At 33.6% G+C, this 72,089-nt stretch overlaps 1 protein-coding gene and 2 pseudogenes across 5 annotated transcripts in view; 1 reads left to right on the forward strand and 2 right to left on the reverse strand.

Annotated features, from left to right (window-relative positions):
• LOC149193090 (E3 ubiquitin-protein ligase RGLG5-like) overlaps positions 1 to 1,838 on the reverse strand; it is a 3,476-nt gene extending 1,638 nt beyond the window's left edge. Inside the window, exons 1-3 of one of the 5 annotated variants that reach the window (XM_089406540.1) lie at positions 1,595 to 1,838; positions 941 to 1,037; positions 11 to 339 (exon numbers count right to left, since the gene is read on the reverse strand). In XM_089406540.1, coding sequence (XP_089262666.1) covers positions 11 to 217 — 207 coding nt within the window. In that variant the 5' untranslated portion in view covers positions 218 to 339; positions 941 to 1,037; positions 1,595 to 1,838. Of the gene's footprint in view, positions 1 to 10; positions 340 to 726; positions 1,038 to 1,399; positions 1,556 to 1,594 lie in introns of those variants that run through there. The other 4 variants (XM_089406539.1, XM_089406542.1, XM_089406541.1 and 1 more) reach the window with 4 other exon arrangements.
• A 2,157-nt stretch (positions 1,839 to 3,995) lies between these two features.
• On the reverse strand, positions 3,996 to 5,092 carry LOC149193091 (small ribosomal subunit protein mL104 (rPPR9)-like; annotated as a pseudogene).
• Positions 5,093 to 30,332: 25,240 nt separating this feature from the next.
• LOC149193092 (uncharacterized) lies at positions 30,333 to 30,807 on the forward strand (annotated as a pseudogene).
• The last annotated feature ends 41,282 nt before the right edge of the window (positions 30,808 to 72,089 follow it).

Here is a 72,089-nt window from a genome sequence, read left to right on the forward strand (position 1 = left end):
GTAAGAATACCTCATCAAGTGAATTGTAATTGTCAGCGATTCGGGAGTATCTCCTTTGCAACTTCTGTTTAGTCGCTGGTTGTGCTGGTTGTGCATAAGTTTCCGATGGAACTGCTGGTGAAGGACCATAGGATGAAGAATCCCATGCTGGTGAAGTGCCATACGAAGAAGAACTGTAACGCCTCGGGCGAATACTTTTTGAATGTCTGCCTCCCATTGCCTAGATTTTGAGTTTTTGCAAGGTTTCGCAGGTATGGCACATAATATTCTCCACAAACTCTAATGAATTGAAGATAAACTTGCCTCAGAAAACATAAACAGAATCCCAGGAAATTGGATCTGAAAAATGGCAACATTATAAAAGGATTACCAACATAATAAATTAGAATATTGACATTAAAATTGCAACATAAAGAAAACGGTTCCTGGAGAAACAGTTTTTAGACATGTTCATTAACCAAATTAAATACAACTTATTTGAAACTTTTTGATCTTGTGAAGAAAAAATATCTTTAAGACTTGCCAAGCTAAACATTGTAGCTTTTAAACATATATATATATAATAAGAAGTGGATCAAGCTTCGGAAGTAAAGGACAAAAGTTTGCTGCAAAACCCGGCCTTGCTACTAAAAACAAATTGATAACAGAAAATCCCACCATTTCTCGCCGATCTCATACCAATGAAAAAGAAACAAAATTAGGAAAACAAAATGCGGTGATATATACCAGGTTGTAAGTACAACTCAGCACATTTACAGATAACATGCAAATCCCATTAACACTCGATGCAAGAGGCCTCGTGCGTTCAGGATGATGTTTTGTAACAAATCCTCGGATTTCCGATATTTAAAAATACACAGAAGGCAAATCCGCTCAAAACAGAAGCACAGAACCCTGCTCAAGATTGAAAATTCCACCGAGGCAACTTCTGAGAGCCTACCTTCTAGAATATTACGCTCTGAAGGCAGCGGAAGAGAACTTTCTCCGTCCAAACCCTTCCACTGATATACAAAGTAAGCGGAGTTGCAGTGAAGCTCCTGTTATGATTCCCGGTTCAATGCCTTAGAAAGTCTCTTTCAAAATCGAGAATCCACGCTATAATGCAATTTACATCAGATATACACTTCACAAAGGGCTAAGACAGCAGGAGCTCGGAAACAACATAAAATAATCCCTCGCCGAAAACGTTTACCATCTTGAAAAATTCAGGAAACTTACAATGAACTTCAAATTTGACGGCATGGAGGGCATGGAAGACCCACAAACAACATTTTTTTTCGCAAACTTTACAATTTTATCATATGTATATAATTTCATTCAGACTTTAAAAACAGAAAACAAGAAAGTCCGATCAGCACTATTTTGAATAAGACCAGTTCGGAAAAGTTTAAAAGCTCACAAAAGAATGACTCCTCGCTCTAACACAGTAAATTTTTCGCAATTCCTTTAAATATCAACGGTTCCTTTCCTTGCGATGTAAACTGGAACTTTCCTCTACAACTAAAATAACAAGATAATATAGCGAGTTTTTTGCGTGTAAAACTAAGTTTCCTCAATCTGAAGCCGAAGAGTTGATTTATTCAACCAAATTTACCTAAAGCCGGCACATATGAAGCTTCCTAAAGCCAAGTGCGCTCACGGAACAGATCGAAACAACCCGGAAAGTGGCTGGGACCAAGATAGTCGCAGAAGCGGGAATTCTTCCAAGTTACAGTTAAATATTGCGGTCGTTTACTTAATTTCTCGGGCAGATCCTGGAAATGGAGATGAGGGAAAGTGGGAAGGAAGGAAACTCATTTCGAGCATGAAGTTTTGATTGAAGACGGTGGAAACTAGAGATAAGCAATGGAAATTGTGTCGATCAATTTGGCTTACAGAATCACCTTTCCTTCAGAAATTAGGAAGGTACCTTAATGTGGTAGCGAGCTACTTGAGAGGTGGCAGACGGTGGCAGACAGTGGTAGCCAGCTGCGTGAGAGGTGGCAGCTATATAATAAACTTTGCATGCACCTAAGTTTCATGTTTGTCACCATAATTTTCCAGACTTTGGATAAAATACAAATTGGAAATGGTATATAAAATGACATGGTATATAAAATGACAGAACTTTGGTTAAAATAGTATTGCCACAATTTTCTTGCATCGGGCCATGTGAAGCCTGCAATAAGAGGTACAATGCGCTTTCAGAGTTAAAACTTTGGATAAAATTTAAGTGAACAAAATTGCTACGATTAAACTTTGGTTAAAACACAAGAAAACATAAAAAAAAACGGTCAACGGATGGATTAATAGGCGGTCAAACGTTCGATCGAAAGCTATAGTCCGGGCAGGGACTAATAATTGTGAAAATTTTAAATTACTTAAATCAATAAGTTAATATTTTTATTTTAAACGCTTTACGTTATATTTAAAATACAACTCAATGAAATAAATTTTTAGACATTAAAATATTCAATAATTTATATTTCCTTAGGAATAGAATGCAACTCAATAAGTAAATTAATTCAAAATTCTGAAAAGCAAATAAAGGTTATGCAATTAGGTTAGTTGTGAATATCATAAACTTATTTCTACCTTAAAAAAACTTCCACCAACATCTTCCACTAGGACTCAATACAATAATTGGACCTAATACCCTTTGGCTATCATCAAAGTACCAAGTTGCACGCATGACATGATACCTTCATCAGTCCTCACACTCCAGTAATTATCGATGATATGTATGTGTACTGCAAAGTGCCATGGACCCAAGATATCAGCCATTTTTCTGAGGCAATTTAATTAAAATAAGTATACTTCAGCTAAATCTAATTAAATTAATATGTTGTCTTTTTCGGCGGTTGAAATAATAGAATTCTGAAGCAGTAATGCTGAAATGAGTCACGCTAAATCTAATTAAATTAATATGTTGTCTTTTTCGGCTGTTGAAATAAAATTGATGACACAATAAATTTGATTAATAATAAGTTGCCTTTATTAATGGTATAACATACTTGATTTAAAATTTAATTATATTATTATAAGTGATTATAATTAAATAGTTGTAAAAAATAATAAGAAATAAAAATAATACAGCACTATTTTGTTGTGTTTAACCACTCTGGAATAACATTGCCATTTGCATATAAGCTATTTCAGATTAGCCTTTTTATTGTAATGGATAAGTCAAATTTAATATATAGAAAATAGTATGTATTTGTATATTGATTTGGAAAATTTTGAATGAAGAAAGGTGAACATCCCCCTGAATAGTGAAAATTTCAGGCCTCAACACATAACCAACAAAATTTGTGAAAAGATTATCAGATACATCTTACTGTTCTTTGAAAACCTTCAGATACAAATCCAGCAAATGGAAACAAAGCCCTGCAGAAGCTATACTAACAACTTAATTTACATTTTGTCTGCAAAGCAGCAAACTCAAAGAGGGAACGTGCAGATTTTATATTTTGTCATATGAAACAAAACCAAATAGCACATGGATATATTGAAGATTGCTTTGTTGCAAAAGCAGTGATCATACATGGTAATTTTTTATACTCAATCATTGGATTTGTTCACAAAAAACTACTTAGTTTTTAATAAGACAATACTCAGTCACTCGATTTGTTCACACAAAACTACTAATTAAGGCATTGTGTGTTTGGAATACAACTGAGTATCATATTTTGAAACTTACATTCAGAGTGCACACTCCACCTATGAAACTGGAAAAACACAAAAATATTATCATGTTTCTTTAAGCCATGAACATAGGAAAATAAAACACAGTTTTGTTCCAAAAATACCATGAACAACAAACACTAAGTTAATAATACAGCACTATTTTGTTGTATTTAACCACTGTGGAATAACTTATCCATCCATGAAAAGCGGACCCGAAGATAAAATTTCCTTAGCTTCACTGGATTAATGTACAGCGCATGAAAACGTTCTACACTATATAACACATTCTACACTATCCTTATGATCGTTTTTGTTTCATTTAAGCTGCATCAATCAAAGCCCTTAGCTTTCATTTCCTTCATGAGATTGCCTGCTATTTTCCCTTGACCTGATTTGCGAGAAAGTCCAATTAAATGTATATAGTTCATCGAATCCAGTGTCCGATTCCTTCCACTGTGCTGAATCAGGAACGAATGTGCTCGGTCAAAACCTCTGATCTGGTAGAGTCCCTCAAGAATATACAGGTAAGTATGATGCAAAGGCGTAAGCCCTTCTTCTTCAATCTATCAAAGAGCTTAAGCGCACCTTCGATTTTCCCTAAATTGCAGGGAGCACGAATCATTATATCATATGTAATTGCATCTTGTTTGCAGCCCATATTAACCATTCTCGTAAGAAATTCGACTGCTTCTGCAAATTGTTTCCTATTACAAAGTGCACTCAAAACAATATGAAAGCAAATGGGATCAGGAGGACAGTCTTTCAACATAACAAAAATCTCTTGTACCTTATGCATCTGGTTGTTCTGACAGTACACCTCGATAAGTGGGCAATAAGTCTGCATTCTCGGAACACAACCTCTACTCCCCATCTTTTCCAATACCACTGAGGCTGCATTGACATGATTCTTTTGACAGAGAACCGCAATAAACATTTCATAAGCGTCTCTTCTGGGACGACGCTCCAGCTTCTCAAGCATTTCCATAACTTCATTCAGCATATCCGGATCATCATGCCCGGCAGTGGCGAAAGAAAATGTTTTGGCAGAATAAGTGCTGTACACAGCTGATATCTCTAACAAAACTCTCTTCAGGGCTTCAAAGTCTTTAGAGCGGCTGTGAATATTGGCAAGTCTGTCATAATTTGAAGGGGCGTGTTTGAACCCTGGTTGTAATTTCGCCCATTGGAAAAACCTGAGAGCCGACCTTGGGCAACTTATTTTATCGACAGAGCGGAGGAATCGCAGAGCGGGAGGCGCCGAGTCCAGGAGGAAGGTGAGTGAGCAGCCCGTGTAGTTCCTCATTTCGAATTTCCAATGGCAATAACTCTCCAGCTCGGACCCGATCTGTCAGGGGATGTCAGGATTGCCAGCCATGATTGGATCTTCTGTCAGGGAATGTCAGGATTGCCAGAGGAGGGTGGCGGAGAAGGAGGATGGCGGAGCTAGGGGAGGGTGGCGGAGGGCGGAGGGATTGTCGGTCGCCGGAGCTGGACGATTTTCCGACCGGTGACGGAAAACGGGCCATTCTACCGCCTAAATAGACTAGGCCTAAGAAATATAATTTTTATGAAAAATGTTTGATGATGACACCCCGGCCTCCGCCATCTAAAATTCCAACTATATCACCTGCCACTTTGAATTTAATTCCATGCCTCGAGCTTCCCTTTAGACGGCGACAATCACTATGTGAGACATAAGACCGTATTGCTTCCGGTTGCAAAAGTTTTCCGACAACAATTCCGATAACGGATGCCAACGTCTGTCTATATAAACAGAGAACAAGAGGTGGGACCAACCAGCCACGTAAGCAGATTGTGAGAATCTGCAATCGGGTTAAGGGTGGCCGTATCAACGGTCATCCAGCTAGTGGTGTTACGGAGGACCCAACCAAATGAAAGCGAGAAAATAAACTCTAATTGATGGAGTCCTAAAGTGAACCTTAACGACAACATGAACTCGTAGACCGACAATGACCATGTTCTTTTCCCATTTCTATTTTATATTATTTTTATTTTACACCTTCTTCCATATAGTAGGCACTAGCCCACACGTATTCAATCCGGATTCAACTAGTTCTTCTACACTGTAGGGGAAGAATCGCGACTCTGCTGGCTCTTCTTCTCGTTTCATCCGAGTTATCTTATTCCATCACAATCATTTCATCCGAATTAAATTATTCAATCATGAACGATCCAGAACTTAGAACCTACCAGCCCCGTGTTTCCCTTATGAAAGAAGCGAAGAAAAGTCTTCATCTCATCGTATGTGCATTGACCTGCCTCGACAAAACGCTTTGTTCCAAGTTCGACTGGAAGGCGCTGCTTTGCCATAGAATTGGAACAAAAGAGGCCCTGTAAGTCCTCCGCCTGCGGATGGCAGTTGGCGTACTGTCAAGGTGGCAACAGAGTTTTACTCTGAAAAGCTAACCTCCGAAAGGTGCAACACCAGAAGTTGTAGAGTCGATCTAGAATTACAAGAGCTAAGAGGTCTTATGGAGCTTGGCTTCCAGTTCAGAAAGGACCAGTTGACCCCGCGAATACTGAGTCTTCTTCCTGGATTGAAGAGAGTATCCGACCATGAAAGTTGCACCAAGAATTTAGGGTTTCAAGAATTGCCTTTGGAAAACTGGGAACTCCCAAACCCAAATGCAGCAGATGTGGATATGAAAGAACATCTCAAGCTCTGGGCTCGTTCTGTAGCTTCAACACTGAAGCGCTCTTACTAGCAGAAAGTCAACACTTCTGTCTAAAACACAACCATTGTAATTCACTTGATCTTCTGCGACTGGTACAGAAAGGGAACGGTTCGGCGAATTTCACAAGGTTTGTGACTCTCTCGGTGTGAAGAAAACTCAGATCCCGGTGGTATTTCTAACCAGGGATATTCGCAGCCATGATTTAATTATATTGGATGGTTGAAATGATGTGATTATATCGAGGACATTAACTTTGACATTTTAGGAAATTTTGGTGTCCATCACACTCTTGTTTGGTGATGCACAGTATCTGATAATAGGAGATCTTTCCCGCCTTGTAATGGGACATTCTTTTCGCTAATAACAGTCAACTTCTAACTGTTATGATGTTTAATATATATACATTTTGATTCTTAGCCTACAGGTTACTCCGAGAACATGGTCGGTGTGTCTGCAGTGTCAAAAGAAAATCCAACTTCTGATTTTTTTAAATCGTCAATATGCCTTATATATTTTCGTTATTACACCTTATAAAAACGTTACATATGTTTTCAAGTTGATTTATGATACTATACAATACAATACTGTAAATGTATTTTACTGTTCTTATCTAATAAATTAAACTCCAATTGTACTATTTTTTTTTTGCTAAAGTAAGAGATGGTCCTTATATTAACTTAGTTAAAAAATTATTTAAACAGGTTACAATAGACGCCCAGAGGCGCAAACTCCCACAAAGGGAGAGGGAGATTACCCAAAGTGCCCATAAAACCCTCCATTAGTCAAAAAGTAACCGTGCCTAGACTGCCCTGGAATCGAAAGTGGGCAAGTGGAACCAAAGTCCGCTCCCCAAAACCCACTGTTGATCTGTCTCCTTCCTATCCGGCGATCAAAAAATCATCACGCGCGAAGGTGAAGCCCGCTGAAAAATCCCTTAAACTACTCGATCAACGCTGACCGTTGGTCTTTCCCTTCTGATCCAATGGCCGGTGTCCATATCGCGCTGCTTAAAAGGCCACTAAATACCACACGATGAAGGCAGTTTGCTTTTCTCGTCCTCCGCCACGTGTTGCTTCTTGAGTGGAATTGTTGGCTTTTCATAAAAACCGTCTTTGGTTTGGATGGCGCCCGATGAAGGTGGTAAACCATTAGTAGTTTTATCCTTTCGGGCCCCCCAACTTGCACGCCAAAAGGTGGCCGTTGATCCTCCCCCTCCATATCTGACGGCCACAATCCCAATCGGACCACACATCCACTCGCGGATTACCCAGCGATGAAGGTGGTAATCACTTTTCATCCACCACCACGCGTCGCTTGCTAAATGGCATCGCTTGTCCTTCGAGAAAACCACTCCCGGGTCAGAGGGCACTCGATGCAGGTGGTAAATCTCGAGCAGTTTTTGACCCCGGTTTTCTTTTCCTTTGACCTCCAACGCTTTGCACGAGGAAGACATATCTAGAAGGGTGGCCTCCTGCATGGAATGCCTTAGGATTGGTGTTGGCGCTTTGTGGCGTTCGTCTTGGTAGCACATTCTCTCATCGCTTCTCCCTTTGAGTAGATATCTTCTGTCTCAATTTCTACCTTTGTTCCTGCTTCCAGAAGCACCCTTAGAGAACCGACCATGCATATCCTCTAATAAACTATCTGATGTGAACTTATTCTTCGTTGACATGAAGTAAAATTCTGTCTCTTGACTTGTTCTGATACTGCTGTCTATTGATGAGGGTCTGAGATGAGCATTCCTCCTTCATCCTGTCATCCGTTACCTCCTCCCACCAGCAGCACAAGTTGATATGCTTGTTTCGAACCCCCTCACTAGCCATCCAGTCCGCTACTTTTGTTGCCTTCCCTGCGGACATGCACCAACCTAAGAGTTCTTAGAACTCTTAGGTGGGATTGGATTCTTTGGTATACTTGCAGAATCCGTTAGTGTCCTGAGATTTTCTTTGGTGTTGCGCCAGCGTTTATCCTCTTCACTGAATTAATGACTAATTCTGATTCAGCCTCAATGATGACATTATGTATGTTGTGCTTGAGCAGTATTTTCAAGCATAATTCCATTTCCATGAGCTCAACCATATTGTTGGTTGCTTTTCCTAAATAACTATGGAAGATGATCTGTATGTTTCCTTCTTCATCCCTCATGATCCCTCCATAACCTGCTTCTCCTAGATTTCCTTTTGAGGCTCCGTCTATGTTAAATTTAAAAAAAAAACCTGTGAAGGGGGTTGCCAGAAAGCCTTTTTAGCTGAGGTATTCTTGTTGATCTGCATAGAACACCATGGGAGATGCACCTTAAGCTATAACTTCTCCAGGATTCTGGCCTCTCTTTGTCCTATGAGTTTTCTAGTATTGACACCTCCCAGGATGTGAACAGTCTCTTTGAGTTGCTTAAGGATTATCTTTATGATGCTGCTCACCGGGCTCGCCTTATCCTTGAAAATCTTGTTATTGCGCTCCATCCAAACATTCCAGATTAAGAACCCTAGGGTCAATGCCCAGGCAGAGTTTATTATCTCATTATCCGAAAAAAATTTCCGCCAGTTTTTCAGTGTAGCAATGATGTCATTTACATGTCCCATGTCAGAATCTTGCCCTATTGAACCAGCCACTTGAACAGTTTGACTTTCATCCAATGAGGATTATCCCAGAGTTCTTTCCACGTCTTATAAATGTTTAGAAAGTTAAGCCCTGTGTCTATCCTTTCGGCCTCCTTAAGGGTGAAGAGACCTGCCTTGTTCTTTCCCCATCTTATTTTATCATCCAAGGTTGAGGTTAAGATTTGCCTTTTTCCCAAAAGACCATTGAGGGCTATAGCTTGAGTCTTCATCATGCCCATTTCACTGTAATCTGGAAGTTTCCATATTAGCCATTTCCCATTGTTCCTTGATTGATCCCAATAGTCACTTACCCTCCTTAATCCCTTGTTGATGGTATCTGTTTGAATGTTTGCTAATTCTTCACTGAGGAGATTGTCCTCCTGCTGCCAACTATCCTCCCAGAACTAGGCCAGATTTTCATTTTTGATCTCCCAGAAACTATGTTTTTGGACTAGGGCCCTGTTCTCCCATGCCCTATTCCAAATTGGTGAACCTTTTACTTGTCTTGTCATTCTTATGAGGTTCTTCTCCTGTGAATCCCTTGCATACTTTTGCTTCCATAGTTTTGCCCATGGGGCTTGTATTTCCTTTAGCCATCTCCACCAGACTTTAGCTCCTAGAACTCTGTTAAGAATTCCTGGGTCATGAAGACCCAAGCCACCATGGGATTTTGGTTTGCATACCCTGTCCCATGCCACTAGGGCCCATTTCTTCTTTTCTTAACCTTTCCCCCAAAGAAAGTCTCTCTGAGTGTTTCTTATTTTAGTAATTACCCCAGTTGGTGTTGGAATGGCTGATAGCATATAGATAGGGATGGTTTGGAGGATATCCTTAGTTAGAATCAGCCTCCTTGCTAGATTTAGGGCTCTATTTGTCCATTTGCTAATCTTATCTTTTAGCTTGTTTAGAATAGGCTCCCAGATTTCCTTGTGTAACGGTTTGTCAGTGAGGGGAACTCCCAGGTACATCGAGGGCAATGACTCTCTTTGAAAGCCCAAAATTTGGAAAGATTTCTTTGAATCGAAATATCCATGTTGAAAAAGAAAATCTTTGATTTAGTAAGACTTACCTTTGTGCCTGTCGCCATAGCAAACTCACTCAGAATCTGCTTAAAAGCTTTGGCTTCCTTGACTATGGGTGTGCCTTGAAGCATAGTATCATCCACAAATTGTTGATGTGTCACCAAGTCCCCACCTTGAGTGAGTCTTAGACCCTGAATTCCCCCTTCCTCCTTAGCAGCTCTGATTGCTCTCCCTAACCCTTCCATCATTAGAATGAAAAGGAAAGGAGAAAGAGGATCACATTTGCTTGAGACCTCTGGTAGGCTTAAAGGTTTTGGAGGGAGAGCCATTGAGAAGAATTGAACAGCTGGAAGTGGAAACTAGTGCCATGACCCACTTAATCCAATTGCAATCAAAGCCATAGGCTTTGAGTATTGCTCTTATGTACGACTAGCTAAGTTTATCATAGGCCTTTGCTATGTCCAACTGAATTATCATCCCTGCCTGTTTATTGGTAATGAGTGAATGAACCACTTCATGTGATTGAATAATGTTATTAAGAATTTGTCTTCCTTCCACATAGCCCGTTTGCTCCTCTGACACTAGGGTAGAGAGGAGTGGTTTGAGATGGTTGGCAATTACTTTGGATATTATTTTGTACACCACATTGCATAATGCTATAGGTATAAATCTGTCTTGAGAGGTGGCATTTTCCTGTTTGGGGATTAAGGCTATGAAAGATTCATTGAGTGCCTTCAAGACAGTTTTAAATCTTCAAGAGTCTTCCACTACCTCCAGAATATCCTGTTTTACTATCCTCCAACATGTTTTGAAAAATTCCACATTGAAGCCATCCGGGCCTAGTGCTTTCCCATTGTGCATCTCTATAATGACTTCCTCAATCTCTTCCTCTGTTACTGGTTTGTTGAGATTGTAATTATCTTCTCTAGATACCAATTTATGAATGTACTGAGTAAATCTTTTTGTAAACTGATATCTATCTACCGTGGTTTCCTCAGCAATTCTCTGAAAATGTTGGACTAGGACCTCTTCCATCTCTTCATGAGTGTTTCTTTCTATCCCATGCTGATCTGTAAGTTTCACAATTCTGTTATTGTTTCTGTGAGTTATGGTTGATTTGTGAAAGAATTTGGTGTTTCTCTCCCCTTCTTTAATCCATTGTACTCTCGATTTCTATCTCCATAATATTTCCTCTTGTAGACATTTGTTTTCCCATTCATGCTGAAGTGACTCTTCCATCTCTTTCCTTTCATCTATATAGTCTTCTGTGATAAGAATTTGGTTTATTTCGTTTAGTTTCTTTCCACTTCTCCTTTAGCTTTGAAGATATTGTCAAATTCCTTTTTATTCCACTCTTTGAGTCTATCTTTAATGTGTTTGAGGCTGCAGTGTAGAAGGAACATCTTTGTACCTTGAAGGTGTAGCTCTTCCTTCCACCACTTTTCAATGTTTGTGAGGAAATCTGAATGTGTGAGCCAAGCGTTTTCAAACCTGAAGGGGCTGTTCCTCGGTTTACCAAATATAGAAGCTTCCAATTGAATGGGCTAGTGATCTGAACCTCCAAAAGGTAGTATGAGTGCAGTCATGCTACTTCCCATGAGAAGAAGTTCCTCTGAGATAATAAATCTGTCTAATTTTGAGGCTACTTGGGTAGAGCCCCCCCCTTTTGTTATTCCAAGTGAAGATTCCATTGCTAGTTTCCATATCTACCAATTTCATATTGGTGAGGAAGTTCTGGAAGGAAACTAAATCCCTACCAAGTGTTCTAGTTCCTCCTTTCTTCTCCGTGAGTGATTTTATCATGTTAAAATCGCCTCCTAGAATCCAGGGTTGAGCTGGGTATCTCTTCTTCATATCCTCCAGTGTTGTGAGGAGTCGAAGTTTGTCCTCCGTTGGCTGAGGACCATAGACATTGGTGATCATGTAACATTTCTTGTCATGCATCAGTTGGATAATCAAAGAAAGGTGGTGTCTGGACGCCTCCGCATCAATCACACCAAATTTCTATGGATCCCATAGAGTGAGAATTCCACCAGCAGATTTATTTGCCTTAACCTCAAGGTATTCATATCTATTTAACCATTTTCTATGCTTTTCTCTGATCTTCTCCACTAAGCATTTTGTTTCCTGAATGAACACTATGTCAGATTTTTCCTCTTTGATCCTATTACCTAGATTCCTCTGTTTTCTTCCACTCCCTAGTCCTCTAATATTCCAGGTTGTGATTTTCATTGAGGTGGGGTTTTGAAGGAGTAACTGGAAAGGTCTTTCATCCTTCCTGAGTGAATCATGAGTTTTACACATTCCAGTAGTAGTTCTTTCTGTCTTTTACTTCCCCTCTTCTTACCTGGGTTTTTTATTAATTTTCCTGTTACTAATCCTATTGAGGTAGTCCCTTTATTTTCCTGGTTATCATGTCCTCTTTTGACTCTTGCAGCTGTTTGATGTGCCTTGTTAAGGAATATCTATTGTACCTTGTCAACATCCTCCTGAGGTATGGAGTTTATTCCCAGGTTTCCTCCTTGTTCGAGAAACTTTTCCAGCTCTAGGTTCTCCCTTTCCAGGATCTCCATAAGTCTTGGTCCTCTGTGCCACTTTCACTTTGATTCATTTCATGGTATTTTTCTATTTCCATGGTACTCAAAAGGTCCATCATGTGTTCATTCTGTTCCTGTGTGAACTCCATGTTGGTCTCTTTTACTTTCCCCCTTGCTACATGATTTTCTGTACTCTTTTGATCACCTCCATCTACTTCTTTTTCTCCTAAGGTCTCAAAACCATTGTAACTTCTTGTTTTGTTATCATTCTCAGTAGGGTTCTTCTGTGTATTCCTTCCCCCTCCTTTTCCTTTTCCTCCTACTTTGGTGAAACCTCTCTGATCTTTCCCTTTGCTGGTGTTTAGGTATTCCTCCCTTTTATTAAGAGGACAATCTCTAGATATGTGCCCATGCTCATGATATTTGTGACATCTAAACGGGATATGCTCATAGTCAACTATTTAAACCCATTCATCGTCATAGATTTCTAGAATGACCTCATCTGGAAGGGCTCCTGATAGGTCCATCTCCACACATATACGGGCATAGGAGGTATATTTTCCTCGCAGAGTTGCCTTTGAAATCTGTAAGAAATGACGTAATTTATTGCCTATAGCTTTTAAAGACTCTGGCATCCAGTAATCTATAGGTAAGGAGTAGAGTCTAATCCATACCGGTACCGAAGTGAAGGTTTCTCGTTTTGGCACAAAGTTCATCATCCAAGGCCGCATATAGAGACCAACAACTGCAAAGAAGTATGGTGCTCCTTCAAAAATCTTGTCTCTGTCCTCCATGTTCGTGAACACTACTGTAAAAAAAACATTTGGATCGAAGATGTATATTCAACTCCCCCTTTGATTTCCAGTTGTATTTTATTTAAGTGTACAACGCTTTCTCTGATGGCCAGATTCCCATAAACTTGCATATAATGGAATAGTTTGCCATGTGATCCCTGTGCTCTTGCAGAGCTGGATCATTCAACATAACCCTCGGTTTGCTTATGGTCTTGGGTTTACAGGGCCCATCTTGGTTCTATTCTCTGTTCCCTAACCTCTGTCTTTCGCTCTCTCCTCCTGCCAGTCTTCCTCGTGGGTCCCTTTTTCTGCATGGGTTTTGCTACCTTCCGCCTTTTGAGTTTCAACGTTTTTTGTCTTGATCTCCAAGGATTGTGGAGGCTTGTTCTTATTCCCTGTTCTTCCTCTATTTGAAACCACATTACTGTAGGAGGGAGTGGAGATCCCTCCTCCCTGTGCCTCCATGGTTACCTGTTACGCTCTGTCGCTCTTTTTGTTGAAACCTAGAACCTCGGTCACGCCCCCGCATTCACTCTTTGTAGAGCTTTATCACTTTCAATCGCACTATTATTATTAGTATTTATAGATACATATAAATAATCATTCCCACTTCATAAACAACTCAAACCTGTACTTTGGGGAAGAAACTCAAACCTTTACATCATTAACAACTCAAACCTGTATTGGTCATTATGTGAATTGTTTGTTTTTCTTTTCCTTTGAACCAAAGAACCTAGTAGATTACTTGACAGGTAACTATCAGTGGGTCTATTTCCTCTTTTTCTTAGGTCGTCTTTTCCTCAGGCCGCTTTACAGGTAACTATCAGTAAGTCTATGTCGGTAACTATCAGTAAGTCTATTTCCTCTTTCCCTTAGGCTGGGTTCTTTCCATTAAGTCGGGTTATAGCAGATAGATTTTAACATTTCACATTTTTTAGATTAACCAATTGAACTATCACCAAACTATTATATAAATTATTTTAATTAAAAAAATTATTTTTTTCATATACATATTTAGGCTTTAATGAATTATATATCTATAATTTAGATATAAATAAAATTTAACTATCTTATCATATACGTAAATTAGTTATAAAAGACCAATAATTATATCTAATCATATTTTTTAGCATTTAAGAAATAATTAGTTTCTTAGTATCATAACTAAATTTTTTAGAAATACATTTTAATAAAAAAATTATGTTTATATTTTATATAATTATATTAGTCATATGACAATTATTAAATAATTAATTTCGTAGTATCATAATCATGTAAGTTTACATATATATATAAATTTTAAGATAATATTTTGTAAAATAACATTTCTAATATGGTTGGATTTTTCTAGCGATTTATTTATCTAAAATTATTTTAAATGTTATATAATATGTGATATGAAAGTTGAATTTAAAATATGGATTTTATATATATAGATATATAGATATACCATAAAAATCAAAATTTTCATGATACTAAATTATATTATTAAAAAATTAATATTAAGTATAAAAATATTTATAATTATTATATTTAATCATTTATTTTTAGATCATATTATTATTTAAATTATTGAAATATATTTTAGATAGATGATCTAACAAATTACTTTAATTTTATTAAAAAAAAATAGATTCTTTTGAAATTATTTAAAAAAGATTGATGTATAACTTTTAAATTTTGAGTAAATTATATTTTAAATTTAGGATTTTTTTTTTTTTTTTGGCTTACATGGACTTATTTTCAAACAAAATTTTGAAGACCTTTTATTAAATATTTCATTTCTAAAAATCAGATTTTTCATTTTTTATAATTAATATCTAAATTTAAATTTAAAACTATTTTTAATAAACATTATATTTAAAAATATTCATTAAAAAATAAGTTAATTTAAATGATATTTTTTTACCAAAATTATAAATATTTTTTTATAATATTTATAGTCTTATTATGATTCTCTATTAGATAATCTTAATAAATTGTTTACAACCCTTATTAATTGTTACTGGAAGATTCTAGGAAAAACAAATTTTTTTTCAACAACCATGTCAATGGTTTAATTCTTATAATTTATCTTAATGATGATCCCCCAAGTTGAGTAATATCATGGGTATTATTTTACCTATTTAGTTAAACTGAAAAGATTGCAAATGGAAATTCCAATCTTTATTATGCATTGGTATAAATAAATTCAAAAGTATAAATAGTATGTACTTAAATTTCTATTTTTCTTGTACATTTTTTCCATACATATTTATTTGAAAATGAGTGTGTTTTCTTATGTTAAGAGTTTATAGTCTAAAGAAATTTAGCAAAACCCTAGTACCTACAACATTCATTCCTAATTCCCATTTTGAAAACAATACAAGGATCTTTCCATGATAATTATGACTATTCTACTCATCTGAGATCCAAGTCTCATGCGTGTTAAACATGTTACTAATGGCTTACTCCCCTTGAATATACATCTCTATTTATAATTTTACATAAGTTTATTGACATTATGCCCATTTTCTAATTTTGCATGGGAACCTTCTCATTGTAGTTTACCATCCATTCTCGTAATAGGAAATTTTTTCTCTTATATGATCAACTTTTCTCTAATAACTACTTTTAATCATCACCTTCTAAGTGTTTTATAATATTTTTATGAATCTATGGAGAGATCTTTCATTCACTAATTCAACCATTTTATAATGGCTTCCATATTCCCTTTAATTTTGTTGCTTTCAAGGAAAGGGGTCTTCCTTCTCACTTTAAAATTGCACCAATTACATGGCTTGATGCATTTCACTCCCCAAAAAGGGTTTTTCTAAAGTGTGGCAAGAAAAAGAGTTGCATACATAGCCTTCTTAAGTTTTGGAAAGATTTTGGTTGCTTCTTTGGTCAAAGAAAATTATTCCTTCTTTAACAATGATTTAAGAGGTGATGTTATTTCACCATAATTCTTAACAAACTTATGGTAAATGTCCCATAATTCCTAAAAATCCTATAAGTTTGTTTTGGTTGCTTATTCGGTCAAAGACAATTATTCCTTATTTAACAAGGATTTTAGAGGTGATGTTATTTCACCATAATTCTTAACAAACTTGTGGTAAATGTCCCATCAATCCTAAACATCCTATAAGTTTCTTCAAGATTTTGAGGATTGACCATTGCATTATAAATTTTATTTTTATGAAATACCACTTTGATACCTTCATGAAGTGAAATATGACACAAGTATTCCAATCCAGCCCTAAAGGAACACATGAAAGAATTTTCATATAGTTATATGTTCCAATATTTTTAAAAGACTCTGTCAACATGTTGTAGATGCTCTTGATATTTTCTATAGATTAGTATGTCATTAGAAGACCCTAACACAAATTTTGTAGGTGAGGTTTTCGAAATGGAATTCATCAAGGTTTGAAATTTTCAAGGTGCATCAGTGAGTCCAAATGACATAACAAAAAACTCATAATTATCTTAACATGTTTTGAAGGTTGTTTTGGGAACGTCTTCTTGTCTCATTCTAATTTAATGATATTAATATAATTTCAAATGAGTATAGAGAAACAATCCATGTAATTCATATAATAATTGATCATTGATAGTTTCAATAGGAAACTTATCTTTTATGGTCATGTTGTTCAATTCTTTATAATCTAGAAATGTATGCCATGAGCCATCCTTTTTTACAACCATACACACTAATGAAGAGAAAGCATTTTGGCTTGGTTAAATGATGTCTGTCTCTAACATTTATTCAGTGAACATGCTAAATTTCACCTTTCTGTGCAGATGGATTCCTGTAAGGCCTAATGTTAGGTGGTACACTTCTAGGTTGCAAACAAATAGCATAGTCATGATCTTGAGTGGGTAGACGAGCCTTATACATCTCTTCAAATAGTTTGGAATTATTTTTTAAAGTTTTTAAATATCCATTAGATAAGAGTATATATATGTTTCAACATTTAGTGAGCATATTTGTACAATTAAACAATGTCCTTTTCTGAGTAGTTTTTATTAGATCTTACCACTATAGAGGGTTTCCCTTCAATACCTTCAATTTCAAATTTGTTTCTTTCCAAGGAAAAACTCATGATGGTATAATGAAAAAAAGCATCACTATTCATGATGATTGTAACAATTAGACGTTGAATACAAAATTAGTACCACTCATTTGGATTGTAGTCACGAGACTTGCTAATAAATACTCCCCTATATGAATCATAATATTATGCAACTTCTATAACTAATGTATGGTGCCACCATTTGCAATCATTACTTGAAATTATGACGCTAGGAAAATAAAGCATTCAAAAAGTTTTGTAATTCATAATTGATCAAGATATGGGTACTGCCTAAATCAATCAACATCATTACCATTTTATTGTTGATAATCCTCCTAACTGAAGAGCTTGTGGAGTAGTGATGCTAGGTAACGAAATAGAAGATATTGTTCTAGAGTAGTCTCTTCTAGCTTTACTTCTTATGACAGTTCCAATTCTTGTTCTTCTTCCTCTTCAAGTTTTATGTATAATAATTTAGTCTCACTATATTTAATCCCCTTAATATATTCCTTGACACATAGTCAAAACATAAGCACTTTCTTCTTTTTTTGTGCCTTTTCTAAAGTATTAACCTTGCCATTTAAGTGAGGATATGAAAAGGAATATTATGTTCTCTATAATTATCAACAATGACTCTTCTAGTATGCATTTGTTTACTTTCAACTTAACTTTCCATAATTAAAGCTTGCTCTGGGGATTTAGGTTCAAAAGTGATGCAGTTCAAGCTGGTGGATTTACTTTAAAGTTCCCATAAAAAGGTATAACAAATTATCCTTTAGAAAGTTCTTTACTACAAGACTCAACTTTCCAGATTGTTTAATGTGCTATATAACTGGATCTCTTCTTTGAAGATTTACCAATTGGATAAAGAGTGCATTTCTCTTCATTTTTATACTATGTTATCAATTCCTCTATAAAAATTAACAAATATACAATAGAATTATTTTTTCTTTTACAAAGCCATTGATACGATACAAATTGATCTTGTTCTAAATACAATGATGAAACTGTTACCTCTTGTAAATTTAACACTTGGTGTCGATCAATTCATTATTTCATCCAGAATATAGATGTTATAGGATCCATACCATCAAACATCCTCATATCACCGTTAGCAATGAAGTAGTTTCCTGCTGCCAAATTGAACCCTTGATGCCACAAATCTTGGATAGTTGATTGATCATAATTTTATAATTTAGCATTTGTGCTCTATATTGTTCTATATTGTGACAAAATACTCTCCTTATGTGATTGATTCCCAACTCAATTGCTCTCATTATTTTAATGATTTTCTTAGATCTCCATATTCCTTTTAACATGTAGTTTTTGAGAGAATATTTCCATGTAATTCACAAGATGTTGCTTTTATTCCTTGATGAATTTAGGTATTCCATCCTTCATGGATTTTACTTATTCCCTATTTTCATCCAAATCCTTATATATATTATTTTAAATTCCTCCATATTACTTCCCATTTCATTTTTAAGTACTTCCTAAAAACAAGTCATATCATCAACTTGGTTCTTTAATTCAGAGAATTTATATTTTGACACTTCACATTCTTTGGATGTCATGTTTGAGTTTTTATGAATTATGTTATTTTTTGTATAACCATTTTCAAATAATAATAGTACTCCTCTTTATCACAATGTTTAGTCACCCAAAAATGGATTTTCCAATCAAAATCTATGCCAATTCTGAGCTGTGTACATTTAAAACCTTAATTAGGAGATTGTTTTGATGGTTAGCCTTTGTCATTATATATCTCTAAAATTTGAACAGTTATGCTTCATTTATACCCTCTAATACTCTAATATGATTTCTTGAACTCTTAAAAATTTAATTGTATGAAACTTAGTTAAAAATGATGTTATTGAAAAAGTTCCAAAACGGCTTGATTAAGCTTTCAAGATTAGTCAAATACCCTAAATTCCACAAGATATATCTCACAATATATAACCCTAAATTACACAAGATATATCTCAAAAAATATGATGAGCTAAGATATGAAAACATATTGATATGTAACTTGCTATGTCTCTACAATATTATGAAAATTTCATAATCTAAATACTCATAAAAAAAAATATAGCTAGAAATTACAAGATGGCTCTTTTAGATTTTCTTTCATGGTTAATTATAAACCTATCTTAAGCCTTTCTTAAACCTATCTTACATAGATTGTACCTACGAAATCATAATGAACCAACATCTAAAATTTAACCACCTAAAATATGATATTTTTCCTCAGTTTCCACAAAATATTATTAGAGAATTTCTAGAAATAGGTTATAGAAAAAGTAAAATGATAATTCATTTTAAGATTATTTGAGGATTAGTCATAAGCCCTAACTTCCATAGGATATCTAACCAAAAGTATAATAAACGAAAACTTGAAATATTTATCATGGGTAGTTTGCTACTCCTTCGTCTACTCAAAATTTCATTATTAAAAACTTCCAAATATAAAGAAAAACCATAATATTTTAATTGGCCGAGGAAAAAACTAGGATCATAGGCTTATAAACCAAATATAACAATCTAAATTTCTTAAAAATTATAAAAATTTAATGAACATACTCCAATTCAAAAGAAAGAGAGGAAAAAACTAGGATCATAGGCTTATAAACCAAATATAACAATCTAAATTTCTTAAAAATTATAAAAATTTAATGAACATACTCCAATTCAAAAGAAAGAGGTAATACCGGATGATCATATATATATGAGACGAATTATACAATTAAAATAAAAAAACACAATTGAAAATTCTAACGAACTTACTAATACAACAATATAAATGTAATAAGTCAACATCTAAAATTTAATAAAAATTTTATGCTTTACCTATTAAAATGGAAATATTTTTTCTTTATTATTCTTAAAGTATCCCCTCAAATTAATGCATCTTAAATTATATTTATATTTAAGAATTATTTTCTTATTGATATTATGTATATCTTATATTTAAGAATTATTTTCTTATTGATATTATGTATATATCAACTTACTTTCACTATATTGATAATTTTAATAAGATTTCTATACAAATACTACTCAAAAATATAAAAATAAATGAGTGATGGAAAAATACTCACTTAAAATTATTTAATTCATTCATATTAAATGTATACATACAATACTAAATGTATAAAATCCCACAATGGATTCTGTGGTTACAATCCCTTAGAGATGAATAAGCCACAATCTTTTTATGTTTCTCATGGTCTCTTTTGTAATGTGGAGTTATGATGCTTAACATGTGTTTTTGGTTATAGGTTTGCATGAGGAAATTTGAATTGAATTTTAAATCATGCATTAACATCAACAAAATATTATATTTATTAATTAAATAATATTAAATTAGGTTTTTCATATTTATAACAAAATTTAAAATCACACATCCATTTGTATATATAAAATAAAATAAAGTAATAATTTTTAATAGGTTTAAATTTATAAAATATTTTAGAAATTTTAGAAATAAAAATATTGAAAAATTTAACATTAAAAAAATAATAAGATATTGTAATTAAAATATTGAAATTTAAATTTAAAAGATATTAAAACAAAATTTAATAGTTATTAGGTATATACTAATTATTATTTGTTGCTTAGCTTAAATATAACTTAATTAAACCAAGCTAAAATGTTGTGTTGTTGAATATCATTACCAAAAAACAAAAAAATATATTGTTGAATGTCATTATAAAAAATTAAGAGATATAATTAACTAATATGGTTTGTATATATATATGGAGGAAAAACTATAATTTATGAAAATGGAAATAATGGAAAATTAAAAAAGAATGAGAAAAGTTAAAAACAAAAATTTATTAACTAATAAAAATGAAAGTCAATAAATAGCTCACAATAAGACCATCCACCATCTTACAAATAAATAAATTTAAATAGTAATAAGAAATAACAAAAAATGAGTTCTCAATATTAAGCTATGGATAAGTGGCATAATTTTTTGGTTAAAAACAAACTAATAAACAATCAAAGCAAAGTTGAATGCATACTCAAAGTATAATTTTGTTGAACAAATATACAAATAAATAATTTTGAAATATATTTTAAAAACCAAAAAAAAAATTCCTCATTAAAATGGTTATACCAAAAGCTCCTTTGACTTGTGAATGAAAGTTCAACTTATATGTTTAATATGAAAAATGATTCCTAGAGTGTCAAAATCAAGTAGATATTTGGATAAGTTCATTTCTACCAATTAGAAAACGAGGAATGGGGAATGACAATATGGCATTTTAGGAAGTTTGTAATTAAATTAAGAATAGTAATAAGATATATTATTGTGTTAAGTGTGATTTTTTGAAAAAACAAATTGGTTTATTTTACGATCTAATTTGTCAAAAATCTGGTAGGGATTTATTGAAATCACAAGTTTGAGAGTTGAACTGCCCAAGTGCTACTAAGGCTGCTGATGGTGTTGAATCAATATAAGCAGTGAAGACATTTCGTCCCATTCTAACCAGAAATCCAGAGAAAACTCCAAAAAATACCCTTAAAGAGTACTCTTCCATTATTTCATTGCTCCAACAACTATGATGCATTAAATCATGCTCCAAATGAGGCTATATAGTGAACATGCACCTTCATTTTAACAACAAAAGTGATGATTCTTCTGTCTCTTTGTTATTAATATGTCCACATGTAAAACCTTCTTTCATATCCGAAGGTTGAAGGAGCGTTTTAATAATTCCAAATATAAAATTGTTTTCTAATAATTTCATGATTATAAAATTTGACAATATTTTAAAATGTAAGTTATATTTTAAATTCAATTTTTTGTTTAATTTTAAAATATATCATATTTTAAATTATATTATAGGGCATTTTGAAATAATAATTAAAAATATAATTGTAACTAAAAAATTATAATGAAAATAGTCTATAACTAGTCTATACATAAGTAAATCAAATTCCGCTTAAAAATTTCCAAAATATATAGATGAATCAAACATAAAACAGATTGTTAAAACACACTAAACGTATATAACTACGTGTTAGACGGGAGGTCACATAAATTCTATCTATTGCTAATAGTAAATATAATTAATCCCTATAACTACGTGTTAGACGCGAGGTCACATAAATTCTATGTATTGCTAATAGTAAATATAATTAATCCCTTTCAAGCAAAGTAGGGGTCACCTTATTTGCCAATTTCACCATATATCCCCACGATGAGAAAAGATAAATATAGCAATTAAGGATTTCATTAATGGCTGATAAACAGCCAATACATCAGAGCTCTTTCCTATAAACTAATGATTATTAATGTGTATTAGTCTCTTAGATACAGATGGGGCATACGTTATAAATGTTTTCCTCATTTAGTTTATGTTAATATATGTCAATTTTGTTAATTTTTAGTATAGGCATTCTTCACGTTCCTTTCGGGCCTGATTTATGAATAGGGAATGACAATATGGTGTTTTATGAAGCTTGTAGTTAAATTAAGAATAGTAATAAGATACGCTATTTTTTATGTGTAATTTTTTGAAAAGTTTTTGGTTTATTTTATAATTTAATTTGTCAAAAATATGGTAGGGATTTATTCAAATCACAAGTTTAAGAGGTGAACTGTAGAAGTGTTGCTAAGGCTTTTGATGGTGTTGAATCCATATATACAGTTAAAAAACCAGCTGAAACAACACAAATGAAAAACTTTCCATCCCATTTTGATCAAAAATCCATAAAAAACTCAAAAATACACATAAAAAGTACTCTCTCCATTATTTCATTGCTCCAACAACTATGATACATTATTAAATCAAACTCCAAATGAGGATGTACAGTGCACATGCATCTTCATTTTAACCACAAAAATAATGATTTTTTCGTGTCTTTGTTATTAATATGTCCACATGTAAAAGCTTCTTTCATGATACTTATTTTTATGCAAGAGTTGAAAGAGTGTTTTAATCATTCGAAATGAAATGTTGATTTTGTTTTCTAATACTTTCATCATTACAAATTTTAGGCATATTTTAAAATGTGAGTTATATTTTAAACTCAAATTTGTGTTTAATTTTAAAATTATATTATATTTTAAATTATGTTATAAGGCGTTTTGAAATAATGATTAAAAATATGATTATAACTAAAAAAATTATAATGAAAATGGTTTATGACTTATAAATAGATAAGTAAATCAAATTCCAATTAAAAAATTCTAAAATATAGATGAATCAAACATAAAAAAAGATTGGTAAAACACTCTAAACGTATATAACTACGTGTTAGACGTGAGGTCACATAAATTCTATGCATTGCTAATAGTAAATATAATTAATCCCCATCAATCAAAGTAGGGGTCCAACTTATTTGCCCATTTCACCGTATATCCGCACGAAAAAGAGGAGGAATATAGCAATTAAGGATTTCACTAAAGGCTGATAAACATCCAATACATCAGAGCTCTTTCCTGTAAACTAATGATTATTAACGTGTATTAGTATCTTAGATACAGATGGGTAGTTGATGCATACACCATTGGACATACGTTATAAAGGATTGTGAAAAAAATGTGTGTATCAATGGTGGTCCAGCTAGTGGTGTTACGGATGACCCAACCAAATGAAACAGGGAAAATAAACTCTTAATGATGAAGGCCACTTAACGACAACATGAACTCGTAGAACGACAATGACCATGCTCTTTTCCCATTTCGATTTTATATTATTTTTATTTTACACCTTCGTCCATGTAGTACGCACTAGCCCACACGTATTCAATCCGGATTTTCCCATTTCTATTTTATATTATTTTTATTTTACACCTTCGTCCATGTAGTACGCACTAGCCCACACGTATTCAATCCGGATTCAACTAGTGCTTCTACACTGTAGGGGAAGAATCGCGACTCTGGTGGCTCTTCTTCTCGTTTCATCCGAGTTATCTTATTCCATCACAATCATTTCATCCGAATTAAATTATTCAATCACGAGCGATCCAGAACTTTGAACCTACCAGCCCCGTGTTTCCCTTATGAAAAAAGCCAAGGAAAGTCTTCATCTCATCGTATGTGCATTGACCTGCGTCAACCAAACGCTTTGTCCCAAGTTCGACTGGAAGGCGCTGCTTTGCCATAGAATTGGAACAAAAGAGGCCCTGTAAGTCCTCCGCCTGCGGATGGCAGTTGGCGTATTGTCAAGGTGGCGACAGAGTTTTACTGTGAAAAGCTAACCTCCGAAAGGTGCAACACTAGACGATGTATGCCGGAATCTAATGGATAGAGTATTAAACTATCCGGGTTGCCTTTATACATGTTCGGACACCTGGGGTCGTCGCTATGGTTTGCAGACTAAGGGGTGAATCATCCCATAGTCAAAGGAGTTGCCTTTGGAAATATTGAAACACAACCACGGGGGCCCACCTACCCGGCGTGGGGTTTTCGAACCTGTCTCAGTTCTCAGGTTCTTGTCCCCAAGTACGGGAGCTTTTGAGAAGAATGCATAAGAACCAGGTTCTTTTATGAAAAAACTGGTTTTTTCTTTTAAAAAAAAAAAAATAGTTTCTTTTGTCTTCACGGATACATCTGGTTACTTGGAACCCCAAAATAGGGTTTTTTTGGGTTTATTTTCGTTTTATTTTCATTTTTTAATTAATTTAATGGGTTTTCTCTAATATTCCAGGTAGCTAGTTCTTCATCTTGAGAGAGGAATTGGAGTACTCTTTATCCACTTAGTGAAGAGAAACAAGTTGGGCTCAAATAACAAAAAGAGCTTAGTGTACATTCATAACACACTTCATCTCATATCTCGAAAAGACCCTCGGTACATGTACGGTTCTTTCAAGAGATGGGACCAATACATAGATGAGGTTATGTATGTGGACAAGGAGATACAACTAAATGGCCTTATTGAGCTACCTCCAGTTGTTATGGATGAGCAAGAGCCTCAAGATGAGAGTGATTCCTACCTTGAGAGCATGTTCACTGAAGATAGTGATGTTGATGACATGGATGCTGATTACATGGTTTGAGGAAGCCATTGTTCACTATTAGCTATTTTTATTTTAGTATTTTAAAATTTCCTAGTTCATATTTGTAGATGCCTTAAGGCAAACTTTGAATGTAGTATGACAATGGACATATATGATGATTCTTATTAATATGTGAACTCCAATTTGCACTTGGTATCCAACTAGAAATTTTAAAATTTCAATGTGAATGTTGAATGTTCAAGGATGTGCATGTTTAAATCTTTAAAGTTTTAATCATAAATATTTTAGTTTTCTTGCTTAAAATTGTAAAATATATAAATTCATATATATGAATTTATATATTTTACAATTTTAAGCAAGAAAACTAAAATATTTATGATTAAAACTTTAAAGATTTATATATATATATATATATCCCCGAAGAACCCACACACCTGGTTTCAAAAAATGGCGTACTTGTCACCTTCCCTGAACCCACGTTTCCTAACAACATAGGGGCCAACTAAGCACAATTAAGGGAACCTGGGCATGTTAAGAGCGCAATTAAGGTAACCTGGGCATGATAGGATAGATGGACCAAGCAGAGTGGGACAACTAGGTAGCATTGGCATGATTTGGGATGACTCGATGGAAAAATTGTTGAGAAGTCATCAAAATGAAGCAAGATGATGGATAACGTTTGGGTTCACGGTAGAGTGAAGGGAGTTGCAATTGCATATATTATAAGAGAAAATATGTCATTCCAAAAGTTTTGAAGTTGTGCTAAGCTCAAGGTAAAGGCACAATCAAATGAACTGCATTGGTTAAATGACAAAGGTAGAGAAACATGAGCTGCAAGATGGAAGCAAAGATGGAAGCTTGTCCTTGCTCGAAGGGTTGAATTGATAGTTTTTATAAGTGGCTTGCCTTATGTTTGCATTGCGTAACTATAGTATGGAGATGAGCCACATGAAAAATGTCCATGCTCCTATGTTGTAGTTATAATATATTTTTTAACTCCAACCCATCTACCTTGGGTGCCACCCATCCTTGTGTCTCTTTACATGTATATGTTTGTTGTGGTTGCTTTACTTGGTTGGATGTTATTATTCTTTGTGTTCATTAAATTATATTATTAGTTAAGTATTGCTAGAATTTTTTAAAATTATGGCTAAATTTATGCCTATTTTTGGACAGATTAAGATGTGTTGGACATGGCTATGCATATAATTATTGCATCTTAATATAAATATGTGAGTAGATTTTATGTTAAGTGGTGTAGTCTAATTGTAGTAGGCACAAATTGGTCAAGCCACTCGAGGCAAGGCAATGCCACACAATTGGAGATGATGAAAAGAAAAAATTTGGGGAAGAGGTTTATGTCTGCAAATTTTTTTATTAGAGCTCAAATTCTCTATGAAGTTGGTCTTAGATGTTTTTTGGATGATCTACACCGTGTTTTAGAAGAAAGTAGTAGGTTGGGTGGTGGTTTAACTTGTTGAAGAAATCCTTGCAATGGCTAATAAGTCACCAGAAAGGTTCAAGTGCTCGTTGAAACAACATCTAGCACATATGTTGGAGCAACCTCCTCAACAGTGGTTGTTTGGTACAGTGCCAACAAGAATTTGAGGGTGGGTTTGTCGTGGAAATCTTTTAAGACCATGTTGAATGTGAAGGAACGCCAAGCTATAGAAATTGTAGTGTTACTGTGTTATTTTGTACTCATGATAAGGACTAGATTTTGGGCTATTTTGTTTTATAATCCATTACAAATGTCTAAGTGCTTTTCTTATAAATTTAAAGGCTTCCTAATGTATCTTTCTTTTATTAGAAGCTTCCATAATTATTGCATTTTACTCAAATTTATTTAAATCTACGTTCAACACAGTGTTTTATATACAACTATGTTACAAAAAAATTGTACAAATAAGTATTTTTATAAATTTTAGACACAACATATACATGAACATGTAAAAACTAATTCTTAATCCAATGGACTAGAGGACGCCCACAAACGCTTAGTGGAGAGGAAACCATGTCACTCAATCTACATAGATTTATTAGTATGGTGTTCTCTTGCATAGAATTGTGTTGCTTAGCATTTTGTTATGTATACATGGCCCATGTTTGAACTATGCATGACTAGTGTGCACCCTAAAATATTATATTAGAAAATTGACATAAAATGCTTTGGAAAAATCACCAAACAATTTTCTTCCATTATTATATGATGTGATAGAAATTTAGAAAATAATTACAAACCATTCGAAGAATAGGTGATCCAAAATTTTCACTATGTTAAACTTAAAATGGTATATGGATTAGCTTTTAATTAGCCATTATACATAGAATTTGAATAAGGTCACATGGACAACATTGTAAAACATATCTATAAAACATTTGTCTTAAAACCTACTGTAATATATGGATAAACCTTTAGCCATTGAATATAGATTTTGAATTAAGACTTCTGAGTACCATTATAAAATATATAATCTATAAACATTAGTGTAATGAAATCATTATAGCATTTTGTAGGTTTGTTTGGGTAAACATCTTTGTCTAGTTTTCTTGATATCCAGTTAAAAAATTGGGAAACTTGTAGTTTTAACTTGTTGAGTTTAAGAAGATTTGAGTGTTTTGGTGATTTTTGTTGAATTCGACTCAAAATTGAAAAAATTGTAACTTTATGTCGTTGGGTCTTTACAATTTAAATGCTTTAAAGATTTTCCATAATATTTAATTCATTAATATATTAAAAATTACAATTTAAATAATACAAAATTACAATCTCAGTAAAATTAGTTTATTAAATTCTTAAATCTTAAATCGAACCTCTGACCAAAATGCTTGAAATGTTAAGCAAGGTTAGTAAGCAATGTGGGACAGTTGTATAACATACGTCGGGTTGTACAGATCTCCTTACATTGTAAAATCTCAAATTTTACCACCAATCTCGCTATCCGTGGAAATGAAATTGTCAACCATGAACTAGAAATAGCACGCTTTTTCCGGTAAACTTGTACTTAATAAAACATCGCGAAAGGCAACCAGTTACAGGGAATTCGACCCACGGATTACAGGGGCTCCCGTAAGTTTTGATACACATGAAGGCGATAAATTTATTAGCATGTCCACACGGAAACGTTGGGGAGTCTTTTATATGGTGGTGAAAGAAGATTCTACGTAATCACTTAAGACATTGTACCTCCTCTTCTATTAATTAATTGTCATCCTCGACCATATTGACGATAATAATTAAGGGAGTCCGCTAATGGAGAATCAAGAAACAAACGGTAAACATATTTCAATAAATTTCTGTGTAAGGTTGTAAGATAAGATTGCGAAGATTCCGCAGTTATCGGGATCCTCGGTCATATTGACCGTAACAATCAAGGGGTCCGCTAATGGAGGACCAAGAAACAATACAGTAAATCTATGCCTATAGACCGATGTGCAAGGTTCAAGGATAAGATTTGGATGATAGACCATTGTAGTTGCATGCAGATATTTTCCACCGTTATCCCATCGAACAGATGTCAATTTTGCTGATGTCTATACTTTTTGGATGGGATCATGTAGAAGCCCCCAAACTTCTTCCATTGACTTGAATATTCTCTCATCGATTTTGTGATGATTCGGATATCAGTGTAGAAATCTTGGCCATCTACATTGGCTTGAAGCCCGTTGACCTACGTGAAGATTTTGCAAAAAATTGCTCGCGCCTTCCCTTCAGAGTTTAATGGACTGAAACAGAACATTTCTTCCATTATTTTCATGAACATTAATTTGTTTTATATTTTTGGTTTTTATTGGTTTGGAATTTGATTAGGACTCAAAGAGAACATTTATGCGGACTAGGATGATTTATTTTCATTTTGTTAATTATTTTAACTAAAATTTAACTGTTTTGTGTTTGTGGTTTTTTTAGAATTTGAGATAGATACACATTTTTTATTAACATTTTAGTTTTAAGAAAAATATTTTTCATTAAGTTAAAATATATTTTTGAACATATAAAAAGACTACTAATAATTAAAAAGATTGAGCCTAGTAATTTAATCAATTTAAATTTAATAATTTAAATTGATTAATTTATACAAAAATATTAATAAAAAAAAAAAATTTTATTAATATTTTAGTTAAAATATATTTTTGAATGTATAAAAAGATCACTGATAATTTAATCAATATAAATTTAATAATTTAAATTTATCAATTTATACAAAAATATTAATAAAAGAAAAAAAAATAATTCATTAATATTTTAGTTAAAATATATTTTTGAATGTATAAAAAGATCACTGATAATTTAATGAATATACATTTAATAATTTAAATTTATCAACTTATACAAAAATATTAACAAATTTTTTTTACTGATATTTGTGGGTATTTTCTTTATTTTACTTACTAACTATTTTGAAATCTGTATATTTTTACTTAATTTTTAGAACCATAGATTTATTAAGTGACTTAATTTTTTTTTTTAATATAAGTAGAGAACTTATTAACTCATTTATCAAATTAATTGTTCGTTTTGTGTATATATATATAACTGCCAATTTGATGACTTAAAAAATTCTCTCTACCCATTAACATTTATTAGATTTTGTACTTCCCTAAATCTAACCATTAACATAACCATTAAATTTTGTACTTCCCTAAATCTAACCATTAACCTATAGCCATAACTCCACTTATGAATGTTAGACAAATAATACATTCAATTTAACCGTAAAACCGTACGTCACTCGGGCTCCAGCAAATGGTCTGTCAGGTGACCGACCAGACGAAAGATTAGAAGCTTTCACCTAAACTCCACGTTAACCACAAGATTAGCTCGTAGCACGACAACAGCCGTCCTCCTTTCACATTACTTCTGGTTGATATGGTAGGCATTGGTCCACATGTATCCACTCCTTATAAAAGTTTCATATACTACTCCTGTTTGGTCTGGGAATTAGAACCGCGACGCTCCTCTCGTTTCATCCGAGTTACCAAATCCTAACATGAGCGATTCAGCACTTCGGATTACAGGGCAGCTCCCTGCTTCGCTTCTTGAGAGAAGACAAGGAAAGTCCTCAGCTGAACACATGTGCCTCCAAATGCCTCAACCAAATTCTCTGCCAAAGTTAGAGACTGTTTCGAGTCGCAAGCGGCTGACGCAGAAGGAGAGCAAAGGAGGCCCCAAAAGTAGAGTCGATCTAGAATTACAAGAGCTAAAAGGTCTTATGGAGCTTGGCTTCGAGTTCAGAAAGGACCAGTTGACCCCGCGACTACTGAGTCTTCTTCCTGGATTGAAACGATTATCCGACCCTGAAAATTGCACCAAGAATTTATCAAGAATCGCCTTTGGAAAACTGGGAACTGCCAAACCTAAATGCAACAGATGTGGATATGAAAGAACATCTCAAGCTCTGGGCTCGTTCTGTAGCTTCAACACTGAAGCGCTCTTACGAGCAACAAGTCAACACTTCTGTCTAAAACATAACCACTCTAATTCACTTGATCTTCTGCGACTGGTACAGAAAGGGAACGGTTCGGCGAATTTCACAAGGCTTGTGACTCTCTGTGTGTGAAGAAAACTTCCAACCAGGGATATTCGCAGCCATGATTTAATTATATTTCATTGTTGAAATGATGTGATTATATCGAGGACATTAACTTGACATTTTAGGAAATTTTGGTGTCCATCACTCTCTTGTTTGGTGATGCACAGTATCTGATAATAGGACATCTTTCCCGCCTTGTAATGGGACATTTTTTCCGGTAATAACAGTCAACTTGTAACTGTTATGATGTTTAATATATATACATTTTGATTCTTAGCCTACAGGTTTATCCGAGTACAGTGTCGGTGTGTCTGCAGTGTCAAAAGAAAATAATATATATACATTTTGATTCTTAGCCTACAATTCCCATAAGTGCTTACCCAATCCCATAAGTGCTTACCTACTAATATATATATATTGGTAGGTAAGCACTTATGGGGATTTGAACAAATGACCTATGGCAAGGAGTGTCTTAACAATGCACCCATTCACTGTCAATCCGAAGCCCCATGGGCTTATATAAATATATATACTTATAATAAGTATAAAAATCAATTTTTTCACGATATTAAATTATGTTATTAAAAAAATAATATTAAGCATAAAAATATTTATAATTATTATATTCGACCGTTTATTTTTACATGATATTATTATTTAAATGATTAAAATATATTTTAGATAAATGATCTAACAAATTACTATAATTTCATTAAAAAAAAATTAGATTCTTTTAAAATTATTTAAAAATGATTGATCAACATCTTTTAAATTTTGAGTAAATTATATTTTAAATTTAAGATTTTCTTTTGTTTGCATGGACTTATTTTCAAACAAATTTTTGAAGACCTTTTATTAAATATTTCATTCCTAAGAATTAGATTTTTCAATTTCTATCATTAAATATCTAAATTTAAATTTAAAACTATATTTTAAAAACATTATATTTAAAAATATTCATTAAAAAAAAGTTAATTTAAATGATATTTTTTTTATCAAAATTATAAAGAATTTTTTTTTATAATATTTATAGTATTATTATGATTCTCTATTAGATAATCTTAATAAATTGTTTACAATCCTTATTGATTGTTACTAGAAGATTCTAGGAAAAACAATTTTTTTTTCAACAACCATGTGAATAGTTTAATTCTTATAATCTATCTTAATGATGATCCCTCATGTTCACTAATATCATGGGTATTATTTTATCTATTTAGTTAAACTGAAAATATTTCAATCTTTGTTATGCATTGGTATAAATAACTTCAAAAGTATAAATACTATGTACTTAAATTTCTAATTTTGTTGCAGTATTTTCTCGTATATATTTCTTTGAAAATGAGTGTGTCTTCTTATGTTAAGAATTTATAGTCTAAAGCATTTTAGCAAAATCGGAGTACCTACAACATTCATTCTTAATTCCCATTTTGAATACAATGGAAGGATATTTCCATCATAATTATGAGTGTTCTACAAGGATATTTCCATCATAATTATGAGTGTTCTACTCATTTGAGATCCAAGTCTCATGCATGTTAAACATGTTCCTAGTGGCTTACTCCCCTTGAATATACATCTCTATTGATAATTTTACTTAAGTTTATTGACATTATGCCCATTTTCTGATTTTGCATTGGAACCTTCTCATTGTAGTTTACTTTACATTCTCATCATAGGAAATTGTTTCTCTTATATCATCAACTTTTATCTAATAGCTACTTTTAATCATCACTTTCTAAGTGTTTTTACAATATTTTTCTGAATCTATGGAGGTATCTTTCATTCACTAATTCCACCATTTTCTAATGGCTTCCATCTTTAATTTTGTTGCTTTCAAGGAAAGGGGACTTCCTTCTCACTTTAAAATTGCACCAATTACATGGCTTGATGCATTTCACTCCCCAAAAAAGGTTTTTCTAAAGTGTACAAGGAAAAAGAGTTTCATACATAGCCTTCTTAAGTTTTTGAAAGGTTTTGGTTGCTTCTTCAGTCAGAGAAAATTACTCCTTCTTTAACAATGATTTAAGAGGTGATGTTATTTCACCATAATCTTAACAAACTTATGGTAAATGTCCCATGAATCCTAAAAATCCTATAAGTTTGTTTTTGTTTCTTCTTCGGTCAAAGAAAATTATTTCTTCTTTAACAATGATTTTAGAGGTGATGTTATTTAACCATAATTCTTAACAAATTTGTGCTAAATGTCCCAGCAATCCTAAAAATCCTATAAGTTTCTTCAAGATTTGAGGATTGACCATTGCATTATAAATTTTATTTTTATAAAATACCACTTTGATGCCTTCACGAAGTGTGATGTGACACAAGTATTCCAATCAAACCCTAAAGGAACATGTGAAATGATTTTCGTATAGTTATATCTTCCAATATTTTTAAAAGACTCTATCAACATGTTGTAGATGCTCTTGATATTTTCTATAGATTAGTATGTCATCAGAAGACCCGAACCCAAAATTTCTAGGGGAGGTTTTTGAAATGGAATTCATCAAGGTTTGAAATTTTCAAGACTCCACATCTTTACCTTTCATGGATTTAGGACTTTGTGCCGTAATACTTTTATTATAGATCCAAGACTCCACGTATTTATCTTTCATGGGTTTAGGACTCCGCACCCTAATTTCCACAGCTTATCATCTACTCTACTTTGAAACTCCATGCTTCAGCTTAAGGTACTGATTGTGAGCTCATACCCATCTGATGGTTCATTGGTAAGGCTTGTTTCGAAGACCTTCACACATCAAAATCTCATAAATCAAAGGAATCAAATGAGTTTCATAATTAACTTATTCACATTTTACCAAAGATTGTGCATGATTTCCACAGTTATTTTGGTTCTAGAGAAATGACTTCCACAACCATTTATAATTTGGACATCCTAGTTTTCAAATAACCACGTCCCCTGTCACATCATACTCAATACAAGATTAAGCATATAGAATCATAAAAATCATGTATCATGACTTCCAGAGTCATTTGATAATTAGAGAATCCTTGTTTGCAAATAACCAGGTTCCCTGCCACATCCTGCTTAGTACACGATTATGCATATATAATCATACAAATCATATATCATCCGTAAATCATAATTAATCATATGTTCCACATAACCATGATCATCCATGGATTTATGTGTCTCAATCCTAGATCACCATCCATGCCATACACCTATGTCCAAAATAGGATACCAAAAGAGAAAACATCGAAAATATTCTCTTAATCAAAATTAATTCTTATACAGAACCATAGATATTATCATAAGCACATAGAAACCAGGTGACCCAAACTAGGTCTATATCATATAATCATGTACATAAGTCTAGGATGGATAATCTTACATCATTACATCAAAAGCACCCTCTCTAAGTGTCACAAAACTAACCTTGCCAAGGTGCGACACTACATTGGTGACATTTGTGGCTTCCATAAGGGTAGGACTAACCAGATTCGAGTGAACAATGAGTTGTACATGAAACACACTGTGACACCACTTGAGGGCCACAATCAAGATCTTACTTTTTCTTATCTAATTTCGAGGAATTGTTTCGTTGATACCAACATCGGGTGTTATCAGGCACAACCATCACCCATTCCACCAAATACATAGCTGGAGGTCCTTCCTTGTTCTCCAATTGGTTCAAATGAAACATGAAATATAGATGTACATAATAGTAGTAAAGTAGTAATAGTAGTATAGGAAGTACCTCAGTAGCTCATGATATTTGGACTTTATATTTTGATGGTTCAAAGGCACATGACGGTTCTAGAGGTAGTTGTGTTCTTATATACCCATGCAATAAGAAGCATATCCTCCCATGCTATCTAGATTTTGAGTGTACTAAAAATACTTATGAATATGAAACACTCATGCTTGGATTAAGGAAGTCCATCGATCTAAAGGTAAAATCTCTCAAGGTAATTGGTGACTTAGAGGTGGTTAATCGACATGTACGGAATAATATCCAATGTGTCTCACCGCATCTTAAAAGCTACCAACAAGAGGTATGGTGTTTAATTATTCGTTTTAAATCTTTTAATATTATTTTTGTTCCTACAATTAGAAATGTCACAGTAGATGTGTTAGCAAATGCACCCGCTAGGATGTCTCCATTAAAAAATGGTTTTTCTATTGAAATTGTATATAAATTACCTGTACCATACAATTTCACTAATTTACACGTCTCCAAAAAAACCCAACAAATAATCCACTTTATGGCTAATGCGTATGTATTAGAATATGATGCCATAAATGGGGATGGGCATGATCAAGCTCTGTAGGATGCATCCAATACAATGAATAGAAACAATATTCCTAAAGGTGTGGTGTCCTTGGAGAAGTTATATGACTTGCCAAACCACTTTAGTGGACCAATTAACAATAATACCCAGATCTCAAAGTTATCATCTGAACAAGTTAATCTCGAGACCCAAGAAGATCTAAAGTATGTAAACCTCGATACATGTTATTCTCCATAGGAATGTGAGGCATTTATCTGTCTATTCAAACAATATCATGTTCTATTCATATGGGCATACGACTATTTAAAGACACATGGCACTTGTATTATCTAGCACGCCATTCCTATCAAAGAGGGGGTAAATAATTTGTAGTAGAAATTACAAAAACTTCATCCAAAATTGCCTTATCGAAAAGAAATTAAGGAAGTTGTTAGATGCTTAGATCATATTCAAATTCATAAATTAACCTTGCATCTCCAACTTGGTCCCAGTCTGAAATAACTCTAGATAAACATCTTTATGTTTTGATTTTTGAAATCTTGATCAGGATTCTAAAAAACATGATTACCCAGTGCCATCCATGGAACAGCTCCTTCAGGAAATATCTGGGTTTGAAATGTTTTCACTACTAGATTATTTCTCTGGTTATAATCAAATACTTGTAGCGAAACCAAATAGGTTAAAAACTACCTTCCATATCAAATGGGGAACATTTAATTTCAATAGGATGCCATTTGGACTTATAAATGTAGGTGTGACTTTCCAAAGAGAAATGGACATCACCTTCTGTGGCCTTATAGGTTAGAGCATCATTATTTATTTGGATGATGTTACTATGTTCTCCAAGAAAATATCAGATCACGTATGTCATTTGAAGAAGATAATTGAGCTGTGTCGAACGTATGGGATTTATCTTAATCCCAAGAAGAGTTTCTTCAGTGTGTCCGAAGGAATTATACTGGGGCACATCATGACAAGAGAAAGATTAAGATTGATCCCGAGAGGGTGAGAGCCATCATGCAAATCTTGTGTCCTGTGAACAAGAAAGCCATGCATTATTTCTTATGGAAAATTAATTTCCTCAGAAAACTCATCTATGATTATGCTCAGATAGTCAAGACCAAATAGGAGATGATCAAGAAAGATGTTGTATACAAATGGGATATATAGGAAGATGATGTTTTTGTTGAGATTAAGCATGTCATTTCTGACGCAACCATATTATTCAATCCTGACTATAGGAAAGATTTTTTGTTTTATACGTTTGCTTCAATTTTTTCAATTGTGGCCATGTTGACTCAAAAAGATATTTAAGGAAATGAGTTATCTATCGCTTTTATGAGTGCTAGTCTACAAGGTTTGGAATCAAATTATCTTACCATTAAAAGAAAGCGTATATTTATTACAAGGAAGTTAAATATTTTAGGCCCTATCTATTGAAAGCTCACAAAATAATAATTTTACCTCATAAGAACACAGTCTGTACAACAAGAGTTGGATGAGAAAAGGGCTAACTAGATGACCTATCTTCAAGAATATTACCTATATTTCAAACTAGTTCATACCATAAAAGGTCTTGGCCTATGTAAGATAGCCACCGAAGCAAGAGATGCTCCCAAATAAGATCTTTCAGGATGGGAGCAAGAGATTGAAATGCATAACATTGAACATGTTCCTCAGTCCACATCTACAATGCCATGGTATGCATATTTATGGAAATTTTTGGAGCATGGAACATTTCCATCGCACTTATCAAATAAACATAAGAGGGCCATTCATTTAAAAACAATATCTTACCAATTGGTTCATGGAGTGCTTTTCTAGAAGCACCATAATGGTGTCTTGTTGAGATGCCTTGAGCCATAGTATACAGAGAAGGTCCTGAAATATTTACACGATGGACTGGAAGGTGGCCACCATGGGGGTGACACTATGAAACATAAGGTTATGAAGGTTGGATATTAGTAGCTTGCTCTCTCTATGGATTCTCACGCTTATGTACGCAATTGCCAAGATTGTCAAAGATGCACCAGTCGCAATCAGAGTTCATTCACCCCACTCCTACTAGTAATAGTTAAGGAACCATTACATTTTGTGAGGCTTAGATTTTATCGAAGATATTTTTCCCCATTAGTCAAAGAAACACTGATATATTCTCATAGCGATAAATTACTCCACTCGGTGGTTAGAAGCAGTTCCTCTCAAATAATTAAATGACCAAGAAGTCATCTAATTCTTGAAACATAATATTATAACCAGGTTTGGTGTTCATACATCACTTGTCTTTGATAATGAGACTTACTTTTCATCATTGAAACTTTATGAATTTGAATTAGAAAATGGAATTGTACTCAAACATGTATCTAATTATTATCCACAGGAAAATGGTTTGGTTAAATCAACGAATAAGAATCTTATCCATTTAATTAAGAAAACCATCTTCTCTGAACAAAGGAGCTGACATAAAGCTTTGACCAATGCACTTTTGGCCGACCGTGTAACTCCAAAGCCTTCCCTAAAAACCTCACCATACTTCCTAATTTATATTAAATATGTTATGTTGCATCTGAACCTCTATATTCTGGCCTTCCAACTCTCTCAAGACTCACAAGGTAGACCTTGTATTTTGGTTCATAGTAGGATAGACACATTATTCATAGTCGAGGAAGAAAGGCACAAGTCTAAAAATCTATTTGATGTACATTAGAACCATGTAAAGCACTCATTTTATAAGAACTCCATAGGGGTAAAGATATTTAATGTAGGTGACCTAGTCCTGAAGTGGGATAAACCCCACAAAGAAATGGTAAAACACACAAAGTTCCAGCCTTTGTGGATTGGACCATTTACTGTTGATGAAAAGCTTGGAGACAATACTTTCAAGTTGAAATCATTAGACAGGAGGATTAACTTATTACCCGTAAATGACTAAGATCTAAATCATTACTTTCAATAGCAGCTACAGGCTACACTTCATGTATAGTTTGTTTTGTTTCCCTTTATTTTGTTTGTTTCCCTTGTTCATCTCTTATGTAAGTCGTTTCTTATCATGTCTTATTTTTTAGTTGTTGTACATAAATAATAACCTTGTGTAAATTCCATGGCTCAAAAGACTTTGTGGTGTAATGAATGATAACCTTGAAAGAACATATGAGATCTGTGCCTATGATGGTATCTATTCTACTCAACTTGGTCCAAATCTACTTGTGTGTTAACACTTGTCTAATCAAGTAGAGAAAGGAGAAGGGGAAAATCTAAAGCGATAAAACTAATATCATAGGTCTTAAAAATACTTCTTTAATGGGGAAACCTCCTCTGCTCTCAATATTTGGAACCCCTCTTCTTCCCATTGAAAATAATATGTGTCAATGGATAGTTCTATTAAAATAAATAAATAAAGGGCGAAAGAAGAGAAAGGCTTCATGCACAGGCAGGTAAAGCAAGCAACTTCATTGGGGTACTGTCGAGGCTCGTTGGTGGCGACACAATGTTTGTGCTCTTGAAGTGACTATGTTAGGGTACTATTCAGGCCTACCACAATTGGAGCAACACGAAACATGAAAAATCATACTCTAAATATCCTAAAATTTCCGCACACATCATCCTTTCCCATATTGAAATAATTGTGATATGGTGCATCTTTTGTATATGTTCAACCAAGCAGAGAAAAGTGAGATGATACATATAAAAATAGGTAGAAAGATTGAAATCGAGGAAATCAATACTTCCTATAGGCATGACCCTTAACTGAAAGTTATTCCCAGACAAAGAAGCTGAAGTCCGCCTAGTGTGTCACCAAGTGTTATCGTTGCTACAACACCCTCCAAAATTTTGCTACGTTTGAATTTTGGAGCCTACTATCACCATCGTACACAGAGTCGCTTTGATCATCAAATGTTGTTCTGTTTCATTTTATGTGTATCAAGTGTCTTTGAATTGTTTCAAGCATCATCACATTGATGAGAACATATTTTGGTGCATTTCATAGTCATAACATTGTTTTTGTCATAAAACAACATTTTTGGGCCACAATCGCACACACTACACTCAATTCACTTCAGAAATTTTATAAAGTGGTGTTTTGATGTATATTCATCATTGTTAATGTTTTTATAAGTTCTTTTTGATGAGTTGGTATGTGTCGCATGTGGTTCTATGTCTAAACTCATCATGTTCACCCCTCGCCCTATATTCCATACTTAGAAAAATATTTGGTTTCAAAGCGAGCTCACTAAGGCCAAGAGCACATAAGCACACTCTGAAGCCTTGATGGGGAATCATTCATTGTTCGAAATTACACCATGAACCCTCCAAGGGCAGAAGGCAAGCTCCTCAACCCTCTTCCCCATTCCTTACTATGAACTGTGACCTCCTAGAGACCAGTCTTCCTTAAGTTCATTCCTTCAACTTAAATAAGTGTGCCCTATTTGAGAACATAGGTGAACCCTAAAGGCCTTAAGCTCCTCCCTTTATCTTTCCCTAATGCACCATGATCCCTCTATACCCTTTGAGTGCATGAGCATACTTTGATATAACAAAGCTCTTCTCTTCAGGCTTCAAACTTGTGCCTTGTGCCCTTGTGGGTCTCTTGAGTGCATGAGTGCTCCCCGAAGTCCTAAATCCTTCAGCCTTCAACCTTTAGGAGTGCACGCTATTCCTTCCATCTCTCCCATGAGCACACAATAGACATGGGAAGCTCGAAGACCTCCACTTCTTCCTTCAGACTTGTGTCATGGGCTCTGCCTTGATTGTCCCCTTATTTTGAGTGCATGAGCACATTCCAAAGCCTCAAATCCTTCCCTCTTCAACCCTTTATCCTTTAAAAGTGTTCCCACGCTCCCTGAAGCCCATTTTGGCCCTCTTGAGTGCACCAAAAAGGCATGAAACATAGTAGAATAGGAGATTTTCAAGATGATGGTTGCTCATCATGAGTGATTTGCAACTACAGGTAGTCCAAAAATATCATGGTAATCACACATGAGGAAGATCAACAAGGAGAAAAAAAAAGGAAGCTTAGGAATAACAAATAACACACTTGAATCTTGGTAATCAAAGTACCCTTAATATTCCATTTGATCAAAGACCCTTTGTAGGGTAGAGGACATCAACAATTGAAGTTGCATGAAGAATGAAGATATTGTTGAAAGCCATGTAAACACTGGAGAAAATCCATGTCATCAGTCACTATTGGTCCCAGTCATCAAATATAGTGACATGTCAAGTCTCATCACAGAATGATGTGGAAGTCATGATGTACTGTTGTAATCACTGTAAAGAAAAATAAGTGGAAGACCAAGAGTCATGTATGAACTAATGAGTCATTGATGTCCAAAAGACATGTAATACCAGAAGTAATATGTAACTCCAAAAATCACTTAGAATTCCAGAGGTTGTAGAAGTCCAAAGGTCACTAGAAGTTAGAAATTCAAGAGTCACAAGGATTGTTATTTGGACTTATCCCTCTTGTAGACAAGAGCGATCTCCGTTGACCTCAAAGAAATATTGTAACAAGCAAGCCGGAAGTTCTACCTTTCTCTAGAGTATGATTGATTGAAACAAATAGTATGATAGAGGCCACTTACCATTTAAATCAAAATTTCCGATGATGTCTTGTTCAGAGATTTCGACCATCTACTTCTCCTCGATTCTTTAGATATCTTCATGTTGCTCCCCACAGCTTCTTTGAGATGTCCTAAAGGAGATATACATAGACATAAACATACATGAGATCAAAGCATCCAACATCTATCATAAGAGATAAATGGACTATTTAACTCAATCATATACTAAAATGGATTAATATGCAATCATAATCTATGTAGGTTATCAAGGAATCCTATAAATTATAACAATAGAATCATAATTGAGAAATAACAATTTCCTTTATATTAATAAAAATGTAGAATATACTTACAACCTTGAAGCCTTGATATTGCAAGTCCCCTCACATAATCTCCAACCCTCTCCTTAAATGAATATCCTTCCAACCTTATTCCAATAACATAAGCCTACTTCCAACAATCTTCGGGCCTGTGATAGCTTTATAGGCCAAGAGTGGGAAGTTTGGGATCCATTCTCCAAGGGATGAGATCTAGTAATGGTGGGATAGGGGTTCCATAAAGAAAGGGAGTTTCTCCATGATGGGAGGGATTAGGGATGAATAGGCACCCATTCGAAGCTTGTTAGATAAATATGACTAACAATGCTTCTGGAGTTTAATTTTTATTTCTACATTGGTTAAGTCATGTGCACAATCCACAATGTAAGAAAAAGTGTAGTTATGTGCAGTTTCTAATGGACTTATTTGCGTATACGCAAAGATTAACTAGGTAACTATATAGGAGGCTAAAAACATGGTTTTGAACCACCAGATCCAGTAATTTCACCTTATTTAGGATACTTTAGAATCTAAATTTGTAGGGGAATGCTTTGGGACACATTTATGGATAGTGAAAGATCCAAACCGATGGTCATTTGCTTAATGTGACAAAATGATGCTTAACAAATTACCCCCTTAAGTGAAAATTCAAAAGAGATGTTTGATGACTAAAGCGCTTTATCATGTCAAGGTTTGGGTTAAACACTATAGTCAAAGACCTGAAATAATCAATCAAATGTTATAATGCAATATATAATCATCGTTGAGATAGGCATTGCCATACTTAGAGTATAAATGTCTCGAATAATAGTACACAAATACATATAAAGATCCATTGCAGAAGAAGTCATAGTATGGAAGAAACCATCAATGGATATATGTTTACAATCATGTATGTTTAATAAATCGACGCAGACTTGATGGATGAAAATAGATCCAGGGTCTTGATCTCCATATCCCAATCCGTAATATGAATCTAGCTATGCGAGTAAATGTTTGAAAGTCGAACATGGTAGAAACCACTTGATTACTAGTCAATGATGTGAACCATTAACAACCATGAGAGAAACCACCAATAATGACAATGGCTCTCAAGGTACATCCAGTACACTCTATGAAGCGTGAATCAATGTGTTGGTGTCGAACACTCATAGAATCATTAGATCAAAGTTCAATGATGAGAACTTGTCATCGCAGGCAAGAAACCTACCAATAAGGCATGCATGCTCCAAGGTACTGAAGGTTTCTAGATCAAATTCATAGAGAGTGAGCTGAATTCGATAGGAAGAAACCCATCGTAGGAGGGCCTACGACATGAAACTCATGTCATGTTTTGAAGAACATTATTTTAGAGCAATTCAACACTCACTCAGAGATGGTCGATGCAACAAAAGTCTATGAAATGAAAAGTAATTTGACTAAGGTTGAAGTTCTCTTGAACATATCATAGACATGAGATTATGACTTTGCAGCATTTGAGTCAAAATAAAACCCAAACCAACTGAATACTTTCAATGACGTATGGCAAATTGAGAGGAAAATGAATTTCCCAACACAGACACAAAAGTGACAGAGTGTAATGTTCAAGAGTGATATACTGCCTTTTATAAAACAAAAACAAATATTTTTTCTCACTTTTCCCCCACCATTATTGGAAAGTACCTCTTTATTTTAATTTTTTTTACAAGATTGAGAAGGATAACATGTGATCGTCTTGTAAGCTCATCCTTCAGATGAGTCCTTCGAAGTATTTTTAACAAACTTAGGAAGGAGTGCTCCGATCTCGTCCTGCTTAACGAGTCCTACACTGTTTAGGTTTACGAGTCCAGTGAAGGGGTGACTCGATGTCATTTTCATGTTTAAAGAGTTTGAAAAGATACAAAAATTACATAAATTGTATCGAGCCCGGAGAAAGTAAAGATCGGTGTTTTTTAGTTTTATGGAGTCAAGAGAAAAACATAAGTAAACTCCACAGTGTCCTTTTTCATAAATTGAGTCACTCAAGCTCAAAAAGTGGTAAAATCATGTAAGAGAAAACTCTATTGACCATGATGAGTCAACGTATACATTTTCATAAATAGTATAATTCATTTCGTAAAAGGGGAAAAGTTATACTGAATAGACGGTTGTTCATTTAGTTTTACGAGTTCGAGCAATGAAGTACTCAATGATATTTTCATGTTTAAGGAGTCTGAAAATGGCATAAAGGGAACTCCTTGATTTCTGTTTTTCGTAAGTTTAAATGAGTTCGAAAAAGTGATAAACACATACTCAATTCCAAAATGTTTTGTTTTCGTAAATAACCTGTGATATGTACAATTGAACTAAAAAAGCATATCACTACTCAAAAACATAGTGAAAAACATCTTAAGTTTAGATTTTAAAGACTAATACGAAAAAAATAATATTTTAATAAGCCTAAAAACTTATAAAAACCCAAAAAAGTAAAAACTTTTTATCATTTGTGTTGTTTAGATTTTGAGAGTGATAAAGTTCACTTTTCACCAAAAACTTCAAAGGCATATTCTGGGCAAACCATTAGATCAAATCGCAATCTGTCTTCTCTAGGTAAATGACCCCTCTGAGATCATTGTTTTCATGGATTTAATTTATAATTTCATTGTGGATTTTGTTTTTTTGGGGAGGGTTTTCAAATTTAAAATCGTCCTCAATGTGCGCAGTTAACCCTTATCGGGTTGTGCACATCAACTGACTTTTTCATATTAAAAATTGCGACGTGTGTAGTTTCTTAAGCTACCACTCCATACATATGCACTGTTTTGTTCAGTCAGTTGCGCACAATGACGAGAGCACAAAAAGGTTAATGGAAAACACCCAAATTTCTTGCATATTTTTACCATAATCTTCTCTAAAGATATTCTATGTTTTTTTGCAGCGTTTAAGCTGCAAAACTGGAGTGGATAGAGTTTGAGAATGAAGACAAATACATAACTACTCTAAACTATCTAGAGACCATACAAGCATTGAAAAATTGTGGCCTGTACATTTTTTTCACTATCCTGGGCATGAAGGCCTGACTAGACTTGGTAGAGTGGATGGTGGGAAAGTGTAGTGTTCAAGAAGAATGCTTCATAATTGGAGATCATAGGATCCCTATTTATGTTGATGACATTTACTTATTATCTGGGCTTCCATGCTACCGGGTCGAAATTTCTTTATATGGGCATAGCGACATGGCGAAACAAATTCCACCTATCTGATACAACATTTCACTGAAGGAGTTTCTCTCAAATATGGGAGAGTTGACATCAAAACCATAGTGAGGCTTCCTTTGAAAGATATTAGGTTCAATGTTACACGACTATGTGGTAGTGCATCTCTTCATTTTCTCAAAAAGGCTCAAAAGCAAAACACCGTAGAGTGTTTGCAACCTACTATATTCAATTGGAGCAAGGTTGTAGTTTCCAATCTAAAGGGGCAACTAACTAGAGTCAAAACAGACAAACTCAAAAACATTGGGTATGTTGCCTTTGTCATTTCATTTTCTGTAGAATGGATTCCTCTTCTTTCTCCGTGTGTAGCTATAGATAGAGGAGGACCTCGTGACCCTCGCATGCCGAAATGGGTCATATTGATGGCACGCCACAAAGGTGGTGATGGACCAATGATCCAGTATACTCCTAATTTCTGCTGGGTGGCGAAAAAATAAAATCATCATGATTGAATATTTTCCATTCGCAGGCATGGATTACACAGGTGATCAAGAAATTCCATTTCTAGATGGGATGCAGTGAGGAAATCTAGGTAAAAACAATTCACAATGGGGCAATCTAGGTAAAAACACTTCACACTTTGTTTTTTTTCTTTAATTTATTTTTTATTTTTTGGCATCCAAAACTACTTATCTAAAATGATAATTCAGATGTTGCCCTAGTGAGACTAGCAGTGTTATGGAGATATGATAGACATGGAGAGCATCTAGTAGTTCCCGTAGTTCTAAACCCAGATGCAGCAAAGTCATTGACTAAGTTAGATCACAACCTTGAGAGGTTGACCCTTGACATCCCTTATGTCAGGAGAGATGAATTTCCTCTCAACTACCGAAGGCACACTATGGGGGTTCCTTGTCCTATTAGTTGCTTGCTATGATGAGTAGCTTGTGTTGTTGTATGCTACCATGATCATCATCATGCGTAGTCACTAGTCTTAGGGCTAGATTTTTATTTTTGATGGTGTATCAGTATGTTCGGAAAATAAAGGCCATGGGGCAGCATGTCTTTGGATGAATTTTTTTTTGTAAAACCTACACTTTTTACATATATTTATCTAATGAAAGCTACTACTTCTATTTCAGTCTATCTTATACAATATATGGATGAATATTGCATTGATTTCTTTTACAAATGCTAATTCAACACATAATTAGCCAATGCATCAGTTAATGTGTTTAAATTTATTTGAATATGTTTATACTCGATATAATCAAACTCTCTTTCTAAGAGACAAACCCACAAAAACATTCTTAACATCGAATCACTTCTAACAAAATAGACACCATTCAAATGTAATTCTATGAGTTGTGAATCTAACCTAATGATCAATCAATCAATGCCAAATTAAATGACATCAAATAATAAGTCAATTATTACGCTATACTCTGCAATATTATTCATTTTTTTACCAAGGAATATCCCATGAATATAAAATAACTCGTCTATGGGCAAATAAATAATCCACGTTGTGAAAGATAAATTATGCGTACTACGACTAGTGCCATTGGCAAAGTGAATGTAAGATTGAGGGAGCGTCGACATCTACAAATCAAGTATAAGACATGATAAGCAAGAGAAGTAGCAGAAAAATTGTAAAGAGCTACTAAAAATTGCCACACATAAAATATGGTACAACAATATAAAAATTCTTCATTGAACAATCAAAGAATAATATTTCTTTAGGTAAAGGCCAATTATGGGGTTTCTGAAAGGAATTCTGTCATAATCAACTAGTTCATAGGCCCCTTTTTCCAATGCACATTTTACAACATAAGGGCCATGCCACATAGGCTCAAATTTACCAGCACCTAACTTATCATGCTCTTAATCATAGACAAAGACTAAATCCCCTTCTACATATGAACTAGGTTTTAAATTTTTATAATACTGTGCCTTAACTCATTTTGTTTGGGCCTCGCTAGCTAATGCAACATCATGACAAGCCTCATTGACTCATGTTAAGTATAGGAAACGTTCTTCTTCAGCAGAAGTGGCTGGTAATAATTCAATTTCTAGTTTTAAAGATGATATTTCACATTCAATAGGTAAAAATACTTCCATGATATAAACGAGCTGTAAAGGAGTAAAACCCATCAAAGTTTTTGCTGTGGTATAGTAAGCCCACAAGGCTAGAAAATAATTAGATGCCAATCTCGTTTGAGAATTCTAATAATTTGTTTAATAATAGTTGTTAAAACCTTTTTAACGGCTTTTACTTGGCCATTCATCTGCGAGTAATATGGAGTAGAACTATCATGATGTAGGCATAGCGTCGCAGTAAGATCGGTCATCATAAAGTTTCTAAAATGGCTACTGTGGTCTGTGACGATGGCTTGTGGAACTCCAAACCTAGAAATCACATGATTGAATATGAAAATGGATTTTGTTTCACCATTAGCCTTATATGTGGGCATATCCTCGACCCATTTCGTGAAATAATCTACCACAAGGATAATGTACCCAAGCCCCCTGACCAAGTGAGGCTTACATGTAAGGAAATCAATGCCCCATTTAGCGAAAGAACCGAGATCAATGATTGGGTGAAGAGGAGGTGGGTGCATGCACATTTTTCGATCATAGAACAACTATGGCATTTCTAGAAGCAATTATATAGTCTTTAATCATAGACGACCATAAATACCCTCTGTGCAAGATCTTTTGAGCAGTGCAAACCCTAACATACGACTGCCACAAGCTCCGGAATGGCAGTCATTTAATGCATTTTCTGCTTCCTCATGAGTTAAACATCGTCTAAAGATGGAATCAACACCATGATGATAAAGTGTATCACCAAAAATATTATATTGTTGAGATTGGTACCAGATACGACGATGATCAGTTCGACTGAGTTCTGATCGAAATGTTTGGGTCTGAAGATAAATGATGATATCTCAGTACTAGGGATCTAAAGTACTGATAGGAAAGAGAGATTCATCTAGAATAGAATCCTCTGCCTTGGTTTTCATATCAGTACTGGGAAAGTCACACAATAATTCAACAAATACTAGCGATTCCTTAGATTTATATTTTACAAATTGTAAATGAATTCTTGCATGATAACTATCCATTTAGAATACTTCCCCCCGAAACTTGTCTCGTAAGAATATAAACCATGGGGTTGCAATAAAAAATCACAATAGTTTTCACAATAGAATGTAGTGACAAAATCATTAGACAACTTGAATCGCTGCCAAGGAAAATTTTTCCACATGGGCATATTTTGCTTTAGTTTTGGTCAGATTTCTGCCTAAGTAATATATCACATTCTCCTTATTCAATTAGTCTTCTTGAACTAAAACCATGCCAATAGTGGTATCAAATGAGGCTAAATATAAAATTTAGTCTCGATAATAATCAAGAGGGTGCAACAAATGTGTATGGGTCAACACATATTTAAGTGCATGAAAGGCCTTTCAAGCCACTTCAGCCCAAGTAAATGAGATACCCTTTTTCAACATTTGAGTGAAACATTTACTTAACTTAGTGTAGTTATAAATGAATCGATGTATAAAGTTTTCTTTCCTTTGCAAACATTGGAGTTGGCGAAGATTGGGAGCAGGAAAATTCAGAATAGCCTCAACCTTGAGCAGATTGACATGAATGCATTCCTTTGAAACAAAAAATCCTAGAAATCGACTAGATTGCACAAAAAAACACACTTATGTGGATTCAAGCTTACATTATAGTGGCAATATTTAATAAGGATAACTCGCAAATGCTTTGGATGGTCTTCCCTTCTCAATGAATGAGCTAGAAAGTCATCCAAATAAGATTTCACAATATGCTTAATATCATGAAATGCATAAGACATAGCCCGTGATACCATGAAATGCTTGATATCGTGAAAGTTGCATTGACATTCTTCAAACCAAATGGGATTTTTTGATAGGAAAATTCCCCCCATGGACATAATAACACGGTTTTATGTTGATCAATTAGGATTATGTTGATTTGGTTGTAGCCAGAAAATATGTCCATAAATGAAAAAATTTCATTTCTGGCATAATCATTAATGATTTGATCGATCAAGGGGGTAGGATAGTTGTCCTTCAGACAAGCATTATTCATATCCCTATAATCGATGCATACTCTCATGGTTCCCTACTTCTTGTTAACAGGTACAATGTTGGACACCCAATAAGTCAAGGGAACCAGATAGATGAAACCTGCTTTGAGTAGTTTCTCGACCTCAACTTTATTCACAACAATCTTTCATGGATGCATAGGACGTAATCATTGTGTAGTAGGTTTTACACTTGGGTAAGTCTTTATCTCGTGCACAGACAATGTTCGGGTCAATTCTTGAAAATTCCTCATGGGACTAGGCAAAAATGTTACGAAAATTCTTGAAATAGGGCTTTATACATATGAATCTTTTCAAATGAACACGAAGCACCTATGTGAATATTTTCAATAATTTCTATTTTGACTGAGATGCCAATGGAGATCAATGTAGATATATTTCCAAAATTCCTTTGAGATTCAGCTTGAAAAACTGAAATGGGCCATTTCAGACTATCTACAATCTCAGGCGCAAGCATGGTTGAAAAATCATTCTCGATTTTATCAAGGTTAGGTAGGAAAGATGAACGATGATGATAATCGTTCCATGGTATTTCATGTGAATTCATGACCTCCATAATACTTTCGTCAGTTGGAAACGTATAGTAAAAATTATTAGGAAGTGAAATTGGTTCTAACCACGGTAAAGGAGAATAATCATCATTGATTGTATCCACTTGATCAATCTTAGAAGATGATGGGTAATAAAATGATTGAACTACCTGATAAGCCAACTCAAGTGGGATCAAAGGCATATCATTACCATAAGAGGTCAATTCAGACTCTAAAGGCACTATCCATAGATCATATGATTCCATATTGAATGATGTAATCATGTTAACCTTGAAAAATTGAGAAGTGAAATTTAAGTGGAGGGAGTGCAATGGTTCCCATTAGTGATGAGTCTTTGAGAAAACTAACACCAACATCCTCATAAAGAGCATTTGTTTTTCCGACAAAAGGTAGAGTTAGGCTTTGAAGTGTAGTAAGGTAACTTCTCTACTTTCACAATTTTCCATTTGTGAGGAAATTGTATCATCTAGAAAAGCAATGAGACCACTGCTGACATAGCCTAGGTCCAAATTCAATGAATCAAAATGTTGTAATCAAGATAAGAAGCAACAACTTCAAATTCGATCACGACTTTTTTACCCTCTAATTCTATGGACAGATGATTTAGGATTCCATAAGAATGAAAACCTCTTCCATCAAAGGCTTTTAGAGTGGTAGGTTACTGATTGATGGTTGGAGTACCTAAATTTTTCCAACAAGTAATCGACAAAATACACATAGAATCGCCATCGTCAACAACAGTGTGAAACACTCGTTTGGTTTTGACAAAAAGTGGAATCTAGAATGCCAGTTGATGTGGTAGTTTAGGTATATGATTCTCAAGATCAAAGATGATTAGATTATAATCCTGTAGATCAATAGTTCCAATGGTTGACAACAATAGCTTTCATTGTGCTGGACATTTTTTTTATCACCTCAAGGGCTGACATTTTAGAAGGAGACATAGCCATGTATTGAACAATGTTGTAACTATGTGTAGCTCTATCACATGTATTGAAAGCCGATATCTAAAGAACACCTTTTGGAGGTGGTCCAGTCATCGTGTCAGTATTTGGTTTCTCGATCTGTAATGGTTCAGAAGGAGGAGGAGGAATTGAACTCGAAGGTTGATCATATGAACTAGTCTCATTCCCATTGACCACAAGATCGTTAGATCGATACTTTTTTGATATCATAGCTACCATAACTTTCTATGAAGAGATCATCATGATATCTTGCGATGCGGAAGAGGAATATGTTTTATGAGAAACCATTTTGTTGTCTTCAGAAGGAAATGGATCCTTCAAAACAACAAGAGTTGGAGAAAATTTAATGAATTTGGAAACCTTTGCCCAATGTGGGCATTCCCTCATGTAATGATCCTCATTTCAAATAAGGCAAGGATAGCGAGGTTTTCATTTCTCATCAGCAGGTTTAGTTTTAGTGGGTTTCTCTTTCGAAGAAACATTTTGTTTTGATTTAGCTTTCGCCTTGTTTTTACTCCAGGACAATTGACTCTTGCCAGTAGATGATTCTACGAAATTAATTTCAGAAATAGCTTCCGGAGAAAGGGTTTCAGTGGGTGAATATTGTATGGCCAAAGTCTAAGTACTTTTAGAATTTTTATTTTTCCCGTGAGGCTATTGGCTAACAGAACCTATTATACCATCAATGCCATTAGATCCCATTTGATCATTTATTGGGCATAGTAAGTTCTGGATTTCTTCATACAAGGTGCCATATTGAGTATAGACTAAGTCTAAATACTAGGCACGAGAAATTACCTACTTTTCACTTGCAACATTTTCCTTAGCAACATCCTCGATAATAACGGGAAGTAATGACCTCGTAAACCATTAACCTAATATCTGCTCTGGAATAAAAACTTTGACAAACCAACGTCTACGTCTCCATTCATGTATATGATCAGAAATGTGAGTTGATTTTGTTTGTTCTAAGGAAGTCAATAGTTCGGTACCAATGTCATAATGAATCGGTACCTAGAAATGTGTTCAAAATGTTGTTGCTAGAGAGTTAAATTTATGAAAAGAAGCACCAGGTAGCTCAATGTATCATTTGGCTGTCGAACTAGTTAAAGTTCATTGGAAAATGCGAAGTTGGATAGAATCATAGATTAAAGAATTAGAGGCACACCAAAGATGATATGTCATCACATGATTGGATCGGTATTCTCCCGATTTCCTTCAAATTTGGGTATGTCACTTAGTAACTTGGTGGGAATCGTTGGCCAAAACCGATAATAATAAGTAGGATCATTCATTAGCCAGGATAAATAAGGTAAATATAGGGTTGCAATGAATGGTAACTTCTAGTTAGGGTCTTATTGCAGAGTTTGATAACCTTGCGGGTTAAGTTCAACCCCTGGAGGAGGATACCCAAGATATCCTCAAATAGCTCATTCAATTGGAATTTGGATTCCACCAGGGAACCAGGGTGAACCATACTAGGTTGTTGTTGAAGACGGACTTAATAAGTATGACCAAGGTATGGTTGAATCTGGAAAGGTTTAGCTTGACCCATGTTTGACCTAAGTATTATTGCCCATGTATAGGTTGAGCTTGTAAAGGTTGACCTTGAACAAATTGACTTTGAATAGGTTGAATTTGGATAAATTGACCTTGAAAAGTTTGGTTTTGGAAATATTGACCTTGGAAAGGTGCACTTTGAAAATATTTTCCTTGAAAAGGTAGAAGCTGATAAGATTGAGTTTGAAAAGGTACTTTCGTTGTTCCCATACCATATTTTCCAATAGGAATCTATGGTGTAGACTGGATGGTAGGACCAGTCTGATAAGAAAAAACGTGAGGAATTACCTGTGTAGTTTGAGGAACAATCATTAGAGGGGTAACTTGAGTGGCCATTTGTGATAATCTTGGTATAGGTGTCTTATGTGAAGATGGAACTAGATATGAAACAGGTGTTTGAATAGGTGTTTGAGGTGCACTCTCAACATGTTATTGTATGGGTTTCTGAACATGTTGTTGGATTGGTTGTTAAAAATGTGTTTGAGGAATTCCCTGAATAGGAAACTAGATAGGTACAAAGATATTCAGAATAGACATTTGAGGTATAGGTTGTTCACTAAGATTGCCAAGTTGATAGACTAGCACTTATGGAGCAACTGGACCAAAATTTTGAGAAAAAGTATGGTTCGAAATAGTATTCATCCCAGGATAAGGAGTACCAATCAAAGGTTGAGCTATAGCAAGTTGACCATGACTGAGCTGAGGTATCTGACCATAATTTCTAGTAAAAGTTTGACCTACAACCATAGGGTAAGATCTAATAATAGGTTGTCCTCTAGATGGAGGATAAGGTAGTTTCCCTCTAGGCGAGAAATAAACACCAGTTGGAGTTACTTGAGTGTTACTTAAGGTATCAGATACCATGTGAATATATTGGTCTGATATAATTGAAACTTTAGGAATGGATTCATGCTCTGAACAGTAGATGTAGATAAACCAGATGACCAAGTATAGTTGGTATCCAGGACGAATTGTCGGACCACCATACAAAAATGATTCTGGGGATCTGATAAACATGGATGAATCAGTAGTTTGGCTCCCAAGAGGAATTCCTAACACGGTTATTCTCGATGAATAAAAAGGAATGCGATGAAGTGGAAAACTAGGACCTAAAATGTTCAAAGGGGTAGAATACCAAGGATCGAAAGGATCTCTTGGAAAAACTCTTGGATCAAAAGTTTCACCCATGGTAACTGGAGTACGGGGTGAATCTTCCTCCTCGTCCTTAGTAATTTATTCAATGCTAATCAATCCAAGAGGTAATCCAGTCATAATTATCAACTTCCTTCAAGGTGAAGGTGGAGTAGGAGTAGGAGCTAAAACAACCGAAGGTGATTCATGTTCATAAATATCAGACTCGGGCTCTTCTATGTCTGGCTCTGTTAGTTCAGTGTCTGAAAATTCACAGGTATCAGATTGAGTTCGAACTACTTCAATGATTTCTGAGCCAGAATGAACTAATCCCGATTCTACTTCTTGCATTGGATTCACTTCAGTTTCTAATATCTCAGAATGTAAAATTGTAGATGTTTCAGTTTGTTCTAAGATTCCAGATCCTATGGATTTTGAACTCTCATTTTTTATCTTTTCCAATTGACTAGGTGTATATTTAGGGTGTTTACCCTACATTCTATATGACTACCTTGGTGAATCAGCCGAGATGAAATTTTTATCACAAAATCAAACAATATTCACAATCCAATCATAAAGCCTCTAAAAATTAAAAACAAACAAGTAATACACGCTAAAAAATCTAAGGATTCAAACCATGCAAACAAGCTTTTAACAATGAACACACTAGTTGGTGATGAAATCCAACATTACAGAGATCAAAGTGGAAAGTGGCTATAGATAGAGTGGGTGCCACCAATTATGCTGAAAACCTACTTAATGTACATGATCTGGTGCACATAAAATTCATTTATGCCATCTCAAATAAAGAATACCATGCAAAAAATTTCAAGTGAGTCTAATCATCATTTGTTCCAGGTATAGAAGAGACTTACCCTCCACCATCACCTCGGGTAAAATTCCTAAGATTATAGTCGCTATGTTTACCATGTAGAATAATTTAACCTAGGCAGAGAGTCACAAATTAGACATACACGCAAAGGAAAAGTAACAAAGCTCATTACCTTTGAAAATTCCTAAACATGGTTAATCTGAGGTTTACATCCAAGTACGTGGGGTCGATCACTTCACTGGGTCTGATATGATCTCTTGCTTGACTCCTTTGTAAGGGGAATGTCCCAAAGAAAAATCGCAGTAAATAGATTTTTTTCCCTATCACAATATGCTAATGTTTGTTTACATATTTGGAAAGTTAACTCACTTTCCTATTCCAAAGCCCTACAACTTGATCTACTATAGGTGGAAAAGACTCCTAAGAGTAAAAAACTTCTAGATTTATTTTATTAGCGTTGATTTTAAGAGTTGTTATTTACTTAAAGGTAATGGATGTGAAACTTGATGGAATTGTGACTTGATGCAAATCCTAATGAAAACGAAAATGAAAATGATATCTTTTTGTTTCAATGAAATTGTATTTGAAGTAAGGAAAGAGTCTTTCAACTTTTAACGGAAATGTAAAAAACTATAAATCTGAATATAACCCTTTTCCTACAATGTAGATATCCAATTTAGAATTACCAAAATATTGAAAATAACTTCAAGTTTTTCACTTTGCCAAATAACACAAAAAATCAAGAAATTTCTCTTTAAACATACAATCACCCGGTAATTTGCAAAATGCAAGAAGAAACCAATGATCACTAAAATGATTTTTTCCCTAATTGAAAGATATGAATTCACTTGCAATAAAGAGGACAGTTCATAAACACTTCATCAATGGAAGGGAAAATGACTTTTCATTTCAAAACTAACATAAGAATTATTTTTAACATACAATACCCAATCTTGTAAAACATTTTTTTTCACACACAAAACAATCTTTCGCAAAAGAGAAAACTAAACTAAAGACCAATCTAACTGAAAGAATAAATATAGATAGTCAACAAGGAAAGACCAACTGATCTCTCTTTTGACAGATTGACCATTCACTAGATGAGAGTTTATCCTAATTTGGAAAAATAATATAATCATAAGCAAATCTCTTCACAACACTCAGCTAGACTGAAAAATACTCAAAGAAGGTACAAACAAGTGTAACTAAATAGGAAAAACCAAAAAATTTAGACTTTATGAGAATAAAAATTAAGTTTTCAAAAATTCGAGGTATGTTTGTAGGTCCTAAAGAAAAATAGTGCACATATGCTCTGTTTCAGAAATATAAGTGCACACAAGTGCACTCTATGCCTGAAGTCTGAGTGAGCATAGTGGGAAATTTTGGAGAAAATAGAAAACAAGTCAAATCAAACCCAAAATCCAAATTTTTAAGATTTAGAGACACTCAGAGAGGACTTGTAAAAAAGGTTAAAAAGTTCAAACAATGAAAACAATGGAGAGTGAGATGATTCCCCAATGGAGTCACCAATTTTTTATGTGGGCTTATCCCTCCTACGAAAAAGAGTGATCTTTGTAGACCTAAGATAAATCTATCAACAAAAACTAGGAACTTATACCTTTCTCTAGACTACAATTGACTAAAACAATAATATGATAGAAGCCACTTAACGTTTAAATTGGAATGACTGATGAAGTCCTATTAAAAGATTCCGACCATGCACTTCTTCTCGATGATTTAGATATCTTCCCATTGCTCCCCATAGCTTCTTCGAGATGTCATGAAGGAGATCCATAGACAAAAACATACACGAGATCAAAGCATCCAACATATAGCATAAGAGATCAGTGTACTAATTAGCTCAATCATATACCAAAATGGATCGATAGGCAATCACAATCTATGTAGGTGATCAAGGAATCTTAAAAATTATAACAATAGAAGCATAATTGAGAAAAATGAGTTGCCTTTATCTTAATAAAAATGGAAAATAGACTTACCACCTTAAAGCCTTGATGTTCCAAGTCCCCTCCCATAATATCCAACCCTCTCCTTGAATGAATAGCTTTCGAACCTTATACCAATAACGTAAGACTACTTCCAATAGTCCTCCCCAATCCTCAGGCCCGTGATAGCTTTATAGGCCAAGAGTGGGAAGTTTTGTATCCACCCTCCAAGGGATGAGATCCACTAATGGTTGGATAGTGGTTCCGTAAAGAAAGGGAGTTGCTCCATGATGAGAGGGATTAGGGCCAAATAAGCACCCATTTGAAGCTTGTTAGTTGGGATAAATATGATTAGAACTGCTTCTTGACTTTACTTTTTATTTTTATATTCGTTAAGTCATGTGCGCAACCCACGATGTAAGACAAAGCACAATTGTGTGCAGTTTCTAATGGACTTCTCTGTGTATACATAGATATTGACTAGGGAATTGTGTAGGAAGCCAAAAACAAGGGTTTGAACCATCTGATCAGGTAATTTCACCTTCTTTGGTATAGTTTAGATTCTCACTTTGCATGATAATGATTTGGGACACATTTATGTATAACGAAAGATCCAAATCAATGGTCATTTTCCTAATGCAACGAAATGATGTGTAATAAGGATGTGAAAGGTCCTACCTCAAGTTATAAATACATCCTCAATTCTCGTGTAAAGGAATTTTAACCTTGGCTTCTCCCACAAGGCATTAGAGAGAGATAGTTAGTACTTTTGGGGAGGATGTAGTGTCTCTAACACTCCACTATTAGAGCTAGTGGTCTTTATTGTATTTATGTATCTTGAGACTTTTGCTTAATATTGAAGCCTTCCAGGACAACACATTTTCAAACATGGATTTTGAATGATTCTAAGACTATTCTTTGAATGTTTATGGTTCATGTTTGATTTCACTAGTACTGGAGTAATTGAACTATTTCGGTGACTTCGGTGCTTCTTGTTGGAAATGTTTTGTTATGTTTATAATGATAATCACATCCTCATGAACTATTTTTCTTGATGTTAGATGAGCCTTTCTCTTTCACGTGTGTCTCCATTAGGGTAGTACTATTACTTATCTCTTAGAGTCTCACTTCATTTTCCCCTTTGTAGTAAGAGAACCTTGACACATCTACAATCTAACATTCAAAAGGCACACTAGCTTTCTCATTCAAAGGGAAATTTTCACTTCTCTCTCATGTTGAAAGCTAAAGAAAAGGCATATATTTAAGAAAATGGCAGTCGGGTCGTATTCAGGATGGTACTCCTACACCAAATTGTGTGAGGTCTAGTTGGGACCTTATATCGGGGAGATTGCATGTATTTTGGTGGTATCCAACACCATCAATAGGATGAGTAGTCATAATTTTGTAGTTTCTTACATGTTATTCATTCAAATGAAAGTTAATATAAAAGTGGTTTTCATTTCAGATATGGATAAAAGTGATGGTTTTATAATTGCATGCATGCTCTTCATTCACACACGAATTGAAAATTACTATTATATACTTAAATGTGGTTTTGCATTTGGAATATGGGTAAATATGGGAGCTTTTATAGTGTGTGCATTTGGAATATAGGCAAAAAGAATGACTAGTTTATATTATTTACATATGTCGTTACATGGGCAATGACATGAATGATTTTGAATTAGAATAAATTAGATTCTTATCCATGGTTTTGTTGTAAGAAGAATAATCAGAAATAAGTACCATGGTTGAACAAATTATTCCCATGGTTTTCCGTTTGGATAAATGCATTAAAAGTATGGTTTGTAGATAATGGTTAAGGTATTGAATATGTTAAATGGTCATGGTTAAGTACTTCATGATGCATGTAAAAGTAAAATATCATTCATGGATATGCCTTTTACATGAGTTAATGCATGTTCAAGAAAGTGTTTCCAGACCAAGAGGTATAATGCATGGAACATTATTAGTGATTCTAACATGATAACTCGTAGAGATTGAATATTTGAGATTTCAATTATCTCACATTATTTATTTGATCAAAATGTTATAATCTTTTGGGTTTTGATAAATTAATACTACATGGATAATCATTACGTAAGAGTTCCTAGTGATAGTGTTTACAGGAAATAATTGTCACTTTCTTAAAGAATGGAATGATAATTTTTAAAATGTTCCCTTTTGAAACAATCGAAAGATGCATTATAACTAATATTATTATGGGAAATAATAATTGAAATCGTTTTTAATGTAATAGCCTCTAGTTTGTTAAGCTTGAATTAATGATTATGTTTCTTTTGTATAATTTCAACAATTGAAAAGGTATGGACTCCCTTGTTTCCATTGAGTGAGGAGCGAACTCCCACACAAAATGTTTAATAAAATAAACATTTGCTGGTTTTTCCCTTCATAGTTTCCAAGGTAATGTTGGTGTCCATTTATGTGCTTTCCTATTCTATTATATGGATGATATTTTTAACATAGATGAAATTGGAATTTACATCAGTCAATGTGTTATTAATATGCTCTTATTAATTGAACAATGTTAACGAGCAAGCTGCAACAAAATGAATTAAGTTCACAGGTTATACTCATGAGTATTCCTTTATGAAATTTATTATTCCATTTCTACGAATACTTCACTTAATGATTGTGGTTATATCATTTTATTAACAATTAAGTATGCGATAAGTATTTGAATGCTACATATTAGTAAAACTTGATAAAAATAATTATCCTGTGTATTTTGTATAAGGTATACTAAGGGACGTTTCATCTATCGTGAAGTTTCATACTATGAAATTTTTAGAGTTTAAGAAATTATATTATAGCGCTACAAACCATTATTTTGAACTCATAAGGGGGCTCAAATTTCAAATATATATGAAGAAATAGGTTAACCATCCAATTAGTCTCCAATTGAAGTTTTAAAGGTACACAACTTACAATTGGCACAAATTTTGATTAGAAGACCCATTTTTGGGTGATTAAAGATTGTGATATAGGTGACCCATAAAAACCTAAACATGACATCTAACGAATGTGAAGCGTTAAAATATAGGTTCCCCAAATTAAAAAATCAAGGTTATGTTATGAGTTTTTTTCATGAAGTCCTTAAAAAGGAAATGGAAAGTAAGATGGATGAAATGTATAAATAAAATGTATAAGAAGATCAGTGAAAAAAAGGAATAAATAAAATCCACAAAGGAAGAAATGTATAAATCCTTTCAGGAAGAAATACAAAATTTCATGAGTTACATGAAAAATAATCTCTCGAAAAGGAATCCTAAAAGGAATATGGAGATCTACGAAAATCATGAAAATAATGAGAAAAACATTGTTAAGACTTAATCACATACAAAGAGTATTTTATCACAATTGGAGGTCACAAATATTGAATCATAAAATCATAATCATTCATCACTCCAAGATTTGTAGCATCAAAGGTTCAATTTGGCACCAAGAAACTAATTCATTTCTAAGATTTTTATTAGGAGGTTTGATGGTACGCCAAGTGGTAGCTTTATAAAAGTTAACAATTTCATATTTTTATTTATATGAAGATCAAGTTGTATGGTATACATGGCTTTGTGAAATGAAAAAGAATTATATTATATATTCGTCCATTTTTATAGAGGAATTGATAGCATAGTTTGGGAATATAAAGAGAAATACATTCTTTATCAAATTGGTAAATCTTAAATGAAGATTTCCAATTATAAAGCACATTAAACAATTCCAAAAGTTGAGTGTCAAGGTAAAGAACATTTTGAAGGATGAGTTTTTAGACCTTCTTATGGGAACTTTAAAGAAAAGCATCCAACATGAAGTGCATCTCTTTTGAACTAAAGCTATAGAGTAAGATTAAGTTTTGAAAGTTAAACTAAAAGAAAAAATATGGACACTATAAGAATTGTCACTAACTACTACAGAGAGCATCATTCACCCTATCCTATCCTCACTCGATTAGCAGGGTTGACACTAAAATAAATGGATCATAGAAGAGCAAAGGGAATATGTTTCAATTGTGAAAAAAAGCACAATAAGGGTATTAAATGTAGTGATAATAAACTAATCCACATAATGTATGAAGAGGAATAAGATAAATACCTCAAATTGTTGGATAATCGATTTTGAAAATCACAGTTTAAGTCAGTTGACAATGTAGTCAAGCCGACAAGCATGCTGATTTAGCTGAGTCGATTCAAATAATTAAACTATTGTAACTATCCCGACAAAGTATATATATCAATGTATCAATTTTATTTGTCTTTAAGAGATATATAATAAAAAGTGTTCTTTTGTTAGTTCTCTGCTACTTTGTTTCTCTTCTATGTTTTCTTATGTGCATTGCAATGTAACACTTTTCTTCCTTACTACTGCTAACCATGTTTACTTTTCCTTATATTACAACATTTGTTCCATTTTTGGTAGTACTCGTCTCAACTATGAGGAACATGTAAGAATAAATATTAACCTTGGAAGAGATACAACAATGGTGCGAGACAAAATTTAACAATTACCTGAAGAACTGTGTGAGAAGAAATAAATTGTCAATAGTAGAAGCGAGGGCTAGTTTCTTTACAGAACTGGATGAAGATATTATTGAAGGAGCTTTGAAAGAGATTAAAATATTCCTTGACCAGACTACTCATAGGAAAACCAAAAAATGACACTTGATTATTATTGAAATTGTCAAACAATGTCAAACAAACTTGCATGAGTGGCTAGAGATGATCCTTGATGAATTCTATGAGGAAAAAGCAATTGAAGAAAGAAATTTTTCGAGCATATTCAATCAAGGTTCTTTGACGATATTCACGAAAATATTTTTTTTTACGATACCCACCTTGTTGCATAAGTTCCTTCTTGACAAAGCTGTTGGAAATATTATGGAATATTGAACACCTTTGCAAACTGTAACAAATACCATCATTCATAAAAGACTGATCGATTGGAAATAGTTTCTCAACACATGGTGCAAGGATACAAAAGAATCATGTGACTACATTCTAATAAAATAGACTGTAATACCCCTAAAGAAATCCCCTGACTTATTTTATTTTATTTGATGTTATTCAATTTATGGTTGTATGAATTAAATGATGTACGATGAATGATATAAATTAAATATTATTGATAAAAATAAATTTATAAATTTGTTTTAGGTTGTTAATCCTCTCCCAGAAAAATTAGAGGATATCACTGAGAGATTTATCCCATACTGCTAGGAAAAATAACTGGATTCGGTTGTGCCAAGACAGGAAGAAATAAAACAATGAAATCATCCTTCTATTAGTTTTCTTCTAGGAGAAAAAGAGAAGAAATACATATTAAAAGCCACAAAAAATTTGATAGGATATAAATGCCATAATGTGGAATCTATGAAAAATCAAGTTCTATGGCAGAGAAAGACATATTCTTGAGAAGTAACACTAGTAGGAGATAAATACTAGTTTAGCCCAAAGTTTTAGTAGGACATTGTTAAGGGTTTAGGAGGTAAAAGATATTTTTTTTAATAGCTCCTATTATGATCTATTTTTTATAAAATTTTGGGGGTAGATTGGGGGGAACCAATGGTTGCCAAGTTCATGGCTGGGTGGAATGTGAATGCCTCCGAGTTCTCCCAAAATGATCCTAATATGAATAGGTTGAGTTATGAGAAGAAAAATGTTTCAAAAGAATGGGAATTCACTTCAAATAATTTACTCTCTATGCTAACAATATTCCTTACAAGAAAGGGATGTAACGAGAACGTATGAACATTAGAAATGCATATTTATGTTTCTTTGAAAAGAATAGAATTCAAAAATTATTGGAAGCTAACATTTTTATCTAGAAGAAAAGAATATAAATGAGTAGCAGAAGAAGCTATGGGATTGTGTGAAAAGTAAAGGTGATATTTAATGACTAATTTTTTCCATCTATAGTAATTAGGAAGTGTTCAAAGTTCAACATAAGGGTACTAGAAGGTAAGTTTTAAAATATATACATGCACTTCTTATATAGTTAATGTAACAATGACAAATCGTATAGGTTAGAGGATAACACTATGGATTTTATACTGAGAGTTGCACTGATGTTTCACGAAGTAGTCTCAAAATTTCTATCATACTGGAGGAGACAATTAAATATAGCCAAAAGCCCTATTTTCTGGACATAAAAGCAATACACAGCTGGAAAATTTGTTCACTTGTTATTTTAAGATACACACACACACACACACACAAAATAAAGAGAGAGAGAGAAAGAGAGTGCCACACATAAAGAGAGAGGGAGAGAGAGAAAGGGAGTGACCTAGTATTCTAGTAGCAAATTGTAGTGCTAGTCACAACATGTAAAATAATACACTATACAATTCATCCTTGTTCTAAAATAGTTCAAGGAAAATAAAATATAGTTTAAGTACTAACCCTCACAGTTAGGGTTTCAAAAAAATTGTAATTTCTAACATCATAATGGCTCACTTTAGGGTATATGCTAACCTGTAAAGAGCCAAAGAACTAGTGTAAGATTTTCGAGGCAGCCTATAACTCCATTTGAATCACATTCTTGAGAATACTTAAACCTTTGACATCGTAGAAGAGAGTTATAATATCTATAAACGAACATAGTACATGGTAACTATGGGAACAATAAAATAAGAACTAACAACCAAATAATACTTTGTAGATAAAAGCATATATTAAAAGAATCATTCATAACTGAGAAGAAGGAATGTTAAGTGTCCATCCTATGGCTTAAACTATGGCCATGGTAAACATGCAAGAAGTCAAAAAATAATTAGGGTATGAGAGAGAAATTGACAGGAGAGAAAATAAGTAAGGAATAGAGTTTGTCCTTTTAAAAGAAAAGGAAATTTTAGAGATGTAACATTGCACACTCATCAAACCAAAAAAATGAAACAGTTATGATAGACTAACATAGCAGTGAGTCCAAATGCAAGAGCTTGAATTTTCCAAATAACCAATAGCAGTGGAAATAAATTGTCAACATGAGGTAGTCACTATAGCCATTGTATAGGCACATATGAAGTTAAATGTAAAACAAATATGAGGATAAATCACATGGAAACTTTAGTATTGTTCCAAATATAGTGGGAGAAACACACTAAGGAAACTAAAAACTTACCCAAAAATTTGTGGCGAGTATCCATTTGCACATAATTATCATTCTGATGGACATGGAATATATGTGTGTATGTGTGTGTGTGTCTGTGTGTGTGTGTTTTCCAAGGTTATTCTTTTAGGAAAATTAAACATAAATCTCAAGGAGAAAAAAACACTCAATTTACAAAATTAAGAGGGCATTGAACATGTAACCATAGTAGCAACAATATAAGAGTAAAATTATTGAATAAAATTTCTTAGGAAGTGATAATTAAGTATATAAAGTCTTTCTTTTAAGCATGAGAGAAAAAAATTGCAAGAATACATATGAATAGCCTAGTTGTTGGTTACCTTATGGAATTTTACAAATTTTCTCTATGGTAATTTAACATAAAAAAGGGAGAGATATGACATATGATAAGGGTATGAGTTCCAATCTAAAAATGTTGTTCATTAACATTCCATGCCCTTACTAACTATTCTAGGAGTTCTAGTTGAGCTCTCATGCTGTAAATCATAAAAAAATTGCTAATCTACATTTCTAAGTGCCAACATGGTGTTTGCATCATTTGCTGCTATAAGATATTAAGCTTCATTATCCCTTTATTTCCATTCCAACATATTGATAGATCAAAAGGATATTAAAATAAAAGGATAAATGTTAGATAAAAAACACCTAAAAATTTTGAGCTTTTTTCATCATAAATTCAAAAAATTTAATGCATTATGTGCCCATCGTGGATGTTTTTGCAAATAGTGCGATTTCATCATAGAATTGGCCTTCAGAACTATGAATTTATAAGATCATCAAAACATTAATCCTCATTCCTACGATGGACCATTGATGTAATCCATGACTTTTAGGAAGCATAAATCCTAATATTTCACCATTAAAAATTAAAATTAAGACCGCGGAAATGGATAGAAGTGAGAGGAATCTTACCTAAAACAAACCACGTCTCAAAATTTTCCAATAGCTTTGTTGTAATCAAGTCTTAAAGATCAAGGGTAAAAAGGGATTTTCTAGCTCTGCAAATAAGAAAAATTCAAATGTTGAAAATAAAATTATATTTTTTACTTTTAAAGGAAATTAAGTCATTTTAATTATTATTTTGCCAAATTTTCCTAACTACTTAAACCATTTTTATCCAACTTTTTGGGTGAAGATGATGATTTTTGACTTAAGTGTGTAGATAATAGGTTGAAATTTTGAAATGTAACCTTATTCAGTGAGTATACTTTTATCACTTTTTCAGGCTGATTAAAACTGTACAAAAAAAGGAATCCCCTGGAGTCCTATTTATGCTCTTTTTAGACTCTCTAAACATGAAAATATAGTCAACTGAACTTGTTTCTTTCACACTCCAAAAGGTATTTGAAATAATGTCTACCTAACATAAGTTTAACCCTTTTACGAATTGAGTAGACTAATTATGAAAAATAATGCTTTAGTTAATCATGACTATAAGAGTTCTCCCTTGTATTGTTTTAGCATTTTTCTCACCTCAAGAGACTAAATTTATGAAAATAACTTTATGGAGTTTCATTTTTATTTATTTTTTCAAACTCTCTAAACGTGAAAAGGAAGTAAATTTACCCCTTCATTGGACTCCTAAAACGTAAAAAATGTAGGACACAATCATGATAAGACCGAACCACTCCTTCTCATGGTTCATTAAAAGTACTTTGAAGGACTCATCGAAAGGATGAGTTTATATCTTAAGTATATGTTATCCTCCTCAAGCTTGCATAAAAATAAAAAGGTACTAGCCAAAAATGGTGGGGGAATCGGGGAAAAAGTATTCATCTTTTGTATTTGAAAAGGAAGTAGGTCACTATCAAACATGAGACTCAATCACATTTTTGTGTCAGGGTTGGGATATCCATTTACCTCTCATTTGATCATGCCTTAGTGAAAGCCTTCATATTGGTCTCTTGTCCCGTTTTGAGTCAAATGTTCCCAAGTCAGTTGTTGTGTCACCAATATGTTCAAGAGAGGTTTACATATGGTTCAAACCATTTTGGAGTCTTTAAAGACTTCTATTACATCAACCATTCTTGAGTCAGTCTTGAATCGCTCCTCGTTTATTCTTCAAATCTTAATACTTCTTTCATGTTGCAGGCCTTCCTACTTTAGATCGCTACTTATTGACTTCATCACATCATCTATGAAGTTGATCTAGAAACCCTTTTAAGTACCTTGGAGCTTGCATGACTCAATGACATGTTTCCTCGCTTTCAATGACATTTTTTCATTATAGACCTTTGATCAAATGATTATATGTGCCTACAACCTTAGATAATTTATTCACACCCCATAGATTATACTAGAGTACCTTCAAAGGTATTGTCATTATTGGTGGTTTCTCTCGCATTTGTTAATGATTTTAATCATTGGCCAGTAATCAAATGGTTTCTACTGTGTTTGACTTCAAAACATTTATTCACATGGTTAGATTTGTACCAGAAATAGATAAAGATGAAGACCCTAGATTTTTTCTGATACATCCAGGTTGTGTGGAGTTTTGAGTATTCATGGCTATGACATAGATCCATTATGTATGTATGGTGGTTATGTTCGAGCATGGATCCACAATGTATGTCTGGTTCCCATGAATTCATTTTATTGGCGTGGATATTTCTACATTTCCATACTTATCTATAGAGTTATTTGTTCTAATTATGGGGATGCCTACCTCAAATATGATTATATGCTGATATTGTATTTTAATCTCTTGATTGTTGACTTCTAGGTTTCCAACCAGTGTTTCCTTGATTCTAACCTTCGCATGATAAAGCACTTCAGTAATTATACCTTTTTATGACTTTGTAATTTAGGGTGGAATATGCTACATCTCAATTTGTCACATCCATAAAAATGATGCCAAATTTGGATATTTTTCCATCCGAAGAACTGTGGTCATAAATCCCTGAGAAAGATGGAAGAAATACCTCTTCATGGATTATAAGAACCATCAATTAAATACCCAAAAAACCCTAATTATGGAGATCGTCAAAGGTGAAAATATCACAACCTATGACAATGCACCTTCTGAAGTAAATGACTAGTGATATCATCACCACTTACCTTCATTAAAAGTACGATAGCCTTCTTACATGGGTGAAAAATAAAAAATGCAACAGAGCTTCCACTCTAGAAACCTCATAAAGGTATCTTTCTAAGTAGAGAAGATATTAAGCTCAAACTCCTAGCATGATAGATCTCATACCTACCATAGTGGATCACGTCCCATCCATTGTGTATCTCCATCTCAAACATGTTCCTTAATGGATCTCAAACCTCCATCTCTGGCATATAAAATCAGTACACTCAGAGGAAAAGGGGTTGAATTTTTGACACTTGAGACTATACTTTCATGTTGCTAAAGTATAAAATAATTATTTTTTGATTGAAAGGTTATAATTGAGGATCATTGGGAGGAATCTTTCAACAACAAGCCTTGGTTCTAACTCTCTCATTTTCTTCATTCTTAATACAAATGCATATTTATTTCCCACACTCATTGTTATGATGATTTTTATGATATTCCTTGATCACTTGTATAGTTTATGTTATGTCATTTATGTATGATATGTGTTTATCATTTGTATGTTTGTCTTTGTAAGTCTCTTCTCGGAGCATTGAAAATGAAATTCAAATCTACATCAAGAAATAGTGAGGAAGATCACTTCGAAAAAGGTATGAACCATTCATTGAATATTTTATCTATGATTTGATGGTAAACTAGGGAATTATTTTATGTATTCGTTTGTTTTGTTCAAGACTTGATTCCCATGTCTAGGGAGATGTGTCTCATCATAAAGAAAAGATTTGTTCGCCAAACACTAGGTTCAAAGGCGAAAACTTGGTGATGTACTTGTAGCAAGGTGGAATAGACTTACTATTGCATAGGCTTAATAGACAGTGAATTTCACACAAGATAAATAGAAGATGACTATAAAAGTTCATAAAGAATGTTCATGGGAAATCCACAATAAAAGGAAATAATATTTCAAGGTGAAAGACATCAAGAGGACGATGGGTCATGAAGAGTTTGATAAGGAATTCATTGAGACGAAGGAACAATTGAATATCCTTATGGAGCTACTACAACAAGATGTTGAAGAACAAAGGTATGGATGTAGTATTAAGAAGTAGATCACTGAGCCTATAGTGCATTTGTTTGCACAAAAATTGAGAAAGAAGTTAATACACATGCTAAAGGATGACTTGAGGAGGGAGTAGAAAATTAGTAGACCTAAGTTTAGACAAAAGCTAGTGGTAGAAGAAATAGTTCATTTATGTGAACCACAACAGAGACCATTATTTGGTGAGGATAGTGATGAGGATGATGAGAATATATCTATAGAATATATTCTAAATTATGTGGAAAGCTCTTAGTAGTATGAGGAATTGATGACCAAGTCATCAAAAAAGACCATAGAGTCTTATTATTTTAAAACTATTGATTTTTATATGGTTATAGGTGTTGATGAAGTTGGACAGACACACAAAACTGTCATATAGGATAAATAAGGTGGAGGTATGCTTTTTGAAAGCATGAGAGAAGAAAAAAAGTAGATTTATGTTATGGAGAAAGATGAAACATCATTTTTTCATAAGGACAATCAAAATGGAAATCATATGCAATGGCTGAATATAGTTGATGGTAAACAATTGCAAGAAACCGTGAGTGAAGAGAAGAAGGGAAAATTGCTTCACGAAGTTTTTCAAAGGGAGGATAGTGAATAGCATTCAAATGAAAATATCATGAAATCTGATGAAATAAAATCACTCGAAAGGTTTTGAAGAGAACCCAAGATTATAGTTAGAGAGGAGAAATGTTCAATAATGCTTAGCAAGGAATCATTTCCTATTAAATATAAGGAAACAAAGGTGAACTTTAGTTTTTAGATTAATTATATGCTTTCAGGTACAAAGAAAGATGATGAACATGAAGTTCTAATAAAGGAGATAGAATATATACTATTTCCTAGAGATGAAGACAAAGGACAACAATTGTAGTGAGAAAAATATGAGATGAAAGAAGATGATGCAAGTTTGTCTCATGAAAATGTTTTTTTTTTTTTTTATTTCACATAAGAAGATACAAATTAGGAATTTTTCTTAGAGGATAATCAAAAGGATACTCACTAGGATGTAAAAGGTAAATAGGAAGATCAAGAAGAATATAATGAGAAAAGTATTTGTTGTAGTGAATGACATGTATAATATAAAATTTAATCTTTCATAAAGCAGTTCTACAGAAGGAATTTAAATATCTTTGAAAAACTATGTGATTATGGAGATACTGAAATGGGAATGGAAACCATAACAATTTTAAATTCCAAAATATGCATGGAAATAAGTAGTGCTAGTAATGTGTTCCAGCAAAAGGATAAGTTCAACATTGAAATCAAAGAAATATGAATGCTAATGGAAAGTATACATAAAAAGAGGTATTTTAGGAAGAAGGAAACAATCAACAACATGATAGAGTTGATTGCACAAGTGTACATCAGCAAAATTAATGAAAGAATTCAACATAAGAATTGGAAGAAAAAGTATGAAGAAAACTGCAAGAGTATAATGACAACAACACAAAGAAAATGATGTACAACTACAAAAAAAAAGTTTGGGATCTTGGAGGATTCGGGAATTAATGACACATGACTAGGAGGTAGTGAAATTATTCTGCTTTAGGAGTAACATGTAGGAGAATTAAAGCTTCTTGGAACCATTGAGATTTTTGGAAAAAATCTCAAAAAGGGGCTTCAACATTGAAAAGGAATTTTAATTCCTTACTTGTAAATAATCTAGTTTATTTTACTATTATAGGAAGTATGAGTCATAGGTTTATAAAATCTATAGATAGGCAAGATTTTGTCTATAAGGAAAAATAAAGTTTTCTTGAAAACCATGAGTGATTTCTGGAGTGATTTATGGACCTAATAAAAATGGTTTTGCTTATATATTTTATCTAAAACATTGTAAGGATGGGAAAAAATAATGGCCAAATGCATGGTAAATCATTCCAAGAGAGAATAAATTCCTCTAAGCATATGTATGCACAAATTTAGTTTAATGAAAGGGAATTCATGCATTTACTGTAATGGAATATGTTATATCTCTATTACTATGAATTATTGTATAGGGAAGACCATGCATGTATTTTTCATTTGACTTTTTCTAAGTCGAAGTCTAATTATGTATTAATTATTTGGTTGAAGAAGTTGTTTTCTATGTACACAAGAGGGTCTCGAGAAAACAAAGCTATTGTCGATGTTTTCGTAGGAGTAAACTTGACTAGGATAAGGCACCCAACTATTAGTAGATTATTGGAGGTGTGAGGACAACATGAAATTGTGAAATGGGTGATTTTGATCCAACTGAGTTTCTCTGTCTTGTGAGGGTTGAGTTCTAGTTGAAATAATATCCTAGAGGTTAGATCTGCGTTGAATTGAATAGAAGCATGGCCATAATAGGATGAGAAAATTTCCCTTGGATATCAAGCTAAAGTGAATGTTTTTAATACAAATTTGTGAGTGCATTAGAAGTGTAAAATGTGCTGGAAACCTTGTGATGGAAATTTAAATTGAATTCTAGAAGAATGGCATTTTCTGTATTGCTTTACATTTTAATTAATGAATCAAAAACCTTTTAGTGTGGCCCAAGAACCTTGTGTGGACAAGGACTTGCGTGGAAATGATCACACCCATATTATGTTAAATTTTGACATCGAATCATAGAGATTCAATTACCAGAGATCACATGGTTAAAGTATTTACCAAGATTGATCACCTTCCAATTAATATTGAATTGAGGTATTATGGTGCATATGTATTATGCATTTTTGATGATCTATGCTAATATATTCTCTCCGAAAAATATCAGTGAGAGATTTGACTCATGGTGTTAATACAAAGTATTTGAATACATAGTAAATGGTTTTTCCCTCATTAGAATTGGATGGAGAAGTGTCAAGAAGAACTTTGTGAATTGAGGCACATAATTGCTTCAATGCCTATGTTAAGATTCATATAATTTAAATAGTCATTTCAAGTGTAGATGGGCACTTAAAATGTTCCATTGGAGTAGTTTCTTCATTGAAATGTCCTCCAATGGCCAATAACAGATGAAATAAATGATTTTATTTGTATGTTTCTAGCAAGCCTGGAAGCATTGTTTGCTAGGAAAACTATATTTTGTGAACGCAAATAGTGTGGCAACAGTTTACTTTTCCACCTAGCTAAAGTTGCCATGTAAGAAGGCAAGGTGAAAATATTTCTTAATTGAGGTTAATATGAACATTGGATACTATCCAAGTACCCAAGAAAGTTGAACATAATAGAATATGCATTAAATAGGAAGACACAAATTGCAACCTTGTATGAGGACAAGTTTCCGGTGGCTATGGGTAGCCGAATGTAAGATTTTACATACTTGCAAGGAAATATCAAACATAAATTACACAAGGATCCCATAGTTTTGAACTTCATGAAGTGTTTAAAGGAAATAAAACTAAAGAAGTTTTGAATGGGAAATGGGATTTTGTACTTTGTTGGTCATATCTATGTTCCTTTGTGATGTAAAATTTGTAAGGAACTCTTAAGGAAGTCCCATGATTAACCTAATGCTATCCACCCAAGAAAATGAAAGAAAATGATGTTGTTAGAAAGAAGTTACTATTGGGAACATATGAGGAAATACATGGAAAAATATGTTTGGAGTTGTCTTGTGTTCCAGCAATACAATACATAAACTAGGATATAATTTTGTTTGCTACAACTTTTTCCAATGTTACAGAAACATCAGGAAAGTGTTTCTATGAACTTCATCACACAACCCTTTGGTCAAAAAAAGGTATAATGGGATTATTGTGTTGGTTGGCCATTTTCCATGTATGTTATATTTTTTCCAAAAAAATTGTTGCATGCAATGGAGGAAGTTGCAAAGTTTTTCATTAAGAATGTTATGAAGTATTAGGGTATTATATTAAGCATTATGTTAGATAATTACATAAGTTTCTTGGGATTATTTTAGGTATATTTGATTAATATTATTGGAAACATCCTATCAATTAGTTTCCACTTTCATACACAGGTTGATGGGAAAATATAATGTACCAATTGCATTTTGTAAGATTAAGGCATTTTGTGCATAGAACTATTATAATTGATCATATTTTTTGGATGTGTCCCATTTTCGTTATAACATGGAGAAGATTTTTGTAATGGAATACAATCCATTGGATTTGAAAATGGGTAGGAACCATTGACACTATACATAGTTATGGACATATATTGTGGGAACAACACATCAACGTTGTGATTCATGAAATGATGGAAAAAATAGTTTGAGATGGCCGGTATTCAATTGAAAATTGTCATAGAAGTGAAAAAGTGTTGTGTATATCATCGTAGGAGAGAGGAAAGTTTCCAAGTTGACAACTTGATCTTACTTCATTTGAGTAGCAAGGAGTTCATGTAACTAAAAATAACCATTCAAACTACTTGAGAAGATTAGAAATTCCACTTATTTATTGGAGATATATACCACATGATATTTTACCATATTATTATCCCCATCAATGAGAAAAACTCTCGTAATAGTGATGAAGGTGATACTAGTGAATTTGCATCATGTAAATCCCTCGTGTTGGTTGCAAGTATGCAAAGTTAGAATTAGAAGGGATAATTACACATAGGACCTCCTATTTTAGTAAAATTTGAAGTATAACCACTTTTTACAATTGGGAAAAAACTTGAATTACAGAATAACTGGGAAGAGAAATATGCACTATGGTAGTATGATGTCAAGTTTTGACAATTCGAAAAGACGAAGCTCAAAGAACTTAGGCATATGTTGGTTGGAATATGTTGATATCAAAACATGTTCAGTGTGGGAGGATGTAAGACTGCACCGAAATTGCTTCCTATGGTAAAGGTTACAAACCATAATAGGCTAAGGGAAGAAATATTCACTTTAATGAGATAACAAAGAATAGTGGTTTATTATTTGTTTTTAAGGGTTTGATCACTTACTTGGAAAAAACAAGGTTGAAGTAGATCCAATAGCTAGATATCCTTACTCCAATATCCTTTGTGATAATATAAAATTAAAATGAAACAAGAACACATGATTTTATCATATTCAAAGCAAACTTTAGTTTTCACCACAATACAAATAGAGAAAATAATTCATCATAATAATATATATTAGAAAGTCATTGAATTGAGATATATTCAAATGACTTTTTTATTAATTGAATTAACAATAATGAAAGGCCATCATACATCTAATCCTTTTATTATAGGAACTACCTCAAACCATCCTTGAGATCCCTCTATGCTAGGAAACTAAAGTTCTCTTCTATGATATCATCCTCTTTAGGAAAAATAAAGTGAAAGATAAGGAGTCCCTTTCTAATGCTAGACGAATAATAGAAATAAAAGGAAAAATGGGTTTCTTAAATTGAAGGAGGGTTAAAATCTTAGGGGATTGTAGATGTTGACAAGAAAGTAATCTTCCTAACATAAAGATACTCTCTTGTTTCCTCCACTTAGGGCATTATTAAATAAACATTGAAGGTATTCTATTTTGTTGGAGACAAGATGCAAGAGATAAACTCTGTGTATAATCCATACACCCTACCCATAATTCA

Source organism: Pinus tabuliformis, chromosome 2_2, assembly GCF_031772625.1.
Source record: "Pinus tabuliformis cultivar Carrire ecotype Pingquan chromosome 2_2, CPIR1, whole genome shotgun sequence".
NCBI classification, from domain to species: Eukaryota; Viridiplantae; Streptophyta; class Pinopsida; order Pinales; family Pinaceae; genus Pinus; species Pinus tabuliformis.